The sequence below is a fragment of the Oncorhynchus mykiss genome, chromosome 21 (assembly GCF_013265735.2).
Source record: "Oncorhynchus mykiss isolate Arlee chromosome 21, USDA_OmykA_1.1, whole genome shotgun sequence".
Classification (NCBI taxonomy): Eukaryota; Metazoa; Chordata; class Actinopteri; order Salmoniformes; family Salmonidae; genus Oncorhynchus; species Oncorhynchus mykiss.
Genome location: NC_048585.1, coordinates 18,246,334 through 18,318,422, shown reverse-complemented (window position 1 = coordinate 18,318,422; position 72,089 = coordinate 18,246,334). Strand labels below are relative to the sequence as shown.

Here is a 72,089-nt window from a genome sequence, read left to right as displayed (position 1 = left end):
TAGGTGGAAGCAATATGGCTGAAAACTATCAGCCTATTTCATTTCACCTCAAAATCTTTAAGGTCAATGAAAACAACAAAAGGATGGAAAGGAAAGGGAACCACTTCACTTTAGACTACTGAGATGTACCCAGTGGGAGATACATTATAGGGAACCCCTTTAGACTACTGAGATGTACCCAGTGGGAGATGCATTATAGGGAACCCCTTTAGACTACTGAGATGTTGTAACGGCGTTCTTCGTTTGTTGAGAGAGAGGACCGAAATGCAGCGTGGTGATTACTCATGTTCTTTAATCAATAATTGACGATACATGAAATAACTAAACGAATACGAAAACAACAAACGGAACGTGAAACCTAATACAGCCTATCTGGTGAACACTACACAAAGACAGGAACAATCACCCACAAACACACAGTGAAACCCAGGCTACCTAAATATGGTTCCCAATCAGAGACAATGACGAACACCTGCCTCTGATTGAGAACCATATCAGGCCGAACATAGAACTAGACCAAAACATAGAAAAACAAACATAGACTACCCACCCAACTCACGCCCTGACCATACTAAATAAATACAAAAACAACGGAAATAGAGGTCAGAACGTGACAGTACCCCCCCCCAAAGGTGCGGACTCCGGCCGCAAAACCTTGACCTATAGGGGAGGGTCTGGGTGGGCGTCTGTCCACGGTGGCGGCTCTGGCGCGGGACGCGGACCCCACTTCGCCATTGTCCTAGTCCGCCTTATTGTCCGCCTCCGTGGCTTACTCACCCTGCCCACCCCTCTCAATGACCCCACTGGACAGAGGGGCTGCTTGGGACAGAGGGGCAGCTGCTCGGGATAGAGGGGCAGCTGCTCGGGACAGAGGGGCAGCTGCCCGGGACAGAGGGACAGCTGCTCGGGACAGAGGGGCAGCTGCTCGGGACAGAGGGGCAGCTGCTCGGGACAGAGGGGCAGCTGCTCGGGGCAGAGGGGCTCCGGCAGAGGCGCCGGACAGGCGGGAGGCTCCGGCAGCGGCGCCGGACAGGCGGGAGGCTCCGGCAGCGGCGCCGGACAGGCGGGAGGCTCCGGCAGCGGCGCCGGACAGGCGGGAGGCTCCGGCAGAGGCGCCGGACAGGCGGGAGGCTCCGGCAGAGGCGCCGGACAGGCGGGAGGCTCCGGCAGAGGCGCCGGACAGGCGGGAGGCTCCGGCAGCGGCGCCGGACAGGCGGGAGGCTCCGGCAGCGGCGCCGGACAGGCGGGAGGCTCCGGCAGCGGCGCCGGACAGGCGGGAGGCTCCGGCAGCGGCGCCGGACAGGCGGGAGGCTCCGGCAGCGGCGCCGGACAGGCGGGAGGCTCCGGCAGCGGCGCCGGACAGGCGGGAGGCTCCGGCAGAGGCGCCGGACAGGCGGGAGGCTCCGGCAGAGGCGCCGGACAGGCGGGAGGCTCCGGCAGCGGCGCCGGACAGGCGGGAGGCTCCGGCAGCGGCGCCGGACAGGCGGGAGGCTCCGGCAGCGGCGCCGGACAGGCGGGAGGCTCCGGCAGAGGCGCCGGACAGGCGGGAGGCTCCGGCAGAGGCGCCGGACAGGCGGGAGGCTCCGGCAGAGGCGCCGGACAGGCGGGAGGCTCCGGCAGAGGCGCCGGACAGGCGGGAGGCTCCGGCAGAGGCGCCGGACAAGAGGAAGGCTCTGGACGGATGGGCCGGAGAGACAGCCTGGTACGGGGAGCTGCCACCGGAGGGCTGGGGTGTGGAGGTGGTGACGGATAGACCGGGCCGTGCAGGCGCACTGGAGCTCTTGAGCACCGAGCCTGCCCAACCTTACCCGGTTGAATGGTCCCGGTCGCCCTGCCAGTGCGGCGAGGTGGAATAGCCCGCACTGGGCTATGCAGGCGAACCGGGGACACCGTGCGCAAGGCTGGTGCCATGTAAGCCGGCCCAAGGAGACGCACTGGAGACCAGATGCGTAGAGCCGGCTTCATGGCACTTGGCTCGATGCCCACTCTAGCCCGGCCGATACGCGGAGCTGGAATGTACCGCACCGGGCTGTGCACCCGCACTGGGGACACCGTGCGCTCCACAGCATAACACGGTGCCTGCCCGTTCTCTCTAGCCCCCCGGTAACCACAGGGAGTTTGCGCAGGTCTCCTACCTGGCGTAGCCATACTCCCTGTTAGCCCCCCCCCAAGAAATTTTTGGGGCTGACTCCCGGGCTTCCATCCACGACGCCGCGCTGCCTCCTCATACCAGCGCCTCTCCGCTTTCGCCGCCTCCCGTTCTTCCTTGGGGCGGCGATATTCTCCTGGCTGAGCCCAAGGTCCTTTACCGTCTAATTCGTCCTCCCAACTAGTATACTCCATGCCATTGCTGTCCATAACGTCCTCCCTTCGCTGCTGCCTGTTAACACGCTGCTCGGTCCGGGTGTGGTGGGTGATTCTGTAACGGTGTTCGTCTATAGGAGGAGAAGAAGCGGACCAAAGCGCAGCGTGGTGATTACTCATGTTCTTTAATCAATAATTGACGATACATGAAATAACTAAACGAATACGAAAACAACAAACGGAACGTGAAACCTAATACAGCCTATCTGGTGAACACTACACAAAGACAGGAACAATCACCCACAAACACACAGTGAAACCCAGGCTACCTAAATATGGTTCCCAATCAGAGACAATGACGAACACCTGCCTCTGATTGAGAACCATATCAGGCCGAACATAGAACTAGACCAAAACATAGAAAAACAAACATAGACTACCCACCCAACTCACGCCCTGACCATACTAAATAAATACAAAAACAACGGAAATAGAGGTCAGAACGTGACAGATGTATCCAGTGGGAGATGCATTATAGGGAACCACTTCACTTTAGACTACTGAGATGTACCCAGTGGGAGATGCATTATAGGGAACCCCTTTAGACTACTGAGATGTACCCAGTGGGAGATGCATTATAGGGAACCCCTTTAGACTACTGAGATGTACCCAGTGGGAGATGCATTATAGGGAACCCCTTTAGACTACTGAGATGTACCCAGTGGGAGATGCATTATAGGGAACCCCTTTAGACTACTGAGATGTACCCAGTGGGAGATGCATTATAGGGAACCCCTTTAGACTACTGAGATGTACCCAGTGGGAGATGCATTATAGGGAACCCCTTTAGACTACTGAGATGTATCCAGTGGGAGATGCATTATAGGGAACCACTTCACTTTAGACTACTGAGATGTACCCAGTGGGAGATGCATTATAGGGAACCACTTCACTTTAGACTACTGAGATGTACCCAGTGGGAGATGCATTATAGGGAACCCCTTTAGACTACTGAGATGTACCCAGTGGGAGATGCATTATAGGGAACCCCTTTAGACTACTGAGATGTACCCAGTGGGAGATGCATTATAGGGAACCCCTTTAGACTACTGAGATGTACCCAGTGGGAGATGCATTATAGGGAACCACTTCACTTTAGACTACTGAGATGTACCCAGTGGGAGATGCATTATAGGGAACCACTTCACTTTAGACTACTGAGATGTATCCAGTGGGAGATGCATTATAGGGAACCACTTCACTTTAGACTACTGAGATGTACCCAGTGGGAGATGCATTATAGGGAACCACTTCACTTTAGACTACTGAGATGTACCCAGTGGGAGATGCATTATAGGGAACCACTTCACTTTAGACTACTGAGATGTATCCAGTGGGAGATGCATTATAGGGAACCACTTCACTTTAGACTACTGAGATGTATCCAGTGGGAGATGCATTATAGGGAACCACTTCACTTTAGACTACTGAGATGTACCCAGTGGGAGATGCATTATAGGGAACCACTTCACTTTAGACTACTGAGATGTATCCAGTGGGAGATGCATTATAGGGAACCACTTCACTTTAGACTACTGAGATGTACCCAGTGGGAGATGCATTATAGGGAACCACTTCACTTTAGACTACTGAGATGTACCCAGTGGGAGATGCATTATAGGGAACCCCTTTAGACTACTGAGATGCATTATAGGGAACCCCTTTAGACTACTGAGATGTATCCAGTGGGAGATGCATTATAGGGAACCACTTCACTTTAGACTACTGAGATGTATCCAGTGGGAGATGCATTATAGGGAACCACTTCACTTTAGACTACTGAGATGTACCCAGTGGGAGATGCATTATAGGGAACCACTTCACTTTAGACTACTGAGATGTACCCAGTGGGAGATGCATTATAGGGAACCACTTCACTTTAGACTACTGAGATGTACCCAGTGGGAGATGCATTATAGGGAACCCCTTTAGACTACTGAGATGCATTATAGGGAACCCCTTTAGACTACTGAGATGTACCCAGTGGGAGATGCATTATAGGGAACCACTTCACTTTAGACTACTGAGATGTACCCAGTGGGAGATGCATTATAGGGAACCACTTCACTTTAGACTACTGAGATGTACCCAGTGGGAGATGCATTATAGGGAACCACTTCACTTTAGACTACTGAGATGTACCCAGTGGGAGATGCATTATAGGGAACCACTTCACTTTAGACTACTGAGATGTACCCAGTGGGAGATGCATTATAGGGAACCCCTTTAGACTACTGAGATGTACCCAGTGGGAGATGCATTATAGGGAACCACTTCACTTTAGACTACTGAGATGTACCCAGTGGGAGATGCATTATAGGGAACCACTTCACTTTAGACTACTGAGATGTATCCAGTGGGAGATGCATTATAGGGAACCCCTTTAGACTACTGAGATGTACCCAGTGGGAGATGCATTATAGGGAACCACTTCACTTTAGACTACTGAGATGTACCCAGTGGGAGATGCATTATAGGGAACCACTTCACTTTAGACTACTGAGATGTATCCAGTGGGAGATGCATTATAGGGAACCACTTCACTTTAGACTACTGAGATGTATCCAGTGGGAGATGCATTATAGGGAACCACTTCACTTTAGACTACTGAGATGTACCCAGTGGGAGATGCATTATAGGGAACCACTTCACTTTAGACTACTGAGATGTACCCAGTGGGAGATGCATTATAGGGAACCCCTTTAGACTACTGAGATGTACCCAGTGGGAGATGCATTATAGGGAACCCCTTTAGACTACTGAGATGTACCCAGTGGGAGATGCATTATAGGGAACCCCTTTAGACTACTGAGATGTACCCAGTGGGAGATGCATTATAGGGAACCCTTTAGACTACTGAGATGTACCCAGTGGGAGATGCATTATAGGGAACCCCTTTAGACTACTGAGATGTACCCAGTGGGAGATGCATTATAGGGAACCCCTTTAGACTACTGAGATGTATCCAGTGGGAGATGCATTATAGGGAACCCCTTTAGACTACTGAGATGTACCCAGTGGGAGATGCATTATAGGGAACCCCTTTAGACTACTGAGATGTATCCAGTGGGAGATGCATTATAGGGAACCCTTTGAGACTATTGAGATGCATTATAGGGAACCCCTTTAGACTACTGAGATGTATCCAGTGGGAGATGCATTATAGGGAACCCCTTTAGACTACTGAGATGTATCCAGTGGGAGATGCATTATAGGGAACCCCTTTAGACTACTGAGATGTACCCAGTGGGAGATGCATTATAGGGAACCCCTTTAGACTACTGAGATGTACCCAGTGGGAGATGTATTATAGGGAACCCTTTGAGACTATTGAGATGCATTATAGGGAACCCCTTTAGACTACTGAGATGTATCCAGTGGGAGATGCATTATAGGGAACCCCTTTAGACTACTGAGATGTACCCAGTGGGAGATGCATTATAGGGAACCCCTTTAGACTACTGAGATGTATCCAGTGGGAGATGCATTATAGGGAACCCCTTTAGACTACTGAGATGTACCCAGTGGGAGATGCATTATAGGGAACCCCTTTAGACTACTGAGATGTATCCAGTGGGAGATGCATTATAGGGAACCCCTTTAGACTACTGAGATGCATTATAGGGAACCCCTTTAGACTACTGAGATGTATCCAGTGGGAGATGCATTATAGGGAACCCCTTTAGACTACTGAGATGTACCCAGTGGGAGATGCATTATAGGGAACCCCTTTAGACTACTGAGATGTACCCAGTGGGAGATGCATTACAGGAAACCCTTTAGACTACTGAGATGTACCCAGTGGGAGATGCATTATAGGGAACCCTTTTAGACTACTGAGATGTACCCAGTGGGAGATGCATTATAGGGAACCCCTTTAAACTACTGAGATGCACCCAGTGGGAGATGCATTATAGGGAACCCCTTTAGACTACTGAGATGTACCCAGTGGGAGATGTATTATAGGGAACCCCTTTAGACTACTGAGATGTACCCAGTGGGAGATGTATTATAGGGAACCCCTTTAGACTACTGAGATGCATTATAGGGAACCCCTTTAGACTACTGAGATGCATTATAGGGAACCCCTTTAGACTACTGAGATGCATTATAGGGAACCCCTTTAGACTACTGAGATGTACCCAGTGGGAGATGCATTATAGGGAACCCCTTTAGACTACTGAGATGTACCCAGTGGGAGATGTATTATAGGGAACCCCTTTAGACTACTGAGATGCATTATAGGGAACCCCTTTATACTACTGAGATGCATTATAGGGAACCCCTTTAGACTACTGAGATGTATTATAGGGAACCCCTTTAGACTACTGAGATGTATTATAGGGAACCCCTTTAGACTACTGAGATGCATTATAGGGAACCCCTTTAGACTACTGAGATGCATTATAGGGAACCCCTTTAGACTACTGAGATGTATCCAGTGGGAGATGCATTATAGGGAACCCCTTTAGACTACTGAGATGTATCCAGTGGGAGATGCATTATAGGGAACCCCTTTAGACTACTGAGATGTATCCAGTGGGAGATGCATTATAGGGAACCCCTTTAGACTACTGAGATGTACCCAGTGGGAGATGCATTATAGGGAACCCCTTTAGACTACTGAGATGCATTATAGGGAACCCCTTTAGACTACTGAGATGCATTATAGGGAACCCCTTTAGACTACTGAGATGTATCCAGTGGGAGATGCATTATAGGGAACCCCTTTAGACTACTGAGATGTACCCAGTGGGAGATGCATTATAGGGAACCCCTTTAGACTACTGAGATGTATCCAGTGGGAGATGCATTATAGGGAACCCCTTTAGACTACTGAGATGTATCCAGTGGGAGATGCATTATAGGGAACCCCTTTAGACTACTGAGATGTACCCAGCGGGAGATGCATTATAGGGAACCCTTTTAGACTACTGAGATGTACCCAGTGGGAGATGCATTATAGGGAACCCCTTTAGACTACTGAGAACAATGTAATTAGTGAGGGGCTGGGAAGAGTAAGGCAGCAGTTGGTTTTCTCAAACTGATGTAGACGTTCAAGTTATGTATAACTTCACATTGTTATTATATTATTCACATAATAATACAGGCTCTTGGTATATTGCAGCTAGGACCTACAGCCTGACAGACTGTTCTCAAACCCAACTCTAACAGTGGCTACAAGCCAGTGAGAAGTGACCACCTGCTACTTTCCATGGAAAAAGCAGCTCTGTCATCAGCCATTGTATACCAGGCAAACACTGTTGGATATTTATAACCCAGAGATACTGGCTGTGGCACCCTGTTTTCCACAGATGCAGCAGTGTTACTGGGAACTGGCCCTACCTGTTATACGTGAACAGGCTAGGGTAGGAAGTCCTACTCAGGGACAACATGACAGTTGATGAGCTTGTTGTAGAGTTAAGCAAATATTCCTCATGTAAGGTAATGCCTAAAAACACAGGGCCTAATCGATGGCCTGAAAACAGATCTGGGTGAGGTTTTACCATTAGGGGGTTTAGGAATAAACTGCTTCAAGGTCATCAGCATTCTTAGTTGCATGAGGGGATGATCATAACACCCCAGTGTGTGTGGGTGTGTGTGTGTGTGTGTGTGTGCCTGGTGAGTCCAGGGAATGGAGATGAGTGTTGTTTTGGATAGGGATCTAGAGAGAGAGAGAGGCAGGGTGACAATCAGTTTGAGTGGATTAGCAGGAGGCCTGGTAGGGGTGCTGGGGCTCCTGACGTTGCCAACCAAGTCACAGATGCGATAACAGCAGGTGTGAGTGTGTGTGTGTGTGTGTGTGTGTGTGTCTGTGTGTGTGTGTGTGTGTGTGTGTGCGTGCGTGCGTGCGTGGGTGCGTGCGTGACACACACAGGGGATCGGCAGAAATAGAAGGACTCAGCCCTCTGATACACAGAGTGCCTCCTCATAGCAGGGAGCACGAAACACAGCTGGTTGGTAACAACCCTGGCCTTTTGTGGACATCTCCATCAATAGAGGTCTGAAACAACCACAGGACACGGAGCCAAAGACAAAGTATCACTGCAGAGGAGTTGCCGAGTGCTCATTGGCCATCCTCTCCGCTACGGTCGACCAGGTGATGTTCCTTGAAGAAATGAATCACTTTGTTGATCAAGAGTTTGATGATGTAATGGAAGCAGCAGGTGCCGGGCTGAAAGGTGAAACCAGACACGACACTGTTGATGCTGACAGAGAGGGCAGACGGCATTGTATCAGTCTGGAGTCCTTTCCCTTCATCTGTAACTGGTATGAAAGCACGTAAACAGGGGAAAGCAACCGCTCAGTAGATATCCATCACATACAGTCCCAGTCAGAAGTTTGGACACACCTACTCACTCAAGGGTTTTTCTTTATTTTTACTATGTTCTGCATTGTATAATAATAGCGAAGACATCAAAACTATGAAATAACCAAAAGTAACCAAAAAAGTGTTAAACAAATCAAAATATATTTTATATTTGAGATTCTTCAAAGTAGCCACCCTTTCCCTTGATGAAAGCTTTGCACACTCTTGGCACTCTCAACCAGCTTCATGAGGAATGCTTTTCCAACAGTCTTAAAGGAGTTCCAAATATCCTGAGCACTTGTTGGTTGCTTTTCCTTCACTCTGCGGTCCAACTCATCACAAACCATCTCAATTGGGTTGCGGTCGGGTGATTGTGGAGACCAGGTCATATGAATTCTAAATAAATCAAACAGTGTCACCAGCAAAGCAGCCCACACCATCACACCTCCTCCTCCATGCTTTACAGTGGGAACCACCCTTGCAGAGATCACCCGTTCACCTACTGTGTGAGTCTCACAAAGACACGGCGGTTGGAACCAAAAATCTCAAATTTGGACTCATCAGACCAAAGGATAGATTTCCACCGGTCTAATGTCCATTGCTTATGTTTATTGGGCCAAGCAAGTCTCTTATTATTATTGGTGTCCTTTAGTAGTGGTTTCTGGGCAGCAATTTGACCATGAAGGCCTGATTCATGCAGTCTCCTCTGAACAGTTTATGTTGAGATGTCTGTTAGTTAAACTCTGTGAAGCATTTATTTGGGCTGCAATCTGAGGTGCAGTTAACTCTAATGAACTTATGCTCTGCAGCAGAGGTAACTCTGGGTCTTCCTTTCCTTTGGCGGTCCTCATGAGAGCCAGTTTCATCATAGCGCTTGATGGTTTTGGCGACTGCACTTGAAGAAACTTTCAAAGTTCTTGACATTTTCCAGATTATCTGACCTTCATGTCTTAAAGTAATGATGGACTGTCATTTCTCTTTGCTTATTTGAGTTGTTCTTGCCATAATATGGACTTGGTCGTTTATGAAATAGGGCTATCTGTATGCCCACCCCTACCTTGTCACAACTCAACTGATTGGCTCAAACGCATTAAGAAGGAAAAAAAATCCACAAATGAATGTTTAACAAGGCACACCTGTTAATTGAAATGCATTCCAGGTGACTACCTCATGAAGCTGGTTGAGAGAATGCCAAGAGTGTGCAAAGCTGCTATCAAGGCAAATGGTGGCTACCTTGAAGAATCTCAAATTCAAAATATATTTACATTTTGTTTAACGCTTTAGTGGTTACTACATGATTCCATATGTGTTATTTCATAGTTTTGATGTTTTCACTATTATTCTACAGTGTAGAAAATAGCAAAAATAAATAAAAACCCTTGAATGAGTAGATGTGTCCAAACTTTTGACTGGTACTGTATGTGTTTACAGAACAGCGCTGATGAAGTAGAAGACGGAAGGAGAGGGAGCAAGAAGAGGAAGCAAAGAAAGGAAGCAAGGAGAGGAAGCCACTTTAGACCAACGAGATGTTGGCCCTACCCCCAACCTAGTCATCCGGGGCCTCTTCAGATACTACAGCAGACGACTGGACATCGAAACCACCAAGGACAGTTTGGGAAAGAGAGAATTGCACCAGTGGTGCACCACCGAAACCTCCCAAACAGTTGTCTGTTTCCCTGGCACCCAATCTAATAATGACGGAGGTGGTAATAGTGTTTATGGAGAATGAACAGAAAAGACCAGTGTTACCAGACTGGTGAGCATTTACCAAGGTAATAAAGCACAGGGCTGTTTAGCTCCCCAACTGTTGAGGTAGCAAAATAGCTTGTCTCCCATTCTGTAATTCAACAACAATTCCTGTAAAGGTGTTGTGAAGCGGTGTGGTGGGCTGGTATGAGCCTGGGTGTTGGGTAACCAGGGACAAGCGCAGCGGAGCGGTTTAGCGTCATTTACACCTGATAAAAACTGGGCCTTAACTGGAAGCCGCAGGTCTGTCTGGAATGGGGTTCTCGAGCTGATACGCACAGAGGAGACATACAGGAACATCAAGTCTAACACACACAGACCCATGGCCAAAATAGATGCACACGCAGAAACACAGTGCTGCTAGTTCATTTACTTTAATCTAAGCCAGGTCTAATTGGTAGCTTTAAGCCCGCAGTGGGCCCTTTATCCACTATAGGCCTGCGGTGAAAAGGTTTACAGCATAAACATCTGCAGAACACAGGGACATTCTCCATCACCAAGGGAGCTGCATCCTGTAGTCGAGCTCCGAGGGGGGAACGTTTCAATAACAGCTATAGGTTGAGACAGAGAATACGAAGAAAATAAAAGTATTGATTTCTAAATGGTAGGCCTACCTAAAACCTTCATCAACTCAACCAAATGATTATTTTTGCAATATATGACATGTATTTATTAGACTGTTAGAATGCATCGGCTCAGAACAGATTACTAGATGCATACTTTTTTAGTGTCAGATGTACACAATATTATATGACAAGATACAGCTAAAAAAATACCATATGCATTTCAGCTAAAATAACAAGCCAATGTTGATCTCCCAGGAAAAGTTAGCTAGCAATAGCAAGCTAGCTAAATGTTTCATGTGTTTTTGCCATACCCCAAAACTAATAAAGTTGGTTTTGATTTTTCAACCTGCGTGTCATGAACACATCTGTTGGGGATGTACATAATCAACACGCGTGTGGCCGGTGTAGTAAGCATGTCATCAATGTATGAAATGTTTCTTAATTTCAAATACAAACTCATTTTGGTCTTACTTGTGTTCAATTTGCAGTGTACAAATTATTACAATTATGCTCCAGCCCCCCCCCGTCCATCAAAACTCGTCCCCTCGTCACTTTACCTCATAGACTGCTGACTCCTCCTCCACCCACACAGTAAAGACAATACTGAAGCTGTTTACCACACAGTAAAGACAATACTGAAGCTGTTTACCACACAGTAAAGACAATACTGTAGCTGTTTATCCCACACAGTAAAGACAATACTGTAGCTGTTTATCCCACACAGTAAAGACAATACCGTAGCTGTTTATCCCACACAGTAAAGACAATACCGTAGCTGTTTACCACACAGTAAAGACAGTACTGTAGCTGTTTACCACACAGTAAAGACAGTACCGTAGCTGTTTACCACACAGTAAAGACAGTACTGTAGCTGTTTACCACACAGTAAAGACAGTACTGTAGCTGTTTACCACACAGTAAAGACAGTACTGTAGCTGTTTACTACACAGTAAAGACAATACTGTAGCTGTTTATCCCACACAGTAAAGACAGTACTGTAGCTGTTTACTACACAGTAAAGACAATATTGTAGCTGTTTATCCCACACAGTAAAGACAATACCGTAGCTGTTTACCACACAGTAAAGACAGTACTGTAGCTGTTTACCACACAGTAAAGACAGTACTGTAGCTGTTTACCACACAGTAAAGACAGTACTGTAGCTGTTTACCACACAGTAAAGACAGTACTGTAGCTGTTTACCACACAGTAAAGACAGTACTGTAGTTGTTTACTACACAGTAAAGACAATACTGTAGCTGTTTATCCCACACAGTAAAGACAGTACTGTAGCTGTTTACTACACAGTAAAGACAATATTGTAGCTGTTTATCCCACACAGTAAAGACAGTACTGTAGCTGTTTACCACACAGTAAATACAGTACTGTAGCTGTTTACCACACAGTAAAGACAGTACTGTAGCTGTTTACCACACAGTAAAGACAATACTGTAGCTGTTTACCACACAGTAAAGACAGTACTGTAGCTGTTTACCACACAGTAAAGACAGTACTGTAGCTGTTTACTACACAGTAAAGACAATACTGTAGCTGTTTATCCCACACAGTAAAGACAGTACTGTAGCTGTTTACTACACAGTAAAGACAATATTGTTGCTGTTTATCCCACAAAGTAAAGACAGTACTGTAGCTGTTTATCCCACACAGTAAAGACAGTACCGTAGCTGTTTACCACACAGTAAAGACAGTACTGTAGCTGTTTACCACACAGTAAAGACAGTACTGTAGCTGTTTATCCCACACAGTAAAGACAATACTGTAGCTGTTTACCACACAGTAAAGACAGTACTGTGGCTGTTTACCACACAGTAAAGACAATACTGTAGCTGTTTATCACACACAGTAAAGACAATACTGTAGCTGTTTACTACACAGTAAAGACAGTACTGTAGCTGTTTACTACACAGCAAAGACAGTACTGTAGCTGTTTACTACACAGTAAAGACAGTACTGTAGCTGTTTACTACACAGTAAAGACAGTATTGTTGCTGTTTACTACACAGCAAAGACAGTATTGTAGCTATTTACTACACCGTGAAGACAATACTGTAGCTGTTTACCACACAGTAAAGACAGTATTGTAGCTGTTTACCACACAGTAAAGACAGTACTGTAGCTGTTTATCCCACACAGTAAAGACAATACTGTAGCTGTTTATCCCACACAGTAAAGACAGTACTGTAGCTGTTTACCACACAGTAAAGACAGTACTGTAGCTGTTTATCCCACACAGTTAAGACAATACTGTAGCTGTTTATCCCACACAGTAAAGACAGTACTGTAGCTGTTTACCACACATAGTAAAGACAGTACTGTAGCTGTTTACCCTACACAGTAAAGGCAGTCCTGTAGCTGTTTATCTCACACAGTAAAGACAGTACTGTAGCTGTACATCATGCATTAAGTGAGAGAGGAAATTTATTTTACAGCCTGTTTTCTTCCTCAAGAGGTGTTTTTTCAAAGCATGATTTCCAGAGAGAGAGAGAGAGAGAGAGAGAGAGAGAGAGAGAGAGAGAGAGAGAGAGAGAGAGAGAGAGAGAGAGAGAGAGAGAGAGAGAGAGAGAGAGAGAGAGAGAGAGAGCTCAACCAACCACTCTCAATCAACCATGGGGGTTTTACAATGGTTGAGAAGATGACAGGCTTGATATTGGGGCAGTGTGGTGGTACTGTAAACAGAGACTCTGAATGAGCTGATTTTCTGCCATGCAGATACACACAATGTCTAACGAATGGAGACTGGATTTTCTTTTGTCTTTGAGACTATTTGGCTGTTCACATTAACAAGATGTGCCGTTGGCAATTATGTTCTCTATTCAAAACACTTGAATAGTTTCTAAAGCAGTGTGGATTCATCATCGGACTTGTGTGTTATGTTAATGAAATACTGAATATAATGGATTGAATTGACAAGTATCACAAATTGAGCTGGTGTTCCTATTGGACAGCTTTAGCCAAACAGCGTTCTATCTCCATATATGCTACTTCCTGTAGCATATGCTATTTGATACTGGGTGCAGGTCCTGGGCAATAGATGAAAACACATGAACGCACGTATGAACACACACACCACCATGTGGTACCACTTAGAGTGGTGGTTCCAATGTCACCGAAGTAACGCTAAGGCAAAACACACTGTGTTTTCATTCAGTCTATTAGCCATTTAAACTTCTGCTCCCCGCCCCTGTCAATCTCTCAACACACACACGTTTACTGATCTTGTGTTTACTGGGAGGGGGGAGACCCCGCCTCTGCTCCACTAACACCAGGTGTTTCAGTGTTCCTGTTGGAGGCCTGAGGAGCGAGCTAGATCCCAGATAAAGATGCAAAACAGCAGGCTCACAGAGTTCAGGGACCTCTGCTCTCAACACAGCCGAACGCCAATAACAACTGGGTGGGACACGGCAGAAATGGAGCAGGACGCCGTAAATACACACACACACAGTGACTTGAGATTAGTCAGATACTTTCTACATACACAGACCATAATACAAGTTGGGCTACATTCCTCTGTTCCACTGTCCTGTTTTACAAAATGGGCCTAAATTCAAAGACTGATTATTTGATACCTATCCTAGTTAATCTTGTTCAAATCTAACAAGCCTTGAAATGCTTCATTCCGTCTCAAGTCGACCTAGTTCTAATTAAAATATAATTCTCAGGATGAATATGTTTAGGCAGTATGTGTGTGCATGAGTGTACATGCATGTGAGCGCAAACACAAGCCAATGAGATTAAATCAACTCGAACTGCAAGTCGGTTGATATTTAAGGGGCCCGTGGCTGGGAAGCGCTAGGGGTTATTTTTACCGAAAGCCATAGGTAACTAATCTGGCACGACAAGGCAACAGACCCTCAGGAGGGTTGAGTGTGTGTGTCTGAGGAGGAGACATGGAGGTGGGTTACAAGAGGGTGTAGACACAGGTTAAACTCACACACCTGGCCTTTTTATGGAAACCAAAATAAGGGACATAAGGGACAGAAGACAGGGGCACTTTTGTGCTGAAGGGGGCTGTGAAAAGCCATCAACTAGTCTACACTTTAAATACCCCAAGTATAGTTGTCAGGGGTTTGCTATGGCTGGCCAGGTCTCAAGTCATATGTTATTAAGCACCTTTTTTTTCCATTTTTGCCTAAAATGACATACCCAAATCTAATTGCGTGTGTCGCTCAGGCCGTGAAGCAAGGATATGCAGATTCATGGTACCATTTGAAAGGAAACACTTTGAAGTTTGTGGAAATGTGAAAGGAATGTAGGAGAATATAACACAATATATCTGGTAAAAGATAATACAAAGAAAAAAACATGCGTTTTATAGTACCATCATCTTTGAAATGCAAGAGAAAGGCCATAATGTATTATTCCACCCATGTGCAATTAATATTTTGGCCACTAGATGGCAGCAGTGTATGCGCAATGTTTTAGATTGATCCAATGAACCATTGCATTGCAGGTAAAACATTTTACTCAAGACTGCCCAAATGTGCCTAATTTGTTTATAAATAACTTTTCATGTTCAAAATTGTGCACTCTCCTCAAACAATAGCATGGTATTATTTCACTGTAACAGCTACTGTAAATTGGACAGTGCAGTTAGATTAACAAGAATGTAAGCTTTCTGACAATATCCAACTTGTCTATGTCCTGGGAAATGTTCTTGTTACTTACAACCTCTTGATAATCGCATTAGCCTATGTTAGCTCAACCGTCCCGTGGAAGGGACACCGATCCCAAAGAAGTTGACTGGCCTCAGATTGCGCTACCTCATCATCAAATCAAATCAAATCAAATGTATGTATATAGCCCTTCGTACATCAGCTGATATCTCAAAGTGCTGTACAGAAACCCAGCCTAAAACCCCAAACAGCAAGCAATGCAGGTGTAGAAGCACGGTGGCTAGTAAAAACTACCTAGAAAGGCCAAAACCTAGGAAGAAACCAGGCTATGTGGGGTGGCCAGTCCTCTTCTGGCTGTGCCGGGTGGAGATTATAACAGAACATGGCCAAGATGTTCAAATGTTCATAAATGACCAGCATGGTCGAATAATAATAAGGCAGAACAGTTGAAACTGGAGCAGCAGCACGGTCAGGTGGACTGGGGACAGCAAGGAGTCATCATGTCAGGTAGTCCTGGGGCATGGTCCTAGGGCTCAGGTCAGTTGAAACTGGAGCAGCAGCACAGCCAGGTGGACTGGGGACAGCAAGGAGTCATCATGTCAGGTAGTCCTGGGGCATGGTCCTAGGGCTCAGGTCCTCCGAGATAGAGAAAGAAAGAGAGAAGGAGAGAATTAGAGAACGCACACTTAGATTCACACAGGACACCAAATAGGACAGGAGAAGTACTCCAGATATAACAAACTGACCCTAGCCCCCCGATACATAAACTACTGCAGCATAAATACTGGAGGCTGAGACAGGAGGGGTCAGGAGACACTGTGGCCCCATCCGAGGACACCCCCGGACAGGGCCAAACAGGAAGGATATAACCCCACCCACTTTGCCAAAGCACAGCCCCCACACCACTAGAGGGATATCTTCAACCACCAACTTACCATCCTGAGACAAGGCCGAGTATAGCCCACAAAGACCTCCGCCACGGCCAACCCAGACAGGATGACCACATCAGTGAATCAACCCACTCAGGTGACGCACCCCCTCCAGGGACGGCATGAGAGAGCCCCAGTAAGCCAGTGACTCAGCCCCTGTAATAGGGTTAGAGGCAGAGAATCCCAGTGGAAAGAAGGGAACCGGCCAGGCAGAGACAGCAAGGGCGGTTCGTTGCTCCAGAGCCTTTCCGTTCACCTTCCCACTCCTGGGCCAGACTACACTCAATCATATGACCCACTGAAGAGATGAGTCTTCAGTAAAGACTTAAAGGTTGAGACCGAGTTTGCGTCTCTGACATGGGTAGGCAGACCGTTCCATAAAAATGGAGCTCTATAGGAGAAAGCCCAGCCTCCAGCTGTTTGCTTAGAAATTCTAGGGACAATTAGGAGGCCTGCGTCTTGTGACCGTAGCGTACGTGTAGGTATGTACGGCAGGTCCAAATCAGAGAGATAGGTAGGAGCAAGCCCATGTAATGCTTTGTAGGTTAGCAGTAAAACCTTGAAATCAGCCCTTGCTTTGACAGGAAGCCAGTGTAGAAAGGCTAGCACTGGAGTAATATGATCAAATTTTTTGGTTCTAGTCAGGATTCTAGCCGCCGTATTTAGCACTAACTGAAGTTTATTTAGTGCTTTATCCGGGTAGCCGGAAAGTAGAGCATTGCAGTAGTCTAACCTAGAAGTGACAAAAGCATGGATTAATTTTTCTGTATCATTTTTGGACAGAAAGTTTCTGATTTTTGCAATGTTACGTAGATGGAAAAAAGCTGTCCTTGAAATGGTCTTGATATGTTCTTCAAAAGAGAGATCAGGGTCCAGAGTAACACCGAGGTCCTTCACAGTTTTATTTGAGACGACTGTACAACCATTAAGATTAATTGTCAGATTCAACAGAAGATCTCTTTGTTTCTTGGGACCTAGAACAAGCATCTCTGTTTTGTCCGAGTTTAAAAGTAGACAATTTGCAGCCATCCACTTCCTTATGTCTGAAACACATGCTTCTAGCAAGGGCAATTTTGGGGCCATGTCACCATGTTTCATTGAAATGTACAGCTGTGTGTCATCCGCATAGCAGTGAAAGTTAACATTATGTTTTCGAATAACATCCCCAAGAGGTAAAATATATAGTGAAAACAATAGTGGTCCTAAAACGGAACCTTGAGGAACACCGAAATGTACAGTTGATTTGTCAGAGGACAAACCATTCACAGAGACAAACTGATATCTTTCCGACAGATAAGATCTAAACCAGGCCAGAACTTGTCCGTGTAGACCAATTTGGGTTTCCAATCTCTCCAAAAGAATGTGGTGATCGATGGTATCAAAAGCAGCACTAAGGTCTAGGAGCACGAGGACAGATGCAGAGCCTCGGTCCGATGCCATTAAAATGTAATTTACCACCTTCACAAGTGCCGTCTCAGTGCTATGATGGGGTCTAAAACCAGACTGAAGCATTTCGTATACATTGTTTGTCTTCAGGAAGGCAGTGAGTTGCTGCGCAACAGCCTTTTCTAAAATGTTTGAGATGAATGGAAGATTCGATATAGGCCGATAGTTTTTTATATTTTCTGGGTCAAGGTTTGGCTTTTTCAAGAGAGGCTTTATTACTGCCACTTTTAGTGAGTTTGGTACACATCCGGTGGATAGAGATTTGTTTATAATGTTCAACATAGGAGGGCCAAGCACAGGAAGCAGCTCTTTCAGTAGTTTAGTTGGAATAGGGTCCAGTATGCAGCTTGAAGGTTTAGAGGCCATGATTATTTTCGTCATTGTGTCAAGAGATATAGTACTAAAACACTTGAGCGTCTCTCTTGACCTAGGTCCTGGCAGAGTTGTGCAGACTCAGGACAACTGAGCTTTGAAGGAATACGCAGATTTAAAGAGGAGTCCGTAATTTGCTTTCTAATAATCACAATCTTTTCCTCAAAGAAGTTCATGAATTTATCACTGCTAAAGTGAAAGTCATCCTCTCTTGGGGAATGCTGCTTTTTAGTTAGCTTTGCGACAGTATCAAAAAGGAATTTTGGATTGTTCTTATTTTCCTCAATTAAGTTAGAAAAATAGGATGATCGAGCAGCAGTAAGGGCTCTTCGGTACTGCACAGTACTGTCTTTCCAAGCTAGTCGGAAGACTTCCAGTTTGGTGTGGCGCCATTTCCGTTCCAATTTTCTGGAAGCTTGCTTCAGAGCTCGGGTATTTTCTGTGACCAGGGACCTAGTTTCTTATGAGAAATGTTTTTAGTTTTTAGGGGTGCAACTGCATCTAGGGCATTGCGCAAGGTTAAATTGAGTTCCTCAGTTAGGTGGTTAACTGATTTTTGTCCTCTGGCGTCCTTGGGTAGACAGAGGGAATCTGGAAGGACATCAAGGAATCTTTGTGTTGTCTGTGAATTTATAGCACGACTTTTGATGTTCCTTGGTTGGGGTCTGAGCAGATTATTTGTTGCAATTGCAAACGTAATAAAATGGTGGTCCGATAGTCCAGGATTATGAGGAAAAACATTAAGATCCACAACATTTATTCCATGGGACAAAACTAGGTCCAGCGTATGACTGTGACAGTGAGTGGGTCCAGAAACATGTTGGACAAAACCCACTGAGTCGATGATGGCTCCGAAAGCCTTTTGGAGTGGGTCTGTGGACTTTTCCATGTGAATATTAAAGTCACCAAAGATTAGAATATTATCTGCTATGACTACAAGGTCCGATAGGAATTCAGGGAACTCAGTGAGGAACGCTGTATATGGCCCAGGAGGCCTGTAAACAGTAGCTATAAAAAGTGATTGAGTAGGCTGCATAGATTTCATGACTAGAAGCTCAAAAGACGAAAACGTCATTTTTTGGGGGGTAAATTGAAATTTGCTATCGTGAATGTTAGCAACACCTCCGCCTTTGCGGGATGCACGGGGGATATGGTCACTAGTGTAACCAGGAGGTGAGGCCTCATTTAACACAGTAAATTCATCAGGCTTAAGCCATGTTTCAGTCAGGCCAATCACATCAAGATTATGATCAGTGATTAGTCCATTGACTATAATTGCCTTTGAAGTAAGGGATTAAGTAGCCCTATTTTGAGATGTGAGGTATCATGATCTCTTTCAATAATGACAGGAATGGAGGTGGTCTTTATCCTAGTGAGATTGCTAAGGCGAACACCGCCATGTTTAATTTTGCCCAACCTAGGTCGAGGCACAGACACGGTCTCAATGGTGATAGCTGAGCTGACTACACTGACTGTGCTAGTGGCAGACTCCACTATGCTGGCAGGCTGGCTAACAGCCTGCTGCCTGGCCTGCACCCTATTTCATTCTGGAGCTAGAGGACTTAGAGCCCTGTCTATGTTGGTAGATAAAATGAGAGCACCCCTCCAGCTAGGATGGAGTCCGTCACTCCTCAGCAGGTCAGGCTTGGTCCTGTTTGTGGGTGAGTCCCAGAAAGAGGGCCAATTATCTACACATTCTATATTTTGGGAGGGGCAGAAAACAGTTTTCAACCAGCGATTGAGTTGTGAGACTCGGCTGTAGAGCTCATCACTCCCCCTAACTGGGAGGGGGCCAGAGACAATTACTCGATGCCGACACATCTTTCTAGCTGATTTACACGCAGAAGCTATGTTGCGCTTGGTGTTCTCTGACTGTTTCATCCTAACATCGTTGGTGCCGACGTGGATAACAATATCTCTATACTCGCCAGTTTTAGCTTTAGCCAGCACCATCTTCAGATTAGCCTTAACATCGGTAGCCCTGCCCCCCGGTAAACAGTGTATGATCGCTGGAGGATTCGTTTTAAGTCTAATACTGCGGGTAATGGAGTCGCCAATGACTAGAGTTTTCAATTTGTCAGAGCTAATGGTGGGAAGCTTCGGCGTCTCAGACCCCGTAACGGGAGGAGTAGAGACCAGAGAAGACTCGGCCTCTGACTCCGACCCGCTGCTTAATGGGGAAACCGGTTGAAAGTTTCTGTCGGCTGAATGAGCGACACCAGTTGAGAAACCGTGAGAAAGTTGTCCGGCTGCGGGGACTGTGCCAGGGGATTTATACTACTATCTGTACTTACTGGTGGCACAGACACTGTTTCATCCTTTCCTACACTGAAATTACCCTTGCCTAACGATTGCGTGTGAAGCTGGGCTTTTAGCACAGTACAGCGACTGCAATTAGAAGGCATCATGTTATTGTTACTACTTAGCTTTGGCTGTTGGAGGTCCTGACGAATCGTGTCCAGATAAAGCGTCCGGAGTGAAAAAGTTGAGGAAAAAATATATATATATATATAAACGGTAATTAAAAAGTAAAAACCGTAAAGTTGTCAGGTAGCAAAACAGGTTGGCAACAAAACGCACAGCAACTCGAAAACAAGTAATCAAAATCTTTGATTAGAAGAGATCTGTTTACTGTCACAATATTAAAGCAAAGAAGGATGAGGGGCTCCAGACAATAACAACTTGGCATATATCACTCTGAATAAAGCTTGTCTAAATACCAGGGTCTTATTCACTAGGCACGAAATGGAAGCAAACAGGCCAAAACTGGGAAGCAGGCTCTCTATGTGAACTTTTTTGTTCTGGTGCATGTAAATGATTAGAACCCTGGAGTGTAGCACAGGAAAGAGTGAGCCTAGCTTCCTGATGAAGACATCATAGCAGAGACAGATGGACTCCAGGTTTCATACCACTGTGTGTTGCTACCAAGTGGAGTCCACATACTGTACTATACGCTATAGCCAGTAGTTCCAGGAAGTGAGTTCACAACTAATAATAGCCAGTCTGGAGCCCCCTCCCTGAAAATAGGCTTAAAACCTTTTGTAACTCTTGGGACCAACCAAAACATACACTGGAAAATGGAATTTAAAAGATCAGGAAAACTAATCTGATTGTTTTTAGAGCTAAGGACCCACTGAGAATATGTCAGGAAGTGACACCATTTTGTGGGGTCTGTGTTTCCATGAAATATGTTTTTGTCTGAGTTTCTGCTCCTAGAACTTAATAGAATGGGCTGAGTCCAGCAATCCAAATAAACTGATCACTGTCAATGTCTCCTCCAAGGCACGTACTTCACTCAACCTCCCCATACGGACACCAAGGCCAGACCACCCGACACATGACATGGAACAACACACTGGTAAATGTTGGCACAACGCTGAGGAAATGTTACTGGGTGTTACACTTATCGCAGGCATTTGGCTGATATCGTTCATTATGATAAGTAGCCTATACTATAGAAATGTGAAGTTTGAAATGAAATAAGTTTGCTAATATGGGTTAATGGGACAAATGATGGCTACGACCATCAAACTAGTAGTAGTACTTTAAAGGATAATACAATAAAATAAAACTGCAGTGCACATTGTTATAGATGTATAGTTGTATTTATCATTATCGCATGAATTCAGGCAATTTATCACAATGTGGATTTTTTTTACATATCGCCCTGCTCTAAATGCACACAGATGTCGTTTCCAGGAATTATTAAGTACAGGACAGTGGACACTAGCCTCTAAAACAGGGTTCACCAACTGGCAGCCTGTGAGTGTTTTTTTGGGCCCCTCAAGTTTTCTGAGCAATTTTTTAAATTATTTTTTTTATCTTCATTGTTTGACATTAAAGACTGTAAAAACCCCAAGGAAATCAGCTCCAAGTGATCTGTTCCCAATATTCCCACGCACATTATGGTATAGAAATGTAATCAAGGTCTTAATTATTATATTTTAGTCAATTATATCTGTGTGGGCTTCTTGTCAATTTGCAGTCTACAAATGATTTGTATTTATGTTCTGGCCCCCCAAACATTGGTGGTTAAATCTAATTGACGGTCCCTGTTCTAATACAAATACATGATGTACTGCTGCACTCTCTCCAGTCTAACCACTGACCATCTCCCCTTGCAGTTCCTCTTCTTGGTGAGGCAGGGGGGAGCACCGAAAGAGGAGGTGAAGCAGTTTCTACTAGTAGAAGATGCTGAGATGGGGGATGGACGGGACTATTTCAGCAGGCCCTGAGCCACTTCAACTTCCTGACCCTGTTTTTACATCTGAGGTAAAGTGACACCGTGACACAATGCACATATATGAACGTATATACACATGGTTACTCATTGATCTGGTGTGGGGCTGAGAGAGAATAAGCTGTCAGCAGAATCTCCCAGAGAAACACAGGGAGCGTAAACACAGCTGGCTGAATCAGGGGCTTTGGAGGGCGTCACGTCTGAGGGAGAGGGGGAAATGGCAGAAGGGTCACAGGGTAGATAGGGGTGGCGTAAAAGAAACATGAGTGGGATTAAGAGTTTTGGGAGAGAAGAGGCAATGGTGTTGGAAAAAACTGCCTTGTGTTGTGATCAGGAGTTACTTGTTCATTTTGCAACCTACAGCACACAATGTTTTACAAAAGTAGGTTTTAAAGGACCATAGAATTGAATTTGCTTCCTTTTTTCTTTTGTTGCCTAGGAAAATCTGGTATCGTGGTGTCCCGATACTGGGACCATGCTACATGAATCCACTGCTGTTTAAGACATGCAAATACGGTTGAAGTCAGAAGTTTACATACACCTTAGCCAAATACATTTAAACTCAGTTTTTTTACAATTCCTGACATTTAATCGTAGTAAAATTTCCCTGTCTTGGTTCAGTTAGGATTACCACTTTATTTTAAGAACATGAAATGTCCGAATAATAGTAGAGAGAATGATTTATTTCAGCTTTTATTTCATTCATCACATTCCCAGTGTGTCAGAATTGTACATACAATCAATTAGTATTTGGTAGCATTGCCTTTAAATTGTTTAACTTGGGTAAAAAGTTTTGGGTAGCCTTCCACAAGCTTCCTTTTTTTTGGCCCATTCCTCCTGACAGAGCTGATGTAACGGAGTCAGGTTTGTAGGCCTCCTTGCTCGCACATGCTTTTGCAAACCGTAGTCTGGCTTTATTATGGCGGTTTTGGAGCAGTGGCATCTTCCTCGCTGAGCGGCCTTTCAGGTTATGTCGACATAGGACTCGTTTTACTGTGGATGAAGATACTTTTGTACCCGTTTCCTCCAGCGTCTTCACAAGGTCCTTTGCTGTTGTTCTGGGATTGATTTGCACTTTTCGCACCAAAGTACATTAATCTCTAGCAGACAGAGTGCATCTCCTTCCTGAGTGGTATGATGGCTGCGTGGTCCCATGGTGTTTATACTTACGTACTATGGTTTGTACAGATGAATGTGGTACCGCATTGGGAACTTGCTCCCAAGGATGAACCAGACTTGTGGAGGTCTATAATTATTTTTCTGAAGTCTTGGCTGATTTCTTTTGATTTTCTCATGATGTCAGGCAAAGAGGCACTGAGTTTGAAAGTAGGCCTTGAAATACATCCACAGGTACACCTCCAATTGACTCAAAGTATGTCAATTAGCCTATCAGAAGCTTCTAAAGCCATGACATTCTTTTCTGGAATTTTCCAAGCTGTTTAAAGACACAGTCAACTTAGTGTATGTAAACTTCTGACCCACTGGAATTGTGATAAAGTGAATTATACGTGAAATAATCTGTCTGTAAACAATTGTTGTAAAAATTACTTGTGTCATGCACAAAGTAGATGTCCTAACCGACATGCCAAAACTATAGTTTGTTAACAAGAATTTTGTGTAGTGGTTGAAAAACGAGTTTTAATGACTCCAACCTAAGTGTGAGTGAACTTCCGACTTCAACTGTACATTTCTTACGTGTTTACAATAGGTAGTGTACAACATACTGGTGGCAAATGGCATCATACACTTAAATAGGACGCACACTCAGGGGCACTCATAGGCCTAGTCATACAGAAATAAACGTATCCCGTCACCATAAAACTAGACATGTGCCCCCTACAACAGATGATGCCTCATAGCAACCTCAACAGCAGAGCCTCAAGGAAAGTAGTATACAGGCGGACCATTAATAGGTCAATGGCGCCCCCTGTCTTACAATACTGCCTGAACGAGTTGTACGGTCTGAGCGACACGTTTTTTAAACAACTAATTAGAGACAAATCAGATCTAGTCTGAACTGTGCGATGTAGTAGGGACTTGTAGTTTCCAACAGGTCAATATTCTAAATAGTTTAGCGCATAAAACGTGGTAATTAACTACAATGACGATATTCCATTGTCTGGTCTGGGTTTCTTTTATGCCTCCTACGGAAGAAGTAGAAGAATGCGCGATTGGGGATATATAGAGCAGCTGTTGCTTCTGGTTTATAGTTGGTATTCAGCAGTCATAAAAGTCTGCCTTATTTACTTTGAATAACTACAAAATAGTGATTGTCAGACAGCGTATGCAGCAGTTCTATAGAGATGAGATGACTTGGAATGAAATAAGTCATCAAATAAAACAAATGTAATATACACAACTGAAATATATGATTAAAGTAATGTGGATAATTATGGTTAATAAGTGATAAACTGTTATGGGCAGTCAAAACTCACTACCATCATGGGACTTTTATTTTTTTTAAATGTATTCTGTGTCACAGCATTCAACCCAAATAATCGAAACCCGTGATTTCAATAATTGAACCGAAACCGAAACGACCTCAGAAAGCACTAATCGCTCAGCACTACGTGAGTCACAGGCCCCCAACATGTCAAAATGTCCAAGAGAAGCCAAGTATTTGTTCCTTGCTTTTCAAGTGGGAGCAACAAACTGGAAAAATGTCGACCTTGAACAACCATAGCTTGAACAATATCATTAGCTAAGTTTTGTTACACAGTGGTTGTGGTTTGTTACTTGTGCATGTAAAAAATAAACATGCCTATTTGCAACAACACTTTATTATGATTGACCAGTGACAAACATTGGGAGAAAAACATAATATGGAGCCAGATAGCTGCCAAAAGGTTGAACGTACGTATTGATAAAATCATAAGAAAACCCATGCGTAAATTGTTAGGATAGTAAGAAAAGCCATGCAGTAACCGTTAAATTAGATCTGTAAACATTACAACTATGAAAATCAACTCTTACTTTACATCTCCCTTTACTCGCTTACAGATCTTTTTTATATGTGCAAACTTGTCAGGGATGTGGCATCCACAAAGGACATGAACTGAACGTAGCTAGTCAATCAAGCAACAGTAGCCCAGACTTTGGAGTTGCTTTGCAATTTCATGGTTTAATTTCCTAAATAAAAGTTTAGAGCTTGTTGTAGAACGGCATTCGATAACGACGTTATACCAGTAGATGGCGTAGTATAGGCTTGGGCCTTCAGCAAATTACTTAGAATAACCACCTGAGCTGCAAAATCAAAATCAGTTAATATTATTTAGGCCCCAATCTAAATATGCCATGTGTTATTTAATGGCCATATAATCGCATCATTTATTTATAGCCGTGGTAACGCAGGAACTCCCAAACTGGAATGCCATAAATTTGATTTCTCGAATTTTTACCCCCTTTTCTCCCCTATTTCGTGGTATCCACGGTAGTTACTATCTTATCTCATCGCTACAACTCCTGTACGAAACACAACCCAACCAAGCCGCACTGCTTCTTAACACAGCGCGCATCCAACCCGGAAGCCAGCCGCACCAATGTGTCGGAGGAAACACCGTGCACCTGGCGACCTGGTTAGCGTGCATTGCGCCCGGCCCGCCACAGGAGTCGTTAGTGCGGGATGAGACAAGGATATCCCTACCGGCCAAACCCTCCCTAACCCGGACGATGCTAGGCCAATTGTGCGTCGCCCCACGGACCTCCCGGTCGCGGGCGCAAACCCTGGGCGCGAACCCAGAGTCTCTGGTGGCACAGCTAGCATCGCAGTGCTAGCCTTAGACCACTGCGCCACCATGAGGCTCTTGAGTACACTGCAGCATCCACCGAGAGGCTCTTGGGTACACTGCAGCATCCACCGAGAGGCTCTTGGGTACACTGCAGCATCCACCTAGAGGCTCTTGGGTACACTGCAGCATCCACCGAGAGGCTCTTGGGTACACTGCAGCATCCACCGAGAGGCTCTTGGGTACACTGCAGCATCCACCGAGAGGCTCTTGGGTACACTGCAGCATCCACCTAGAGGCTCTTGGGTACACTGCAGCATCCACCGAGAGGCTCTTGCTGCCAAGGGAATGCCTTAGAGGTTGAAAGACGTATTGGACACTACAGTGAAAATGGTTAACTTTGTTAAAGCAAGGCCCTTGGCTTAATTCCACCCTGTATGTAGGCTTGTTATAGCCATCTGCGTTGCATAACCCTATCACGCAGAGGCTATATCCATAACAATAAATGAGACAGAGCAAAATATTAAGTATTGACTATAACCTGTCCTGAGTGAAAGTCTTGAGCATTTGGGACCCCTAGGCTATCTATACCCTATTCTTATTGCCAGATCTGTTTCCCCTATCCGCCACTGTATGTGCTTCAACTATTTTGTTTAACATTTATTTAGAGGCTATATGCTTACAAGTTGAAGGCCTATTTTTATTTGGCTAATAGACAAATAGGCTTACATTAGGGTATAATGACTCTATAATGACTCTACGGTTCGCTTTGTACATACTTTTCACTGTCAAATTTGTTTTAATTATTTACTAGTTACAATGTTTGTGCTTGTCAACATGACACTTGAAAACACAAACTTTTTTACAGAGGTTGGGTGCAAGGTCAGTAACATCACGTGCATGACCTGCAAGTGATCTGATTAGAGCGTTGTTGGCGTGGAATCCACACAGGTGTGTAGATGTGATGTGCATTGTGTACAAGTATGCATTCAAAATACATACCAACAATAGCCACAGTCAGTCATATATTTAAGCAATAAGCCCCGAAAGCATGTGGTATATGGCCAATATCAGCTAAGGGCTGTTCTTCCACACGACACAACACGGAGTGCCTGGATACAGCCCTTAGCAGTTGTATATTGGCCATATAGCACCAACTCATGAGGTGCCTTATTGCTGTTATAAACTGGTTACCAATATAATTAGAGCAGTAAAAATAAATGTTTTGTCATACCGTGGTAGACAGTCTTGATGTCATCCAATCAGCATTCAGGGCTCAAACCACCCAGTTTATAACTCTTATTAAAACCAGGTGGTAAATTATTGCTGACCTTTTGCAAAGAGAATAGGGTATTTGGTTATTATATAATAGAATCCCAGCACAACCTTGTGGAATGTTCTTAGTATAGAAACATTAGGTTATGTAGAACAGACAGTGTCACAGTAACAAAACAAAGACCTATATATATCTATTCATGCCATTTGAGTATGATGCAACCTCTTGAAGACAAGACAAGCCAGATTGATGCAGATGACTGTACTGAACAAAAATATAAAACGCAACATGTATCAGTTTCAAAGATTTGACTGAGTTAAAGTTCATAAGGAATTCAGTCAATTTATTAAATTCATTAGGCCCTAACCTATGGGGTTCTCACATGACTGGGCAGGGGCCTTGTGGAGCCAGGCACAGCCAATCAAAATGAGTTTCTCCTCCCTAAAAGGGCTTTATTCCAGACAGAAATATGCCTCGGCACCCCCCCAGACGACCTCACACCTCCCTAAAATCAAGTCAACTTCATCTGCCAACATGATTTAAGATGTTAAAGGCATTGTGAGAGAAATACTTTCCAAATTCAGGACTTCTGTCTAAATAAATGTCACACGTACAATGAAGACAGGTTGAGCTTTATTAATCATACTCATGAATGGTAAGATGTTTGAAATGTTTCACGACACAGATGTAAGACATTGCAACAAAATGAGTCACAATTATCAGAATTGTTCCCCATTTAACTTCCTTGAAACAACATGAATGATTAACAAATCAGTAGTTTAGTAGAGATGCAGAAATAATAAATATTACATAGACTGTCTATGGATTTGTAAGTCAGACAAGGCACATTGGTGGAATGAATTCCATTAAGAGCAGGAAGGGCACACTTGTTTTTGGAATGGCATCGATGGGGTATCGATTTGGGCTTTTCACTTCACTCAAGGTCTTCAAATGAAACCAAAAAACAGAACACAGATCTTTTTTTAAAAGGCAATGTGGAGGATGTCATTCATTGTGCTAAAATATCTTGCCAATGTCAAGACAAAAGGAGAAATCCTTCATTACAATGACTCCATAGACAAGTGGATGGGGGAACAGGTTTCAGAATAGCCTCCACAATCACATTGTGTTAGGTTACACGTACTGCCCTAAAAGCAAACAGAAACAGGATTGTATTCCTGCCATTTGACCAAAAACAGACAGATATCCTTTGAACCAACTAGGGGACTGAGCTGAGATGTTTTAGGCAACAAGAGTTTTACATTACACTCTGAAACGTGTGCTACTTTCAGCACCAGGTGTTACCGTAGTTAAAGCACATGACATAACTGCATATGCAATAATCTCCCACTGGATTCAACTTCACACACAGAACAGGAATTCATCCACTGAATCAATACATGGGTCCCAGAGTGGTGCAGCGGTCTAAGGCACTGAATCTCAGCGCTTGAGGAGTCACTAGACACCCTGGTTCCATTCCAGACGGTATCACAACGGGTCCTGATTGGGAGTCCCATAGGGCGGCACACGATTGGCCCAGCGTCGTCCGGGTTTGGCCGGTGTAGGCTGTCATTGTAAATAAGAATTTGTTCTTAACTGACTTGCCTAGTTAAATAAAACGTCAAATGTATTATTTGTTATATATGTAGCTTACTCCATTCCAAGTGTGACAACATGACAGCTGGGTTGAATTGTAGCTAATATGACCACAGCTAATGAACAGTGGTAGTGGTACTGAGACCGCTCACTGAAGAAGATCCAGGGGGGACATGATGCAATGTTGCAAAAGCCAGCAGTAACTCAGCTAAAAGCTGTGAGCTTCAGCCAAGGCAGTTCTTGCATTATATGATAAGAACCAAAATGTCAGTCGCAATGAGGTAATCAAAGCTTTAGTGGAAGAGATGTGATGCAGAGTTAGTCTTTAAAGTAAACCAGAGATACTGGGGAAAGTAAGATCTAGCCACGAAATCAAAACCTAGTCATCTTTGTACTGTATCAATCTATTTCTTGAATGGTTTTTCCAAGGCTGTCAAGATGCCAATAAAATCCCAAGTGATTTATCAAATCAGCTAAATATTTCCCTAAAATATCGATAAGATTGTTACTGAAACACTTACATACATGTCCCCCATCCAAAGCCAACGATCCTCATTCTATCCAAGGAAGATGCACACAAGACAAAATCCCCACTAACGTGATTTAGCCACACGCTTCCTCATTCATTCCACTCCCAACCCACACAAAAACTAACATTAAAAAAAAGACCAATCACTAAAGATAAAAAGCTATAATATAAATTCACTCTTAAGTAACAAGGATCTTAAGCCATATAGCTTTCCAAGATGTTATATTACAATATGGATGTTCAAAAGTTTGATACTTTTTTTGTAGTTCTATTTACAAATTTCACAGTGATCTTGGTACATTCTGCAGAATAACCAGTAACAGGAATTTCTGCCATACCATTCCTCTTTCTATAAATAGACAATACCTTGACACAAACAAACAAGGATGCTCCCTGACGTCAAACACCGATTGCTGCAAACATTGACAGCTGCAACGCAGAGGGACAGTCTCTAAAATACAAAGGCTGCGTTGGTGTTAGCATTGGGTGGAGGGAGGTTCAATTGCTAGAGCCATCATAGGAAAGTGTGCAAGTACACTATTTTAAGAGAAGAATGGGAGACGCAACCAAAGGCGTGAAGGGGTCGGCTATGAAGGGAACCGGAGATGGCCGATCGAGGGTTGAAGTGAAAAGATCACTCCTGTCTTTGGGGTATGCAGCCTTCCATCTCCAGCACCTCGGGCCAGCCCTCGTACTTGTTGGTGTCGGCGTTGTTCTTTATGTGCTGTAGAGACAGAGACAGAGGTTTTGGATTAGACCCAATGTCAGCATCCCAAATGGCAGCCTATTCCCTATATAGTGCAAGTGTTTTGTGCACTACAAAGGGAATAGGGCACCATTTGGGAAGCACATTGCATGGCCCCTCTTGTCTGATAAGGCTGTGTGTGTACCGGCACAGCGATCACAAACAATGTCCCAAGAACACATAAGGGAGGATGGAAAGTCAATATTGAAGGAGTGCCTGTTCACTCTAGGACATGTTCAAGGGTCAGATGGAAATGTAAAAAGACAGTATTCTCAAAATGGTCTTGTCTGGTGAAACTCAGATAATGAAATCAATAGTTCAGAACTGTAAAGGACAAAAACTAAATCATGGAGCGGCTATCTTTTACATGTCTTATAAAGCAATTTTTAGTTTACAAACAAATGTCACGTTCGAGTGCATTCTCGCGTCAAAGTGCCCTGCTGCAAGAGAGTTATACGCTGATGTTGGGACCTTGACAAACTGAACAGCGAGTGATGACCATGAACACCAGACTGAAGGCTATAGCTATGCTCAACAAGTAGATTATTGTTCTGGCTTCATCTAGCTCCATTTGGGATATTTCACCTTGCCTCTAGGTAATCAAGCAACTCTTACCTACAAGGTCCTGAGTTGGTTCTGTTCTACCTGATAATTAATTGCACACACACACACACACTGTGTCCCGAGTCTAAATCAGTCCCTGATTAGAGGGGAACAATGAACAAAATGCAGTGGGACTGGCTTGGAGGTCCAAAGTTCAGTCTGAGGGTTGTTGATGAGTTCATCCAGGTGCAGTTTTACAAGTTATTGTATCGACTCCAATATAAAACATGCCCATTTCTGAAGCAGAACAGCGCACACAAGTCTTTATGACAGGGCTGGGAAATGAATCTGTATCATGATAAATGGTGTGTTCTAGGTACTATATTTCTATAGACAAAGTTCTCTCAGTTGTGCTTCACTGAAGCCATGATATTTCAACGGGGAGAGGTGAAAAAGTCCCGTTGTGAACAGACCAAAAATAAAAAATGTGAACAAACCAGGTTAAGGAGGATAAAGATTTTTTTTTTAAAGGGGGGGGTTAAAGTTACCTGCTCAAAGGGACTCTTGGTCTTGATCCCTTTGCCTCCCACAAAGATCCAGTTGTCCCTGAAACCTAATGTGCTGATGCTGGAACTTCCAAGTTCACCAATCATCGTCTTGGACTCGTCGTTCAGCCTGTGGACCACAAAGCAGGGTCGTATTCATTTGTGCACACCGTAGCAAAATGTTTCAACACAAAAATAAAACGTTTCTTATTGGACAAGTTCAGGTAGTTCCTCCCCGTTTCTGTCCGTTTGCTAGTGAATACACAGCTAGAATGTCATTGAGAGTCTGTAGACTTAAAATATCTCTACCTACCACTCTTTCCTTTCCTTGAACCTTTGCTCTTAGTCACCATTGTTATACATCAGTAATTGGTGACTCCTTTAATATCAGCAGTTAGGGCGAAATTCATTTACATTTCCCCGCAGTCAGTTAACGGATTTATTTAAGTGATAGTCATTTGTTAATTCTACAAGGGTTCAATTCAGCCCCTGGAGGAACGAAACAGATTGATCAAGACATTTAACTGAACTATTTGCCTAAGCTTAAAATTATAATCTAAGAGTTCACGGAGAAGTTAAATGCTGAATGTGCATCTTTTTTTCAGTTCGGAACACCTACTTGGAGGCCGAATCGTCAAACGTGGCCATCATCACTACTGTTCCTTCTTCAATAGTCTTCAGGAATGTGATGAGCGTGTTGACATCTGCACACACAACAAATACACAGGTACAAGACTGGTTTGCCTGGTCCGCCTGCCTAGTCAAGAGGCACTCCATGACACGGAAACACGGGAAATCTAACTGAAACTAAGGCCTCACCTCCCGCCCACATGTCAAAGTAGTCTGTCTTGATGAGGTCCCCTGTCTTTCCTGTGGAGAACAAACAACTTGTTTACGACAAGCTAATGTACGCTCACAGGCCAACTCCTGTGAAGGCCAACTCCTGTACGCTCACAGGCCAACTCCTATCATGAATAGTAAATTATAGTACATTCAATGACAATGGAAAGTACTGTTTACACTGAGTGTACAAAACATTAAGAACACCTCTTTCCGTGACAGACTGACCAGGTGAATCCAGGTGAAAGCTATGATCCCTTATTCATGTCACCTGTTAAATCAAATTCAATCAGTGTAGACAGGTCAAATAAGGATTTTTAAGCTTTGAGACATGGATTGTGTATGTTTGCCATTTAGAAGGTGAATTGGCAGGATCATTTTTTTTTAAATACCTTTGAACAGGGTATGGTAGTAGGTGCCTTTGAACGGGGTATGGTAGTAGGTGCCTTTGAACGGGGTATGATAGTAGGTGCCTTTGAACGGGGTATGGTAGTAGGTGCCTTTGAACGGGGTATGGTAGTAGGTGCCTTTGAACGGGGTATGGTAGGAGGTGCCTTTGAACGGGGTATGGTAGTAGGTGCCTTTGAACGGGGTATGATAGTAGGTGCCTTTGAACGGGGTATGGTAGTAGGTGCCTTTGAACGGGGTATGATAGTAGGTGCCTTTGAACGGGGTATGGTAGTAGGTGCCTTTGAACGGGGTATGGTAGTAGGTGCCTTTGAACGGGGTATGGTAGTAGGTGCCTTTGAACGGGGTATGGTAGTAGGTGTCTTTGAACGGGGTATGATAGTAGGTGCCTTTGAACGGGGTATGATAGTAGGTGCCTTTGAACGGGGTATGGTAGTAGGTGCCTTTGAACGGGGTATGATAGTAGGTGCCTTTGAACGGGGTATGATAGTAGGTGCCTTTGAACGGGGTATGGTAGTAGGTGCCTTTGAACGGGGTATGATAGTAAGTGCCAGGCGCAGCGATTTCTGTCAAGAACTGCAACCCTGCTGGGTTTGTCACACCAAGTTTACGGTGTGTATCAAGAATGGTCCACTACCCAAATGACATCAAGCCAACTTGACAACTGTGGGACACATTGGAGTGAACATCCCTGTGGAACGCTTTTGACACATTGTAGAGTCCATGCCCCGTCAAATTGAGGCTGTTCTGAGGGCAAAAGGGGTGCAACTCAATATTAGGAAGGTGTTCTTAATGTTTTGTACACTCAGTGTATATGAACAGCGGTATGGACGAGTTAGTATTGAAGTAGTTAACCAAGGCAGGGATGGGCAACTACAGTCCAGGGCCATGTTGTATGCAGGCTTTTGTTCCAGCCCAGCACTAACAGCCATCTAGGCACTCTACACATCCTCGAAGGACTCGAGCTGCCAATCCCTGAACAAAGTAAATGTTTCACACACCAGATGTCATTTTCAATTGTCATATTACTCACAGATGTAGTCATGTAAAACATCTGATTTGACTACAAGGAGAAGTACTGTTTGTCTATGGCATGTAGCAGTGACAAGGCTAGTTTACCGTTAACCAGGGCGATGTTAATTCCTCTGCCCACGTTGTTCTTGACTCCACTCATCAATCTGAAAGGACAAATGAAGCATTATGTGACAGTGAGACTGCATGTATTTTATTGGGTACTTTGTGGTTAGGTTTGTCCCATCCTTGTCTTTGTTCCCGGTCGTGTACCACTGCACTGAGACTTGTCACACCCTGGTCGTATAGCGTCGATACAAAAATAAAATACTTATTCTGAACCAGACTTAATTCCCTTGAAGCAATGCCTGAGGAATTGAATTTCAATAGCACGGATGCAGAATGCCACAAGAGTCAGTCAACAGTTAATTAAATAGAGGGTTAACAGTCAACAGGTTGCTTCAGGCATGTTTAAATTGAATCCCCATCTCAGTTATGATCTAGTTCATACCGGTCTACGCTAGTCTGTCTAGGAATCTATAAAATAAGAACAGAAATGCATCCTGTAGAACAGACATGGATAATTGTGTTGTAGAATATCCTATTGTGTCAGCCTTGCACTCTAGATTTCTACCTGGCAATAGATGTTTACCTTTTAGTCATTCAGCAGATGCTCTTATCCACAGCTACTTACAGTTGCACATTCATCTTAAGATAGCTAGGTGAGACACCACATAACAGTCATAGTAAGTGCTGTAGATTCTTTCAAAATAAAAAGTAGTATTCAGTAAAGTCAGTGCTAGAAGGAAAAGTCAAGTGCAAGGTTCTTTTTTTGCGCGGGGGGGGGGGGGGGATAAAACATGTCTTATTTAAAATGCTTGTTTCTAATTAGGCCCCTGTGTATCGGTTAAGAGGGGGTGGGTTGTTGGTTGTACTGTTAATATAGGTTAAGAGGGGTGTGGGTCTTTGGTTGTACTGTTAATATAGGTTAAGAGGGGGTGGGTTGTTGGTTGTACTGTTAATATAGGTTAAGAGGGGTGTGGGTCTTTGGTTGTACTGTTAATATAGGTTAAGAGGGGGTGGGTTGTTGGTTGTACTGTTATTATGGGTTGAGAGGGGGTGGGTCGTTGGTTGTACTGTTAATATAGGTTGAGAGGGATGTGGGTCTTTGGTTGTACTGTTATTATGGGTTGAGAGGGATGTGGGTCTTTGGTTGTACTGTTATTATAGGTTGAGAGGGGGTGGGTCGTTGGTTGTACTGTTATTATAGGTTGAGAGGGGGTGGGTCGTTGGTTGTACTGTTAATATAGGTTGAGAGGGGGTGGGTCGTTGGTTGTACTGTTAATATAGGTTGAGAGGGGGTGGGTCGTTGGTTGTACTGTTATTATAGGTTGAGAGGGGGTGGGTCGTTGGTTGTACTGTTATTATAGGGGATGAGAGGGGGTGGGTCGTTGGTTGTACTGTTAATATAGGTTGAGAGGGGGTGGGTCTTTGGTTGTACTGTTAATATAGGTTGAGAGGGGGTGGGTCGTTGGTTGTACTGTTAATATAGGTTGAGAGTGGGTGGGTTGTTGGTTGTACTGTTAATATAAGTTGAGGGATGTGGGTCTTTGGTTGTACTGTTATTATAGGTTGAGGAGGATGTGGGTCTTTGGTTGTACTGTTATTATGGGTTGAGAGGGATGTGGGTCTTTGGTTGTACTGTTATTATGGGTTGAGAGGGATGTGGGTCTTTGGTTGTACTGTTATTATAGGTCTATCCTGTCTCTTACATGTTGTCCTCCAGGCAGATTTTGGGACCGACAACACTGGCTGCTCCGCTGGCCATCTTAAAGGAGAAGTGTCCCTCGGGACATGGCTTGGAGAGGCCACACTTGTAGCGTTCCTGTCTGGTAGCTGTGAATGGAATTCCAAACAGAGTATACAATACCAACACACTTTAGCATCCCCCCCCCCATCAAACACACACAATATCAGCGAACACGTACATATCTAGGCCCTGCAAACACACACCTACAGAACAAACCAGACTATTTACATAGAACTCAACAGCTAAAGAACCAAAACATTCACAATGAAGGCCAGGTGGTAAGTACACAATACACACAGATTAACTACTTAGCTAACGCTTAAGCATACATGGTAAGGTGTTTCCATGGATTGTTAAGAGAAGATCAGTTCTGATTTTCATATACCACGGGAGGGAAAGAAAAGAAGAAATGTAACTTGATTGATTGCGGGAATCAGGTTAAAGTGATGTAACAGGAGAAGTTATTGAAGTATACTTACAGCCTTCCTCTACAGGCATAGACCCTGTTGTGGAGGGACAGAAACAGACAAGTTAGACTCAAGTTCCAGATGTCTTTATGACATTAGCTCATGAGTTCCTTATTTAAGAAAGTTAACATTGAGCTTTGACCTAAATCTGGCTGTAGCCTGGCTAAAAACATAGTAAGCTGGCCAGGCCTTTTAGCATCACACATCTCCATGTGAAATCAGATGTATCTTTTTTTAAAACATGCCCTAGCAATTACTCTTCTACTTGCCGGTGCAACCTAAAACATTATCCCAGTTTGATATCCTGCTTGTGTACTCATTCAGATATCAGATAAAAGCACATGGCTAGCTAGTTGGCTAAAGCAGGTTCTACCACTTCACAATAGCCTGGAATCACTGGTTATTACTAATAAACTCAATATTTTCAGGGGGTGGATTCTTGTCGTTTGGTTTAGCGTTTGAACAGTCACAGAGATTATATTTGGTTACAAATACAAATTAGGCTACTTTGATGAATACCCTGTAGATCAGAACAAGGAACCGAGCGACAACACTGCCCCCACGGCTACGGAAGGGAATGATACAGAGCGACAACACTGCCCCCACGGCTGCGGAAGGGAATGATACCGAGCGACAACACTGGCCCCACGGCTGAGGAAGGGAATGATACAGAGCGACAACACTACCCCCACGGACATGGAAGGGAATGATACCGAGCGACAACACTGCCCCCACGGCTGCAGAAGGGATGATACCGAGTGTCTCAATTTCCAGGTAGCACAAAAGTACGGCCGAATGCCAGAAAATATCACAAGGAGCCACCCCTTTTGTGACGAAAAACAACATTGCGCTACGCACCTTCCGTCTCCGTAGTGTGTGAATTTAGCTTCAGCCAGAGACTAAGGGGTATCGCATGCAGACACGACAAAGGTTTTTCTGAAGGCCTAAATGTAGAATCCCTGGTGAAGATTATTAATACCATCTATTGAGAGATGTATTCAAAACAATAGCCTTTGAAACTAAGTGATTACTCTTTGGAATTCCATGCAAGCTCAGGCAATAGATTGATATGCACAGTTACAACACTGGAAAACACCTGTAACCAAACTCACCAAACACATTCCCCAGATTGAAGTCCATGTTAATCTCCAGCAGCTGGAAGGCAAGGAAAACTGCCAGGAAAAAGACCGAAATCAATGCAGCCAACTTCAAGATGCCTGAAGGAAATAAGATACATAGACCAAAGAAAGAGAATGAAGAGATCAATAGACAGCAGGAGAGAGGAGAGAGAGGAAATGGAACACTATTTCAACACCATGTCTAATGTGTGTGTGTCAGATAAGGTATCTGATGCTAACAGAGAAATTAATTTGCTTGGTGACCTGAACATTGACTGGTTATCTAGTTGTCCTCTCGAGAGGAAGCTTCTTACTGTGACTAAAGCCTGTAACATGACCCAGGTTATCACTCAACCAACTAGAGTGTAAACCAATAGTGTTGGATCTGTGACATCCACTAGTATTGATCAGATCTTCACCACTGCTGCAGAGCTTGGCTCCAAAGCAATATCAGTTCCCATTGGCTGTAGTGACCATAACATTATGGCAATAACAAGAAAAGCCAGAAGTACCAAAGGCAGGGTCTAAAGTTATTCATAACAGATCTTACAGAATGTTCTCAGGACTCTTGTTTAAGATGACATTTGTTGGCCTGATGTGTATGAGGAGAAACCTGATGCAGCACTTGGAGTATTTGTAAAATGATTCTTGCAAATTGTTGACAAGCATGTACCTGTTAAGAAACTGAGAACTGTTAGAGCCCCCTGGGTCGATGAACTGAAAAATGGTATGGTCCAAAGAAATGAAAAAAAAAAAGACAAAAAAAGACAAACAATTCAGGCTGCTCAGCTGATTGGTTGACATAATGTCAATTGAGACATTTTTTAAAATGTTTTATAATAATAAGAATATTACTAACAAGATAATTTACATTAAAAAAAACAATGGGAAAATACTTTGGACCACCTTAAGTTATATTATGGACAGAAAACCCAATTAAATCTACATCGTTCATTGATGTTGATGGGCCATTTTAGCAAAACCTTTTGATACAGAAATCATTTCAATGACAATTTCACCAGTAAAGAGGACAAACATTAGTTAGTTAAAACATCAAACCAACATATGTGCATTGAAGATCTAACAATGAAAGAGCAGGAATGCCGTTTTGAATTTGGTCAAGTTAGTGTGGAATAGGTGGAAAAACAGTTACCATCCATCAATGATAAGCCACCAAGTATAGACAACCTAGATGGGAAACTACTGAGAATGATAAGACTGTATTGCCACCCCAAGTTACCATGTCTTTAACCAGGATTGTGTCCACAGGTGTGGAAGAAAGCTAAAGTCATTCCACTACCTACAAATAGTAAAGCACCCTTTGCTGCCTCTAACATCCACCCAGTCAGTGTGCTGCCTGTTTTCAGTAAACTGATGGAGAACTGCGTTTGAACAAATGCAATGCTATTTTATAAAGAACACGTTAACTAATGACTTTCAGCATGCATATAGGGAAAGGCACTCAACTTGTACTGCACTGACTCATGACTGGCTAAAATAAATTGATTAGATGATAGTTGGAGCTGTATTGTTAGGTTTCAGTGAAGCCTTGCGTTATTGATCATCATTTCTTATTGAAAAAAAAAACTCACTTGGAATGGCTTTACGTCCCCTGCCATCACACGGTTAAAGAGTTAATTACCCAACAGAACCCAGAGTGTTCTTCAATGGAAGCTTCTCTAACATCAGATACGTACAGTAGTTCCCCTCAGGACAGTTTCCTTGGGCCGTTACTCTTCTCTATTTTTACAAATGATTTGCCACTTGTCTTACAAGAAGTTAGAATTACTACGTATGCTGATTGCACACATCACCATCTACAGCCAATGAGCTCACAGAGTCTCTTAGCAAGGACTTTCAGTCAGTGTCAGAATGGGAAATTACAATAATCTGGTGTTAAATTCATCTGAAACCAAAAAGCATTAGATTTGGTTCAAAGCATTCTCTTAGACCTAAACTGGAGATGGTTGTGAACATTTGTAGAGAAATCCTGCACGGAGCCTTCACCATGGGCTGCCCCTTTAAGAGCACAGCAGCAGTCAGGAGGGAGATAATAAAGATGGCTCTTCCGGCTCTGTATGGAGGTTCTCGGTCGGCGTGGCAGTTTTGACAGTGTGTTTAACTCTTCGCAGAAGTTCTGTTTATTTTCAGCGTGATTAGTTTGTAAAGTGTTGAAGTTGATCGCCGGTGTTAACGCTCTAGGTCGTGTTTGGAATCTTTGGGGCCCGCTCCTGTCATTGATCGAATGGATTAGTAGCAACAGTGTTGCGAAGCTTTGACAAACAAACCATCAGGTGTATCAGACTGACAGACAGTGCAACTGCAAGCCTGAAGTCAACAGCTAAACCACCACCCCCTCTCTCACTAATTTTCCCTCTATCGCTCTAGCAAACCTATTGTTTCCCACTGCGCTCCCTTTGATGTTCAGTGTCGCTGGACTATTATTGCCCTGCCGGATGTATTTGGGTTGGCATTTTAGTTTATTTATTATTTCACCTTTATTTAACCAGGTAAGCTAGTTGAGAACAAGTTCTCTGTGACCTGGCGAAGATAAAGCAAAGCAGTGCAACAAACAACAGTTACACATGGAATAAACAAGCGTACAGTCAATAACACAATAGAAAAAAAAGAAAGTCTATATACAGTGTGTGCAAATGGCGAGAGGAGGTAGGCAATAAATAGGCTATAGTAGCGAAGTAATTACAATTTAGCAGATTAACACTGGAGTGACAAATGAGCAGATGATATGCAAGTAGAGGTACTGGTGTGCAAAAGAGCAGAAAAGTAAATAAAAACAATATGGGGATGAGGTAGGTAGATTGGGTGGGCTATTTACAGATGGACTATGTTTCAGCGATTGGTTAGCTGATGTATAAAGTTAGTGAGGGAAATAAGTCTTCAGCTTCAGCGATTTTTGCAATTCGTTCCAGTCATAGGCAGCAGAGAACTGGAAGGAAAGGCGGCCAAAGGAGGTGTTGGCTTTGGGGATGACCAGTGAGATATACCTGCTGGAGCACGTGCTACGGGTGGGTGTTGTTATCGTGACCAGTGAGCTGAGATAAGGCGGAGCTTTACCTAGCATAGATTAATAGATGACCTGGAGTCAGTGGATCTGGCGACGAATACGTAGCGAGGGCCAGCCGACTAGAGCATACAGGTCATAGTGGTGGGTGGTATAAGGTGATTTGGTAACAAAACGGATGGCACTGTGATAGACTGCATCCGGTTTGCTGAGTAGAGTATTGGAAGCTATTTTGTAGATGACATCACCGAAGTCAAGGATCGGTAGGATAGTCAGTTTTACTAGGGTAAGTTTGGCGGCGTGAGTGAAGGAGGCTTTGTTGCGAAATAGAAAGCCGATTCTAGATTTGATTTTGGATTGGAGATGTTTAATATGAGTCTGGAAGGAGAGTTTACAGTCTAGCCAGACACCTAGGTATTTGTAGTTGTCCACATATTCTAGGTCAGAACCGTCCAGGGTAGTGATGCTAGTCGGGCGGGTGCGGACAGCAAACGGTTGAAACGCATGCATTTGGTTTTACTTTTGTTTAAGATTAGTTGGAGGCCACGGAAAGAGTGTTGTATGGCATTGAAGCTCATTTGGAGGTTAGTTAACACAGTGTCCAAAGAAGGGCCAGATGTATACAGAATGGTGAGGTTAAAGTGAGGTTGTGTGCTTGAACTATTGATTTTGTGGGGGGACTATTGACATTTAGCAGAGAATATTTTTGGACATTTCAAAGCCTTTGTCTATGAACACACCCCACAAACCCATTTATACCCCCCCCCCCCCTCACTCCTCCACTGGGACGTAATACAGAACATTGCAAGTTAAGGTTTTTGGCTGGGTTCTTTGTCATCAATTGTTTGTATGAAGTGGCCTTTGAATTGCTCTGCCATTATTCTAGTATGAGGTATTATTGGTGGGGTTACTAGTGCTACTCTCCCCTATTCTTCTTTTCAGAAGGGTTAATACCTGCCTGGCGCCAGAACAAAATCTTTATCCCTCTCTAACAATACCGCTACACATTGAAGAAGCTCAACTCCTAGGAGTAACATTGGATGGTCAGTTGTCATTGTCAAGTCACATACAAAGTTTTTGTGAAGATGGTGAGCGGTACAGTATGTATGTTGTGGTGTGTTCTGCGTTTTTGACACAAAGCTCAACTGTACCAGGCTTTGATCTTGTCCCATAATATGGTCAGGTGCAGCAAAGAAAGACCTAGCAAAGCTGCAGCTGGCTGAAAACAAGCGCCTTGCCTTTAACTGCACACACACAACATGATAGTCTTTCATGGTTGAGGAGAAACGGACTACTTCTAGTCTAAGAAAAGTGTTTTTTTTGAAAATGCCTAACCATTTGCATACACTACATACCCCAGACACACCACTATGGGTTTCTCCACGGTACCCAAACCAAAAACACATTTAGTGTGTCGCTCAGTTATGTATAGAAACATGAAATCGTGGAATGCTCTGCAACCAGAGGTTACTTAAGTTCACATTTAGAAATATATTGTATCACAGCACCTCTCCTCTTTCTGAAGGTCTCATTTAACTGTATTGTACATAAGAATGTATATATGAAGTGTGTAAATAGTATTTGCTGTCTATTGGAGTCTTTCTCCACACACACCTCTTATTTCTATATTAAAGTAATATCTTATGTTGTTCTTGTCTATTACCATTCTGTATTTTGTAATGTATGTTGTGTGGACCCCAGGAAGAGTAGCAGCTACACGAGCAGTAGCTAATGGGGTCCCTAATAAACTAAACAAGTAGGCTATAGGCATAGCTATGTTGTCCAGTGATTAAGAATATGATTTGTAGACAGAATAGCCAAGATAAACAATTGTCACACACTGACCCAAGTAAATGTGATAAAAGTTATGCTGTCAGAAATACAGGTACCTATTATAGCAAAACCTACCTCCAGCTCTCATGTTGGTCCCAAGAATCTGCAGTGAGTACAACACAATGTATGCCCCTGTTGAAAGACAAAGCAACATGTCAATATTCTCCAGTGTGGAGAGACATACAGAGGGAGAGACAGTGGTTCGACAGTAAGGTTGACTAGCTAGTTAACTTTGGCTGGTTGGGTATGATCATGTCACACTACTACTTGGACATTAGCCTTTCCTCCTGGGTTTAAAACATGACTCACTTTGACATCTAACTGAGAACAAGGAAGAGCGGTAGTTCATAATGGGATGGCTAAATAAATATTGACAGAAATACATACAAAGCTAGAGGGGTATCCTACGAAGAGGCAAATTTGGTCAACCAGTCATACGAATGTGTCTCACCTTTCAGCCAGGTAAAAGTCTTCAGAACGAAACATGCTCCAGGGAAGGCTAAACTCCCTGCTAACTCCACTTACCCCGAATTAAATGATTGAGCCACGGGTTGAGGACCAATGAAATGAGATTTACTTCCTCTTGGAAAGATTGTATCATCTTCCCGTTCATTTGAGGAAGACGACTGAAAATATTCGATTAAATGACTTAATCAAAATAAATATTGATAGGAGTGGGGGAAAAAGGCGTGCTTGTGCATTAATCAGCACACCAAAGACGGCATTAACGATAAGTAACAAAATAAAGACAACAATTCTAAAAGCCTATTTAACACCACAGCCTGCTGAATGTGCAAGATAACTTTTCTTTCATTTTGATGTAAAATGTTACACTGTGAAGCTAACTGAAACTAAAGGATCCTGGAACTGAACACCTCCTTCTGCAACTGGATCCTGGACTTCCTGACAGGCTGCTCCTCAAGTGGTGAGGGTAGGCAACAACACATCCGCCATGCTGACCGTCAATACTGGGGCCCATTAGGGGTGAGTGCTTAGTGCCCTCCTGTTACTCCCTGTTCAACCACGACTCCAACACAGTCATTAAGTTTGCTGATGACACGATGGTGTTATGCCTGATCACCCACGACGATGAGAAAGCATTTCGGGAGGTCAGAGACCAGTTGAGAGAAAAGTAGGAAACTGTAGTGTTTAATATACAGCGTGATTCATTTATATCCGTGCCTGTGAAATATATAGCTGGGCTTTCAAGAAAGAGCTAATTGTAAGAGTTTGTTTTTGAGCAATTTTAAGAGGCTTGTTCTGACAATGTCAATGGGTAGAGCATTAGGACATTCATTAGCATCTTTGAGAGGACTTGATACCTGGCATTGGTGAAAATATGTAACCATTGTCTAAAGTGTCATAATGTTGGGTCCAACACAGCAAAATTAATAAACAATAAGCAATGTTGAGGGGCTGATGGAAGCTGATTAACACTATGCAGGCCTGTTTAAGGTCAGGAGAGCAGACAGTTTTTTTTTTTTTTTATTCTTTATTTTACCAGGTAAGTTGACTGAGAACACATTCTCATTTACAGCAACGACCTGGGGAATAGTTACAGGGGAGATGAGCCAATTGTAAACTGGGGATTATTAGGTGACCGTGATGGTTTGAGGGCCAGATTGGGAAATTAGCCAAGACACCAGGGTCAACACCCCTACTCTTACAATAATTGCCATGAGATCTTTAATGACTTCAAAGTCAGGACACCCGTTTAACATCCCATCCGAAAGACGGCACCCTACACAGGGTAGTGTCCCCAATCACTGCCCTGGGGCATTGGGATCTTTTTTTAGACCAGAGGAAATAGTGTCTCCTACAGGCCCTCCAACACCACTTCCAGCAGCATCTGGTCTCTGACCAACCCTGCTTAGCTTCAGAAGCAAGCCAACAGTGGTATGCAGGGTGGTATGCTGCTGGCTTAAATGCGAGAAATCCCATTAACGGGCTCTGAGGTACCGTGTGAATTCCATCTTATTTTTGACTCTGTGCTAATAGCAGCATGCGTGGTCGGTCGGGTTATATACAACCTGTCATGTATTCATCTATAGTGAGGCTTTTGCATTGGGAGGGGAATGAGAGGTAATGACAGTAAGATGAAGCAGAGATAAGACCTACCTAAGTGATTTCTGTCAAGATCACCCTCTCTGCTCCCACCTGTCCTGACATCGCCTCTCAAAGCCTTAGTGTCTGTGATTGCTGTGCATTGAGAATCTGATGCTTGGATCAAGGTTGTATTCCGTGGAATAGCATCCTTCAGCCTGTTTCATTTCCAGTCACACATCACAGGGCTTTGGGCTGGAGATTACTGCAAGGGAATGTTGTCGCCCACTTGTCTGGCATGTGGCACATTTTGTTCCTCCCTTATCTGACACAGTTGAAGTTGTCTCTCTACAAGTGTTAGACAGATTCTACTGCAGGTCAATGACCACAGAGAACCTTCATGCATTAATGATTCTTGAACCGCAATTCCCACAACCCACTGTGAGGAAGCTACACAGGTTGCAAGTGTGTCCTGGATTGTACCTGGCGGTAAGAAAATGAGTCAAGCTACAGAACAAAAGGTGCGGTTCAGAGACAACTTGAACCTGTTGGAAAAACTGCCAAGTAATGTGAACAGGGTAGTATGGTTATATGTATTCCCTTTAACTATAGCACATTTTCCCTAGACCTATTCCTATGTGTTATACATCTATTCTATCTGACCTGTGGAGAACTTCTCAATCAAATGTCAGCAAGAGAAAGAAGCTGATCATGGATTACAGGAAACGGAGGGCCGAGCACATCACCATTCACATCGACAGGGCTGTAGTGGAGCAGGTTGAGAGCTTCAAGCTCCTCTGTGTCCACTCCACTAAGGATCTATCATGGTCCACACACCAACACAGTGGTGAAGAGGGGACCCTTCAGGAGGCTGAAAAGATTTGGCATGGGTCCTCAGATCCTCAAAAAGTCATACAGCTGCACCGTTGAGAGCATCTTGACTGGTTGCATCACCGCCTGGTATGGCAACTGCTTGGCATCCGACCGCAAGGCCCTACAGAGGGTAGTGTGGACGGCCCAGTACTCCACTGGGGCAGAGCTCCCTGCCATCCAGGACCTCTATACCAGGCGGTGTCAGAGGAAGGCCCTAAACAACTCACTCAGAGCCCCCACCTATCCACTTACGCAATGTGGTCGTTCACTCTCATTCTTCAAAATAAAAGCCTGAAACTATGTCTAAAGGCTGTTGACACCTTAGGGAAGCCATAGAAAAAGGAATCTGGTTGATATCCCTTTAAATGGGCAATAGGGATACATAACAGAGGTTTCAAAAACAGGGGCACTTCCTGATTGGATTTTCCTCAGGTTTTAGCCTGCAATATCAGTTCTGTTTAACTCACAGACAAAATCTTGACAGTTTTGGAAACTTTAGAGTGTTTTCTATCCTAATCTGTCAATTATATGCATATTCTAGCATCTGGTCCTGAGAAATAGGCCGTTTACTTTGGGAACGTCATTTTTCCAAACATAAAAATAGTGCCCCCTAGCTTCAAGAGGTTAACAACCCTCCAGACAAGCTTCAATGCCATACAACTCTCCTTCCGTGGCCTCCAACTGCTCTTAAATACAAGTAAAACTAAATGCATGCTTTTCAACCGATCGCTACCTGCCCGCCCGTCCAGCATCACTACTCTGGACGGCTCTGACTTAGAATATGTGGACAACTACAAATACCTAGGTGTCTGGTTAGACTGTAAACTCTCCTTCCAGACTCACATCAAACATCTCCAATCCAAAATAATATCTAGAATTGGCTTCCTATTTCGCAACAAAGCATCCTTCACTCATGCTGCCAAACATACCCTCGTAAAACTGACCATCCTACCGACTTCAGCGATGTCATTTACAAAATAGCCTCCAATACCCTACTCAATAAATTGGATGTAGTCTACAACAGTGCCATCCGTTTTGTCACCAAAGCCCCATATACTACCCACCACTGCGACCTGTACGCTCTTGTTGGCTGGCCCTCGCTTCATACTCGTCGCCAAACCCACTGGCTCCATGTCATCTACAAGACCCTGCTAGGTAAAGTCCCCCCTTATCTCAGCTCGCTGGTCACCATAGCAGCACGCGCTCCAGCAGGTATTTCTCTCTGGTCACCCCCAAAACCAATTCCTCCTTTGGGCGCCTCTCTTTCCAGTTCTCTGATGCCAATGACTGGAACAAACTACAAAAATATCTGAAACTGGAAACACTTATCTCCCTCACTAGCTTTAAGCACCAGCTGTCAGAGCAGCTCACAGATTACTGCACATGTACATAGCCCACCTATAATTTAGCCCAAACAACTACCTCTTCCCCTACTGTATTTATTTTGCTCCTTTGCACCCCATTATTTCTATTTCTACTTTGCACATTCTTCCACTGCATATCTACCACTCCAGTGTTTTACTTGCTATATTGTATTTACTTCGCCACCATGGCCTTTTGCCTTTACCTCCCTTATCTCACCTCATTTGCTCACATTGTATATAGACTTATTTTTCTATTGTATTATTGACTGTATGTTTGTTTTACTCCACGTGTAACTCTGTTGTTGTGTGTCGAACTGCTTTGCTTTATCTTGGCCAGGTCGCAATTGTAAATGAGAACTTGTTCTCAATTTGCCTACCTGGTTAAATAAAGGTTAAATAAAAAAAATAAAAATAAAAAGATTGCTCAGCTGCACTAGGGTTGGAGCCGGCGCGAGATATGGTTCAGAAAACATAGCTCAAAACAGGGATGGGAAATGCCTTGTAGTCCAAATTGTCATACCAAGAAGATTGAATGACTGCTATGTTGTTCTCATGCGAGTTAGCAGGACAGCAGCCATTTTGGAACAATTCGGATTGAGGGTGCTAGCTACGTTTTCTAAACCTTCTCACACTGGCTCCAGTCTTAATCTACACCGGAAGTTATACATTCCAGTTTTAATCTACATAGGAAGCCTGTCCGACCCTGGTACAGCTTAAACAATCGGGTCAGATCTGCTGGCTACGCAATTAGTTATGTGTTAATAGTGTTTGGCTAACAGTAGTCAGCTAACTGTGAAAACTAGACATCAATTTTTCCGAATAAATTATCGTCCCCAAATAAGTAACGTTAAAGTATGGTTAGATTTAGCCATAACTAGTTACAGCGATTCACAAATTAGTTCGATTCCGTTAACAGTAGCTAGCTAGCCAACCCTGGTCAAAATAGTTAGATAAACCTGATTGCCCCAACAGCAAATCGATTTAATTGGCAAGAGCTAAAAAATAAACAGCGAACGTTAGCAAGATAGCTGGCAACTTTACCTGAGAAACGCCACGGTTACAAGCCTTGGCTATACGATGACAGACTCTTCTTCCCTGTTTCAGAAAATCGCTATTTACTCTTGTGGTACTTCAATAATCTCCTAAACATAAAGGACGACCATACATTATTCTTCACCGCCACCTACTGTACTGGAGTGTGAGGCCATTCTATTCATCTTTAAATCATAGCGGTCAAACAAACGTTTACGGTGCATACTGCTACGTACTGTCCTGAAGTTTGCGGTGAATCACGGTCTACCTAGAAAATAAAAAATAAAAAACAAATCAATACCTGCTAAAAACCCATCCCAAGCCCCCGAATCCATTCAACGATATCTATAACCTGCTGAAACAATCCACCATTTGAATGATTCAGCATGTCAACAACATTGAAATAAGAGAATGCTATCTATACTGTTCCAGGCAAAACCTTCTCAAACCCCAGCAGCACTGATAAACTTTCACTTCTTTGACCCTCTTTCCTACTGAGCAAACTTTTGGCCTCAATCACTCTGCCTCCCTTCACATTTTCTTTAATATCAACTATGGACGTAGATATTGGGGCCCCAGTGATGACTCCCCTTAACCTAGTATAAGCCTCAGGGATATGGCTTTTAAGCTTCATCCCATTAAGCTTTTCCATTTGCAGAATCTTGCCTTTCAGAGCCTGGCTACCACAAAATATTAGCAATTTACCTTTCCAATGAACCAGGAGAGTTTGACTTCCCCTATCTCTTTCTCCAATGCATTGGTTAGTCAGATAGGGTGTAAATGAGGCCCTGTGGTCTCATCAAACACCATCACCACTTTCCACTCTGACACATTATGACTCTTGCTTCCAACATTGGCCATCTTTATGCTTTCTTTCGTAGACGCTCCACTGCTTTCTGTATCATGATCTCATTCTCCCGCTCTAAATAAACTGACACCCATATTGTTCTCATTCCAGCACAGCTGTTGCCATTCCAACCTTTTCTCAATTTCCTCCTTTTCATCCACGCTACTCGCTGCCATTTACAACCTGAACACGGCCACCTGTTCCTCTTATCTAGCTCTGTGTTTCCACATACTGTTCTACAGTGTGAGTTCTATATTTACGGGAAGCCCCTGATAAATCGAAATAAAAAGTAATAGTATATTTGTATTTTACAAAATTTGTGAACTAGGCCTTTGTTACTTCTGCATTAGCAGAGAAAAATACTCCTCAGTTAAAGTCCTGCAAATAGAGCAACAAAGCTCATATTTGTGTAAATTGTAATCTGTTGGTGTCACCGAATAGGCTGATACCCAATTTCATGGACCCAAGATCCATAGGTAAGGTTGTACATTGCAATATGAATGCCCAATACATACAATAGGCTGAATAGTGAGGGGATTTCCGACGTTTACAGTTCTGTAATAAAAGCTAAGATGCTAGTATTTGTGTAAACTCTTTAAGCAATGTAATCTGTAGGTGTCACTCAGTAGGCTGATACCCCATTTCATGGACCCAAGATCCATAGGTAAGGCTGTACATTGCAATTTAAGTATGCCTCCAATGCAATTCTGAAGTCTATATACATCCACAGTGCGATTTCAACTGAATTGTATGTTTTGTGTTAAATTGTCTTTTGTTAAATGTATATACCAACATTATAAAACATCCTTGTTTACCATTATCTAGTCCAATTGTGGCATAATTCCACTATTTTCATAGTGGAATCAGTTTCAATGGGGGACTTTTATTTTGAAGGCAAACAGCCAATTTCACTTTTGTTGCTAGTGCTGTTGTTCATGACACACACACTCGAAGTCACAACAGCTCTAAAGGAGGGGCAAAGCATAGACACAAGACTGTGGCAAAGACCCTTCGGGAGAGGATATGCTGCACAGCGCCCTCTTGTGTGGGGAGAGTAGTTGAATGAAAAGTGTATCCTTCCTCCTGCACCCGGCAATCATTGATTATTATTACAAGATTGGACAAGTAAATGCAAGGGCACCATCACATGGCTTTTACCTTTCCGATGATTTCTAATCAACGAGTAAGGAATGATGCACTTTTAAAGAATTCAAACAGGGATTTCATTTGTGGGTGGTCCTGTCCAGAAAGAACAAGTAGAACCCATCGGGTGGAGCCCTAACCCATATGGCACATTGTACAGGTAGGCAATGCAAAAAAAAATCCACCTAGGAAGTAAAACAATTAAAGAACATAGACACTTTAGGTGAGGTGCTGACTAACAGAAGATAATCTATTCAAATACAAAACAAGTTGATAGTAATCTCTACTTGCTGTGGGATCCACTCTACAAGTCAAATCAATCCTATGTTATTTGTCACATGCTTCATAAACAACGGGTGTAGACTAACAGTGAAATGCTTACTCACGGGGCCTTTTCCAACAATGCAGAGTTAAAGATAAAGAAATAGAGACATGAGGAATAAATGCATAGTGAATAACAGATAACAGTTGATTGTTCCTGCAGAGTAAATACAGAATAATTGAGGTAATCAGGCACTTTATTTCCATTACATACATTCTAACATTACTGTATTGATTTATTAGGAATGCACATTATTCAGGGCCTCATCAAAATACAGACTAGTGAACAGTGGTAATAACAATAATAATAATTATAATAATAAATATATGCCATTTAGCAGACGCTTTTATCCAAATCGATTTACAGTCATGCGTGCATACATTTTACACAAGGGTGGTCCCGGGAATCGAACCCACTATCAATTGCGTTGCAAGCGCCATACAAAATTGTGCAAGTTGAAGAAAGTGTTCCACGCATTAATAATATCATCAGACAGAGACAAACTGTTAATTCATCAAATACTTAAAAACAGAGCAGTGAAACTTGAAATAAACTTCTATTCTACGTTGGTTCAACCAGTGTCCAGTGGGAAGTGTTCTTCGCTCAATAAATAGCTTGGGACATCTGCATACCATCTACATGACATCTGCAATTTGTTCCTTACAAACCCTAGACATCTTTCCATTGAGATGCAACAGGTACGTAATACAACAAGTGGAATGCCATACATCCAAATGGCCAAGCTCTGGAGATCATCGTCAAGATATTTAATCTCATGTTGTTCATTCAATAAGATCCTACAAAACGGGGGGACAACAGAGGGAAGGTATCAATATTTTCCACATTACGTCTTGTAAATGGATCATCGTTCATTTAAAACAATTGACGGGCCAACATGACCATAATGCTGCCCTTAAATGCACAAGCTATGCACACAAAATGTCCTAAAAATCCTAAGTGCCTTTAGCCACCATGTTAAAGCTAATAACACTCACATCATCTGAATCCACTGGGAAGACTGATGTTCCGTTGCTACTGGCGACACTCTCTGGGTCGGCGGCAATGGAGCAGTCGTCGTCCCGAAGCTGCAGGACAGAGAAGCGATATGTTGGCGCCCTGTAGGGGGCGGAGCCACAAGGCATATCAATATTTAAGACCAGAACGGAAGCAATGTGCACTTGTACCTGAGCAGTGTGTCTGTGTTTGTGTGTGTGTGTGTGTGTGTTTGTATGCGTGTGTACTTGCATGCTCGTGCGCATAAGTGTGTATGTGGCTCACCTATTTCCATAGCCCATTCTCCTTACAGTATAGACAGCAGCGGCAACAGCCACCAGAATGACAATCCCTGATCCAACACAAACTACGATCAACAGCATCTTCTCTCTCTGAAATACAGGCATAGCATTATAATATTTCTGGTCATAATATTCTAAACGCTATAAACCTTTATCATGTGACGCAATGAATCATCTAATATGTGGGGCTGTATTTTCTCATGCGGAAGTACCCAGAGGGTGTGTAGGCTTTTGTTCCAGCACACCGCTGACACAACTGATTCAACTCATCAACCAGTTATCAAGCCAATTGATTGATTGAATCAGGTGTGTTCGTACTGGGCTGGAACAAAACCCAGCTCACAATGTGTGTCTCCCGAGAATGAAGAACACTGTTACATTATGCCCAGATAAGTCACACCTTTCACACTGTGAGCAATAAACCAAGCACACACACACTCAAAGGAGACCCACACAAGAACTCGCAGATGCACACGCACAGGTCACACTCACCGGGGTTTCAGAATATGGGCTGGCAGTGGGGGGCTGACTAGAGTTCCCACAATGCCTGTTGACTGTCTCCTTTATGCGCAGGGGAGTGAAACCTCCCTCACACTTATCACTGGGAACCTTACGGTACCTACACATGGAGACCACATGGTGAACTGTGTGTGTGTGTGTTTGGTTTGACTATCTTTGTGGGGACCACATTTCGCCGGTCCCAACAAGGAAAAGGTTATTTTAGGCTTAGGGGTTAAGTTTAGGGTTAGGGATACAGTTAGGGTTAGGAGTTATGGTTAGGGGTTAAGGTTAGGTTTAGGGATACAGTTAGGGTTAGGAGTTATGGTTAGGGTTAAGGTTAGGGTTAGGGATACAGTTAGGGTTAGGAGTTATGGTTAGGGGTTAAGTTTAGGGTTAGGGATACTATTAGGGTTAGGAGTTATGGTTAGGTGTTAAGTTTAGGGTTAGGGATACTATTAGGGTTAGGAGTTATGGTTAGGGATTAAGGTTAGGGTTAGGGATACAGTTAGGGTTAGGAGTTATGGTTAGGGGTTAAGGTTAGGGTTAGGGTTACAGTTAGGGTTAGGAGTTATGGTTAGGGGTTAAGGTTAGGGTTAGGGATACAGTTAGGGTTAGGAGTTATGGTTAGGTGTTAGGGTTAGGGATACAGTTAGTGTTAGGAGTTATGGTTAGGGGTTAAGATTAGGGTTAGATTATGGATTAGTGTCAGGAAAAATAGGATTTTCAATGGGAATCAATTCTTTGGTCCCCACAAGGATAATAAAACACATGTGTGTGTGTCATAATTACCCCGAAGTCCTAAGCTCCTCCTCCTCTCCATTTAGACACACCTCCAGGGCGTGGTCTGCAGTGTCCAGTTGTCTCATACACTCTGAGCTGTTCTCATGACGATAGTAACCATAGTCACTGTTGGAAAGGAGAGACACATTAGGCCATTTGCCTCAAAGGCACAATTAGAGAAAAAATAAGTTTTTTTGACTAGAAATGAAGTAACAGATTGTGCCTTTAAATGGACAACTCTCAACTTCTGGTTTCCTGTATCTGAATTTATCCCTGACTAGAGGGAGAGAATGAAAACCAGGGTTGAATTTATTAGGGCACAACAAAGCATTTTTTTTTTCAACAGACAATAAAAACGAGTGTTTCCTAAGTTCAGGTAGTTCCTTTCTGTTTCAGTTTGTTTTCTTCTGGTTACTACTGAATACGACCCAGTAGTGTTACGGTCCTCCAGGATCATAACTGAATAGCCTTGTCAGTTTAGACTGGACCCCTGACAGTGTTTCTTACCATAGGTAGTCCTCTCTGGTGCAGGGGCAGGGGCTTTTCTGCCTGCTCACCACGTAGTCCCGTCCATTCCTGCAGACGGACAGCTTCCTCAGCCTCCTGAAGGTCTCCTTGTAGCCCAAGACACACCCCTCTGTGGCCAAGTCCCCGCCCCCTGTGGCATGGGCCAACCACTGAACATAGTCCTGGTTACCACCTATGGGAAACCAACGTTAACCAATAGAGAGAGACTATTGAGACATGCCAATTTTAGTATATATTTATCGATATCAGTACGTTCAATTCCTTTCCTAGTGACCCACAGGGGTGCACACCAAAGGTGGCTTGTGGAAGGATCTATAGGAGGGCAAACTCATTGTAATAGCTGGAATGGAATCAATGGAATGGTATCAAACACATCCAACATATGTAAACCACATATTTGACGACGCTCTTTGGGTATTCTCACAATAGAAAGCTAGCTACTGTTTCATTCCTTGTGAAATGTCTGTTGTTGCTTAATTGATTATGATCCTTGGGGATATTACATTTGACAACAAACAAATGACTCACAGGGGGAATCTCAATCATCTTTCCTTGATTCCTCGTGACCACTCTCCTCACCTCCTTCTCAAAAAGCATTGGAGGAGAAGATCCAAGGTTCCTCCCCTCAGACATTCTCCTCCACTGAGTTTTGACAAGGAGACGAGTAGACACATGACACAAACAATCAAGAAAATGCAATTGAGATTCACCCACACTCTCTGGTGAGGAGACTCTGGAAGTCAATGGTGACCACCACCCACATGGGCTGGTGGTCATCCTCGGGCCGGTAACCCCACACGCTGATGTTCATGGTCTTGGTGCCCGGCTCAGATGTCAGGCCAGCGAAGAAGATGGGCTGCTCTGTAAAGTTGTACACCTTCCAACACTGGCCCTCATCTGTGGAGAACCTGGGGTGATGCACAATGACATACAGGGTCGTTTTCAGTAGTGCACAGAGTCACAAAACGCTTTGCAACGGAAAACTAAAACAAGCCTTTCTTATTGGATAAAGTTAAGGTTGTTTTCTTTCGTTGGTGCCTAATGAATACGGCCCTGTATAAACATCTGAATGTGAAGGTGCAAGCACACACACACACGCATGAAGTACACAGGATTAAAACACACACATACAGAGTTACCGGATAGTGGACTGCTTAGACACATTCACAACTTCATAGGGAGAGAAGAGCGGATAGACACACAAACACTCCATAGTCAAACACACACACACACACACAGACACACACACACACATACAGAGTTACCAGATAGTGGACTGCTTAGACACATTCACAACTTCATAGGGAGAGAAGAGCGGATAGACACACACACACTCCATAGTCAAACACAGACACAGACACACACACACACACACCCACACACAGAGGATGTCACTTGCATGCCATGGGTGGGGGTGCGAATAAAAAGCATCTTTCTTACACCCAATCTTTCTACATGGCACCGAATGTGTGTGTGCGTGCGTGTGGTGTTCAGTACTTGATGGTGTTGATTTGGCCGTCCATGGGGTGGGCCTCCACAGCCACGACGAGCCCCCCAGCGTCCAGGATGCTGTAGTGATGGGGCCCCCTCAGGGAACCCCTCCACTTGTACCCCCCGTCCTCTGACACGTACACGTCAGGCCGTGTTGACGAGATGGAGTCCCCCACACTGCCTGACCGGTCAAAGGGCAGAGGTCATAGAAAGGTCACACACATTCTGGGACAGCTAGAGGGTGGGGGATGTGTCCGAAAACATGTTTCTCCCTACCCCTCCGTTTAGCCCTAACCCTCCAATGTTTTCTGACTTGAAGGGCCTGGATAGAGATAACCAGTGTAGTGGAGAAGCTTTCACCATACTGATCCCACATTACTGATCTGCAAACATTAAATGGTAAGGGAACGAATGGGGACCGGGCATATAAAGGGCACTATATATGGGATCAGCTATTTGTAGTGATGACCGAATTATTAGGGGCGGAAGAATTTCCTGTGTAGTCCATTCAAGATTCCCTACAGTGCTAAATGTAGTGCACAACATCATGTACACTACGGTAAAACAGAAGTATCACAATGCAACATGTAGTGCACAACATCCTGTACACTACGGTAATACAGAAGTATCACAATGCAACATGTCTTTGATATGTATGATTGACAGTTTGGTTACCGTGGGCGATGACAAGGCCAACGGCAGTGGGGTCAGAGAGAGGCAGCATGGGAGTGATGCCGTTGTAGCGACTGTGCTCACCGTGGATGTGCAAGTTACACTGTCACACACACACACACACAAGAATCAGTGTTCACAATCATATAATAAGCATCAACATACTCTACTCAACACACTTAATTGTCAGAGGAGGGAATTAAGTTAGTTCTCACATCATTTCTTGAATCCTCACCACACTCAACATTCTGGGGCTTGTTGAGGAGTGTCCACTCTCCCCCTCGGTTAAATGAAATGACTGTCCGAATGCGGCCGTCTGCCAAAAACAATACCCAGGAAAAAACGTTTTAGCTTGGATTAGTAATTGTCATATTTTTGCCACTAAAAAATACATGCATTCACACTTCAATGAGCCAGTTGAACCCCCCCCCCCCTCCCCCCTACAAAATACATGCATTTTATATTGGACAAGTTCAGGTATCAATCAAATGTATTTATAAAGCCCTTTTTACATCGGCAGTTGTCACTAAGTGCTTAAACAGAAACCAGGCCTAAAACCCCAAAGAGCAAACAATGCAGATGTAGAAGCACGGTGGCTAGGAAAAACTCCCTAGAAATGCAGGAACCTAGGAAGAAACCTAGAGATAAACCAGGCTCTGAGGGGTGGCCAGTCCTGTTCTGGCTGTGACGGGTGTAGATTATAAGAGTCCCTCCCCGTTTCGGACTGTTAATGTTCCTAAAGAATACGACCCAGATTGTGTTGATGCGTAGTTGCGTACCCTCCTCCAGTATGTTGGTGAGGTACACTCCTCTCATGGAGGTGACGTTGGTGAAGTCGCTCTTCCCTTCCCCACCAAACAGGTGGCGCTCTAGAGACTTAGAGTACAGGATGCCCCGGTCATCTGATGTGTACACCGTCCCAAAGTAGCTTTCCTCTGGAGAATAGAAGACAGTAGAGTATGGTACAATAGAATAGAAAGTCAATAGAATCAGTAGTATAACAGTATGATATAGAAGGAATAGTCATTTATCATCTACTCTATCCCGACCCCATGAGACAACACACACACTGATGGAAGAAATACAGTGTCTTCTGTAGGCTTGGGAACAAACCCAACTGTGCTGACACAGCCCTCTATGAGTCGGCGTGGCAATAAGGGGCCGTAAACATCAATAAATGGTGTCAAGAACCCTCCTGACATCAAAGATGTAGAAACAACTTACGTCAGCACTTAGTGGTAAATAGTTTGCATAAAATCCCTTTGTACCATGTGTTGCTGTGTGTGTGTGTGTGTGTGTCTGTGTGTCTGTGTGTGTTTGTGTCTGTGTGTGTGTGTGTCTGTGTGTGTGTGTGTGTACCCTGATGCCCAGATCTGTGTCAGCTGTTATTCTAGTCTATTAATGTGTCTGTCTACCTCTAACCTTCCCCCACTCAGATAAAACCCCTCCTTCTTATCTTCTCCATTCAGCTGAATGGTACAAACGCCTCGGCCCTCCACCCATAGACACCAACTGTATGTACTGACACAGAAGACACACATACACAGCCTGTATGATAGGATTATTTGTCAGCAATACTGAGAACTTGTGTAACCAGTCGTTCCTCTTTCTCTCTAACAAACTCAAGCTTTTCCATTGCAGCAAGCAGGGTAGTAGGACTGAGACAGGCATATCAGGGTTAGTAGGACTGAGACAGACATATCAGGGTTATTAGGACAGAGACAGACATATCAGAGTTAATAGGACTGAGACAGACATATCAGGGTTAGAGTTAGTAGGACTGAGACAGACATATCAGGGTTAGTAGGACAGAGACAGACATATCAGAGTTAGTAGGACTGAGACAGACATATCAGGGTTTGAGTTATTAGGACAGAGACAGACATATCAGAGTTAGTAGGACTGAGACAGACATATCAGGGTTTGAGTTAGTAGAACTGAGACAGACATATCAGGGTTAGTAGGACTGAGACAGACATATCAGGGTTAGTAGGACTGAGACAGACATACAGTGCCTTGCGAAAGTATTCGGCCCCTTGAACTTTGCGACCTTTTGCCACATTTCAGGCTTCAAACATGAAGATATAAAACTGTCTTTTTTTGTGAAGAATCAACAACAAGTGGGACACAATCATGAAGTGGAACGACATTTATTGGATATTTCAAACTTTTTTAACAAATCAAAAACTGAAAAATTGGGCGTGCAAAATTATTCAGCCCCCTTAAGTTAATACTTTGTAGCGCCACCTTTTGCTGCGATTACAGCTGTAAGTCGCTTGGGGTATGTCTCTATCAGTTTTGCACATCGAGAGACTGACATTTTTTCCCATTCCTCCTTGCAAAACAGCTCGAGCTCAGTGAGGTTGGATGGAGAGCATTTGTGAACAGCAGTTTTCAGTTCTTTCCACAGATTCTCGATTGGATTCAGGTCTGGACTTTGACTTGGCCATTCTAACACCTGGATATGTTTATTTTTGAACCATTCCATTGTAGATTTTGCTTTATGTTTTGGATCATTGTCTTGTTGGAAGACAAATCTCCGTCCCAGTCTCAGGTCTTTTGCAGACTCCATCAGGTTCTCTTCCAGAATGGTCCTGTTTTTGGCTCCATCCATCTTCCCATCAATTTTAACCATCTTCCCTGTCCCTGCTGAAGAAAAGCAGGCCCAAACCATGATGCTGCCACCACCATGTTTGACAGTGGGGATGGTGTGTTCAGGGTGATGAGCTGTGTTGCTTTTACGCCAAACATAACGTTTTGCATTGTTGCCAAAAAGTTAAATTTTGGTTTCATCTGACCAGAGCACCTTCTTCTACATGTTTGGTGTGTCTCCCAGGTGGCTTGTGGCAAACTTTAAACAACACTTTTTATGGATATGGCTTTCTTCTTGCCACTCTTCCATAAAGGCCAGATTTGTGCAATATACGACTGATTGTTGTCCTATGGACAGAGTCTCCCACCTCAGCTGTAGATCTCTGCAGTTCATCCAGAGTGATCATGGGCCTCTTGGCTGCATCTCTGATCAGTCTTCTCCTTGTATGAGCTGAAAGTTTAGAGGGACGGCCAGGTCTTGGTAGATTTGCAGTGGTCTGATACTCCTTCCATTTCAATATTATCGCTTGCACAGTGCTCCTTGGGATGTTTAAAGCTTGGGAAATATTTTTGTATCCAAATCCGGCTTTAAACTTCTTCACAACAGTATCTCGGACCTGCCTGGTGTGTTCCTTGTTCTTCATGTGCATTTATACGGAGACTTGATTACACACAGGTGGATTGTATTTATCATCATTAGTCATTTAGGTCAACATTGGATCATTCAGAGATCCTCACTGAACTTCTGGAGAGAGTTTGCTGCACTGAAAGTAAAGGGGCTGAATAATTTTGCACGCCCAATTTTTCAGTTTTTGATTTGTTAAAAAAGTTTGAAATATCCAATAAATGTCGTTCCACTTCATGATTGTGTCCCACTTGTTGTTGATTCTTCACAAAAAAATACAGTTTTATATCTTTATGTTTGAAGCCTGAAATGTGGCAAAAGGTCGCACAGTTCAAGGGGGCAGAATACTTTCGCAAGGCACTGTATATGGGTTAGTAGGACTGATACAGACATATCAGGGTTAGTAGGACTGAGACAGACATATCAGGGTTAGTAGGCCTGAGACAGACATATCAGGGTTAGTAGGACTGATACAGACATATCAGGGTTAGTAGGACTGAGACAGACATATCAGGGTTAGTAGGCCTGAGACAGACATATATGGGTTAGTAGGACTGATACAGACATATCAGGGTTAGAGTTAGTAGAACTGAGACAGACATATCAGGGTTAGAGTTAGTAGGACTGAGACAGACATATCAGGGTTAGAGTTAGTAGGACTGAGACAGACATATCCGGGTTAGAGTTAGTAGGACTGAGACAGACATATCAGGGTTAGAGTTAGTAGGACTGAGACAGACATATCAGGGTTAGAGTTAGTAGGACTGAGACAGACATATTAGGGTTAGAGTTAGTAGAACTGAGACAGACATATCAGGGTTAGAGTTAGTAGGACTGAGACAGACATTTCAGGGTTAGTAGAACTGAGACAGACATACTGTGTCAGGGTTAGTAGAACTGAGACAGACATATCAGGGTTAGAGTTAGTAGGACTGAGACAGACATATCAGGGTTAGTAGGACAGAGTCAGACATATCAGGGTTAGTAGAACTGAGACAGACATATCAGGGTTAGTAGAACTGAGACAGACATATCAGGGTTAGGAGGACAGAGACAGACATATCAGGGTTAGAGTTAGTAGAACTGAGACAGACATATCAGGGTTAGAGTTAGTAGAACTGAGACAAACATATCAGGGTTAGAGTTAGTAGGCCTGAGACAGACATATCAGGGTTAGAGTTAGTAGAACTGAGACAGACATATCAGGGTTAGAGTTAGTAGAACTGAGACAGACATATCAGGGTTAGAGTTAGTAGAACTGAGACAGACATATCAGGGTTAGTAGAACTGAGACAAACATATCAGGGTTAGAGTTAGTAGGACTGAGACAGACATATCAGGGTTAGAGATAGTAGAACTGAGACAGACATATCAGGGTTAGAGTTAGTAGGACTGAGACAGACATATCAGGGTTAGAGTTAGTAGGACTGAGACAGACATATCAGAGTTAGTAGGACTGAGACAGACATATCAGGGTTAGAGTTAGTAGGACTGAGACAGACATATCAGGGTTAGAGTTAGTAGGACTGAGACAGACATATCAGGGTTAGAATTAGTAGGCCTGAGACAGACATATCAGGGTTAGAGTTAGTAGAACTGAGACAGACATATCAGGGTTAGAGTTAGTAGAACTGAGACAGAGATATCAGGGTTAGAGTTAGTAGGACTAAGACAGACATATCAGGGTTAGAGTTAGTAGGACTGAGACAGACATATCAGGGTTAGAGTTAGTAGAACTGAGACAGACATATCAGGGTTATAGTTAGTAGAACTGAGACAGACATATCAGGGTTAGAGTTAGTAGAACTGAGACAGACATATCAGAGTTAGTAGGACTGAGACAGACATATCAGGGTTAGATTTAGTAGAACTGAGACAGACATATCAGGGTTAGAGTTAGTAGGACTGAGACAGACATATCAGGGTTAGTAGGACTGAGACAGACATATCAGAGTTAGTAGGACTGAGACAGACATATCAGAGTTAGAGTTAGTAGAACTGAGACAGACATCAGGGTTAGAGTTAGTAGAACTGAGACAGACATATCAGGGTTAGAGTTAGTAGAACTGAGACAGACATATCAGGGTTAGAGTTAGTAGAACTGAGACAGACATATCAGGGTTAGAGTTAGTAGAACTGAGACAGACATATCAGGGTTAGAGTTAGTAGAACTGAGACAGACATATCAGGGTTAGAGTTAGTAGAACTGAGACAGACATATCAGGGTTAGAGTTAGTAGGACTGAGACAAACATATCAGGGTTAGAGTTAGTAGGACTGAGACAGACATATCAGGGTTATAGTTAGTAGGACTGAGACAGACATATCAGGGTTAGAGTTAGTAGGACTGAGACAGACATATCAGGGTTATAGTTAGTAGGACTGAGACAGACATATAAGGGTTAGCAGGCTTAGACAGCCATAGATCTAGATTAGATAGATGTACAATTTCAGACACGATCGGTGCTGAGCAAAATACATGAGTAAAATGTCTAATCTAAAGACGAATCATGTGGCTCATATGTCCTTTGTCTGTACTTGACAAGCATGTGTGAGTGTGTGAGTTAGAATGTGTGAAAGAGAGAGAGGGAGAGAATGTGAGATAGAAACAGAGACTATAGTGTGTGCGTGTGACAGAGTGTGTGTAAGATGTGTGTGTTTGAGTGAGTTGGGATGAAATTCACTCCTTTCCCCTACAGTACCTCCTGGATTGTCCACATGCATGAAAATCATGTCCTCATCCCCATCCAGAACCGAGTAGAACTGGAAACACACACACACATGTATACAGGTGAGAAAATTAATCATTAAGACATGTGTGGAACCGTTTGCGTTATTGTAATGCCTCCCCCAATTAGCTGTGTGTGTGTGTGTGTGTGTGTGTGTGTGTGTGTGTGTGTGTGTGTGTGTGTGTGTGTGTGTGTGTTTAATCATCGTGAGAGAAAATCTTTGTTTCTGTCTCGTCAGCAAGATACAGTTTGGGAGGGAGTTGAGGGAGAGAGAGGAGAGCAGGGGATGGTATGTGTGTGTGTCTTTGTCTGTGGCAAGACCAGGTGTGTGCATCTGTCGTTACGTTATGTGTTGTAATGGAAAGTTGCCAAACGGTCGCCTCCTGATATGAGCAAAAGTCTTTCAAACCCCTACTTCCTCTTTCAAGAGCTTCTTAGACCAGACCCTTGGTGACAGTTACGATGTCTTGTAGTTACTTTGTCACAATGTGGTTTTTAATCTGTACTATGTCTTGTCAATTGTTGTGACATATTCTTTACTGTGTACTTGTCGAAATGCTGTCACTCTGATCTGGAATTTTGAGATATTTTAAAATGAATTTATAACAAAGGGACAGATAGAGGGACAGGGGGAACAGAGAGACAGGAGAAGACAGGGACAGGAAGACAACAGTACAGAGGAACAGGAGAGATGGACAAGGGTAGGATTGTGGCAGTCATGACATTTTGTCAGCCGGAGATTGTCAAGCAAATAACTGCCAGTCTCACGGTTAATGAACATTATTAATTGTATTATTTTAAAGTATGAAGAATACAATTGAACATAGATTCATAAAATAGAAAGGATCTTTTCTCCAAACGATTTCAAAGGAAGCGGGCACATGCGGGTATTCTGTGTTGAGAGGTTAACAAAGAAACTGGTCCTCCTATATGCTTCATTTAGAGTTATTTATTTAACTTTAGTTGTGACACAAACGTTGTGCTATATGTTTAGATTTTTATACATTCTAAGGCTGTATGATGCGACTCTAATATTGATTTGAAAAATAGTTGCATGAAAGGCAAGAGCTCTTATTTGTTTCTTGTTCAAGCTACACACACTTCATCAGTCTCTCATTCACAATTTGGCAATCACTTGATAGTTTTCTCACCAGGCCTCAAATTTCCCTGCGGCATCCCCCTTGTGTGGCCATAATGCCCCCTAAAAAATCAATTGTGTGCTGTGCCCTTTGGCTGAATATAATAATTATAATTCCCTTCTCCCAGCTGCTGTGCTCCGAAGCACCTCTCACTCACATGGCTCTCTCAGATATCTACATTTTTAATATCCAATGCCCGTCATGATCGAGTGCTTCTCACAGGCATTTCAGCTAAGAAGTAGGACACAAGTGAATGAAGGCAGACACATCGGGGGACGCAACTCCGGATTCCCAGGCCCATATTGAAGATGTTAGAACTGTCCACTACTTTTCATCAGCCAATAAGGTGAGTGGGCCTAACAAAGAGCAGAACACTAGCCTATGTCATTCTACTATTCCCCATATGTCACGAATTCCCCCCGGAAGTTAAAGCTTGGTCGCAAATGGGTCTTCCAAATGAACAATGACCCTAAGCATACTTCTAAAGTTGTGTCAAAATGGCTTAAGGACAACAAAGCCAAGGTAGTGGAGTGGCCAGCACAAAGCCCTGACCTCAACCCTATAGAACATTTGTGGGCAGAACTGAAAAAGCATGTGTGAGCAAGGAGGCCTACAAATCTGACTCAGTTAGACCAGCTCTGTCAGGAGGAATGGGTCAAAATTCACCCAACTTATTGTGGGAAGCTTGTGGAAGGCTACCCAAAACATTTGACCCAAGTTAAACGGTTTAAAGGCAATGCTACCAAATACTAATTGAGTGAATGTAAACTTCTGACCCACTGAGAATGTGATGAAAGAAATTGAATCTGAAATAAATAATTCTCTCTACTATTATTCTGACATTTCACATTCTTAAAATAAAGTGGTGATCCTAACTGACCTAAGACAGTGAATTTTTACTCTGATTAAATGTCAGGAATTGTGAAAAACTGAATTTAAATGTATTTGGCTAAGGTGTATGTAAACTTCCGACTTCAACTGTATATGTGTCCTCTGTTCAATATTGTCTTGTGGATTATTGTTCCCATGTCCGTTGGTCTGTGAGTACCTGTTCTTTGTTATTTCGGCTTTCGTGCTGCGTGTATTGTGCACTTGTTACTACGGGTCGCGTCCCGTGTATTGTTGTGCATTTGTTATTATGGGTCTCGCCCTGTGTCGTGTATTGCGGGTCTCGTCCTGTGCATTTATTAGAGGTTTGACCTCGCTCTTTTGTTTGGGTTACATTCGTGTTTGTTTTGGGCTTGGTCCCCGTGCCACTCGCATCAAAAAAACGTTTAAAAGCAATGGAGGCAACAGATCAGAACGTTTAGCTTAAAATGTTGATAACCTATTTGGCTATTTCTTCACATTATAAGCTCAGGAATTCGCACACGGCAGTACGCTATAAGTACAAACGTTCCAAAATGCAATCAATTAGCGGGAAAACTGTCCTTGAAAGTGACGGCAAATGTGATTATGCATACAATGCTGTATTATAAAGGTGCATTTTTATGGTGAAAATGATCTTCCCCAAACTTGAAACTCACGTGCAGCGTATATATGCCAGTTTGGCTCTATACCGGTTATAGAGCGGATTAATATGCCTAATTTTAGGAAGTTATTTGGCTACTTTAGTTGTGATACAAACATTATCAAATTATATAGGCCTATGGGCTAGGCTACATGAGGTGTGTGACTATGATTTGAAGAAGTCGCAAAAAAAAGGCATGCACTTGTCATGCCCTGACCGTAGAGACCCTTTTATTCTCTATGTTTGTTTGGTCAGGGTGTGACTCGGGTGGGAAACTCTATGTTCTTTGTTTCTATGTTTTGGCCGGGTATGGTTCTCAATCAGGGACAGCTGTCTATCGTTGTCTCTGATTGGGAATTATACTTAGGCAGCCTTTTTTCCTTTTGTTTTTGTGGGTAGTTGTCTTTGTTAGTGGCCTGTATAGCCCTAGTAAGCTTCACGTTCGTTTTTGTTGTTTCTTGTTTTGTTGGCAACATTTATAATAAAGAAAAATGTACGCTCACCACGCTGCACCTTGGTCCGGTCATTTCTGTGACGACGATCTTGCCTTACTTACTACACAAGCTGGGCATAATTCACAACTGATAATATATAATTCACAAGTGATAGGCTTATATTGTCACCCATCAGACTATTCTTAATTTAATGTTGTCTTTACATACTAAATAATATATGTCTGATATTAGGTTTGATTTAGAATGGGCCATTATCATGCACCTCTCTCAGAACAGAGGCATGGGGAAATACTTAAATAGAAGAGGCTTTTCCCATGGTTCATTTTCATGCCAGCCAGGTAGGCTATACTCCTGCTGTAAAGCAAAGCAATGTGTTTAATATTAGGAAAGTTAATAAATATAGTAGGTCTAGCCTATAGAAAGCTGATGGGATCCTCCTCTTTTTAATAGAGGCCATCAAAACTGTTTTCTCACACAATTGCATAGCCTATAGAAATGTTGCGCAACATGAACACATGGGCCCTCGTGAAGTGTTTGATCCGATTTTCGATTACATTTGCATTTGATGTCAGAGTGATTAGATGGACAATAGAATTCTGAGTACCAGGTAGGTAGTAATTCTTGTAGGCTACTAATGACCATCAGCAGCATCAGAGCTTGGAGAAGCCTAATTACCGTGACTAAACGGTCACGTGGAATTTGACTGCCGTCATTACTCATTACCAGTGTGGCGGTAATAAGGTTACCATAACAGCCATAGACAGGGGACAATATAATGAAGTGAGGGCTGAGGGGACGTAGTGGGGTACAGAGGGACATAATGGACAGACAGACAGACAGACAAGAGCCTGTCCTACCTGCTCAGTGGAGGCGGAGGGGAGCTGGGCTTTGTTGAAGTGGTCCCCTTGGTCTGAGGACACATAGATGACACGTGGGGCTCCCTAGGAGAGAATCAATTAGTCACAACACAGATCTAACCAAGGCTCCCTGGGAGAGAATCACTTAGTCACAATACAGATCTAACCAAGCAAGAACCACAATGTGGTTTAGGACTGTTGACTGACTGGACCAATGAAAGGCAGAGTGAGTGTAAATAACACAGAGTGTAAATGATTGTATATGTCAGCTGATATGTTGATACCCGTGTGTGTTTGTGTGTGTGTGCATGTATGTGTACGCTTGCTTGCATAAGTATGCACGCTTGTGTGTGTGTGTGTGTGTGTGTGTGTGTGTACCCTGATGCCCAGATCTGTGTCAGCTGTTATTCTAGTCTATCAATGTGTCTGTCTACCTCAAACCTTCCCCCACTCAGATAAAACCCCTGTGTGTGGTTGCATCAGTGTGTGTGTCTCACCAGTGTCTCTATGACGGAGGTGAAGAGGAAGCCTCCTACATAGCCGAAGGAGAAGATGCTGTGTGCCACGGTGGTGAATGTCTTCCCCAGGTCTTCTGTCCTCTTTAGGAAGAGCTCTCCTCTTCTGTCTGCCTCCACTAATGACACAACACATTACTAGACCAGCGCCCAAACAGAAGAAAATGAACTTGTCGCTCATTTTTTGGTTTCAAAATATTTTGCTAAGGTGTGTACTAATGAATACGACCCTGCTCTCACCTGTTCCTTTGGGACTGAAGCTGAAGAAGAGAGTGATGCCGGAGCCCCTGGCAAAATAAGGAGAGAGAGAGAGAGAGAGAGAGAGAGAGAGAGAGAGGGAGAGAGAGAGAGAGAGAGAGATAGAGAGATAGAGAGATAGAGATATAGAGAGAGATAGAGAGAGATATAGATAGAGAGAGAGAGAGAGAGAGAGAGAGAGTGAGACCCAGTTAATAATCAGATTAATTACATGTTGTTACTTTTTATTACATAGGGGCAAATCCTATAACTTACACTCAAGTCATTTTCACTTAGTCTCCCATTGACTGATATCAATGCATGACTAAGTGAAAATTGGCCTTTAGTGACTTAACAAATAGGAGCTTCTCACTCCTACCAGACACACTATAGTTGCCACCAGACCTGGGCTAAATATTCCAATTCAGTCAAACAACAGACAACAGACTGTAGACATGTGTGCTTTATGAGCTCTGTGTGTTTACTACATTGATGTATTGAAGTCAGTATTTAGATTGAACACGACACACCTCCTCTCTTTGTCTGGGCACGGCTGATCAAACTGAGCTTTGTGGTGTGTGTGTGTATGTGTGTGTGTGTGTGTGTGTGTGTGTGTGTGTGTGTGTGTGTGTGTGTGTGTGTGTGTGTGTGTGTGTGCCCCGTTTGTTCTCACCACGTGAAAGATTGTGTTCCTTCGTGAACCTTTTTCCACACAGCCCCAAAGTCCAGAGAAAGCCACAGGCCGCCCTGCAAGGGAGAAAAGCATAGGAGAATGTGTATTTAATGCTGAAATATGTCATTTTTTGGGCGACCCGACCAAATTTCCATAGAAATGTGAATTATAGATCTGTAATTCTCATTGAAAGCACGTCTAAGAAGCGGTAGATCTGTTTTATCTGTGCTATTTCTATGCTTCCTGTTATTAAGTTCCGTTTTTGCGTCTTTTACTTTTGGTTTTGTACACCAGCTTCAAACAGCTGAAAATACTATATTTTTGGTTATGGAAAATATACACTGCTCAAAAAATAAAGGGAACACTAAAATAACACATCCTAGATCAGAATGAATTAAATATTCTTATTAAATACCTTTTTCTTTACATAGTTGAATGTGCTGACAACAAAAGCACACAAAAATTATCAATGGAAATCACATTTATCAACCCATGGAGGTCTGGATTTGGAGTCACACTCAAAATTAAAGTGGAAAACCACACTACAGGCTAATCCAACTTTGATGGAATGTCCTTAAAACAAGTCAAAATGAGGCTCAGTAGTGTGTGTGGCCTTCACGTGCCTGTATGACCTCCCTACAACGCCTGGGCATGCTCCTGATGAGGTGGAGGATGGTCTCCTGAGGGATCTCCTCCCAGACCTGAACTAAAGCATCTGCCAACTCCTGGACAGTCTGTGGTGAAAACGTGGCGTTGGTGGATGGATCGAGACATGATGTCCCAGATGTGCTCAATTGGATTCAGGTCTGGGGTACGGCCGGGCCAGTCCATAGCATCAATGCCTTCCTCTTGCAGGAACTGCTGACACACTCCAGCCACATGAGGTCTAGCATTGTCTTGCATTAGGAGGAACCCAGGGCCAACCGCACAAGCATATGGTCTCACAAGGGGTCTGAGGATCTCATCACGGTACCTAATGGCAGTCAGGCTACCTCTGGCGAGCACATGGAGGGCTGTGCGGCCCCCCAAAGAAATGCCACCCCACACCATGACTGACCCACCGCCAAACCGGTCATGCTGGAGGATGTTGCAGGCAGCAGAACGTTCTCCACGGCGTCTCCAGACTGTCACGTCTGTCACATGTGCTCAGTGTGAACCTGCTTTCATCTGTGAAGAGCACAGGGCGCCAGTGGCGAATTTGCCAATCTTGGTGTTCTCTGGCAAATGCCAAACGTCCTGCACGGTGTTGGGCTGTAAGCACAACCCCCACCTGTGGACGTCGGGCCCTCATACCACCCTCATGGAGTCTGTTTCTGACCGTTTGAGCAGACACATGCACATTTGTGGCCTGCTGGAGGTAATTTTGCAGGGCTCTGGCAGTGCTCCTCCTGCTCCTCCTTGCACAAAGGCGGAGGTAGCGGTCCTGCTGCTGGGTTGTTGCCCTTCTACGGCCTCCTCCAAGTCTCCTGATGTACTGGCCTGTCTCCTGGTAGCGCCTCCATGCTCTGGACACTACGCTGACAGACACAGCAAACCTTCTTGCCACATCTCGCATTGATGTGTCATCCTGGATGAGCTGCACTACCTGAGCCACTTGTGTGGGTTGTAGTCTCCGTCTCATGCTACCACTAGAGTGAAAGCACCGGCAGCATTCAAAAGTGACCAAAACATCAGCCAGGAAGCATAGGAACTGAGAAGTGGTCTGTGGTCCCCACCTGCAGAATCACTCCTTTATTGGGGGTGTCTTGCTAAATGCCTATAATTTCCACCTGTTGTCTATTCCATTTGCACAATAGCATGTGAAATTTATTGTCAATCAGTGTTGCTTCCTAAGTGGACAGTTTGATTTCACAGAAGTGTGATTGACTTGGAGTTACATTGTGTTTTTTAAGTGTTCCCTTTATTTTTTTGAGCAGTGTATTTCACAGCGGTTTAGATGGTGCAATGATTATCTACACTATACTTGCTTGTTTTGTCACATAAACTGAAATTAGGTTAACTATTTGAATTTTTTCTACCAGGAAATGGTAGTGATTTTTACATATGGCATCTTTATGTATGTATGTATGTATGTATGTATGTATGTATGTGTGTATGTGTGTTTGTGTGTGTATGTGCCCGTGTGTGCCCATGTGTGCGTATGTTTGAGGTGAGTGTGATCACAAAGAGATAAAGAGCATGTTTGTTTATTTACTCACATCTATGCTGATGACTACTAAGTACTCGGGATTCAAGAAGTGGAAGGTGATTGGCTGGGCCGGGTGAAAAGGCAGCTGGACAGACATAAACGACACTCCGGCGTCAGTTGAGGTAAAGATGACGCCACCGGTGTTGTCCAAAACCGGGGTGTCTGCAGTCAGAATCACCTGTCAATCAGAACAAGCAGAACAAGCACCATACATGATGGAAGGTTGCCTTAACGTGCATCTCAATAGTCTAAACTGGCTTCCTCCCCTTGTCCTCTCTATTGTCTTCATGTAAATCACCTCCCCCAACATATAACTATGAGGCCTCATCTTGGGGTGCATTCATTAGACGGCAAAAAGACAAAAACAAACTGCAACAGACCTGAATTTGTCCAATAAGAAACGCTTGCTTTTGTAGCTGAACATTTTCCATTGCAAATTGTTTTGCTACGTTGTGCCCTGATGTGGTTATTTAGGTGCAATGGGTTTGGTGGTTTTGTTGTTCTCACTGTCTAGTCTTCACACCAGTGTTCTGAGCAGCGTGACCACAGTGGCATGTGGAGGAGAGTGTTGAAACTGAGCTGTGGTGGCTCAAGCTGATTGGACAGCAAGAACCAAGACGGCTGACGTGTCTGCACATGCACGCCAGACAGTCACAAACACACAAACATACACACAGACACACACACACAGACTGTCATCAGCCAGAATGCTTTCCTGCATGTACACTTGTGATCAGGCAGCTTACCTGTTGAGAGTTCCCTGGTCCAGCCAGAAGTCCAAATTCCTTCCTTATGAAGGTGTTGTTGATGAGATGAGAAATATCATGGAAAGACTTGCCATAGTCTGCACTGAGAGGGGAGTATAACGCGCCAAAATGTCAGAACACTGGCTCAGTTCATCTAGAGACACAAACAGACCGACAGACATACTGCCACCATCCACTAACCTGCGGTACAATCGTGAAGAACCGCCCTCGAAGAAGGAATCTAGAGGAGCACTGATTGTAGACAACACCAAGATTACCTGGTGGGACACAAATGAACACTTGGCTAAACTTCACAATGACTGTACTATTACCAGTTTATGCAGTTAGCAATTCCCATGTATCCACCCGTCACTACAAGCAACCACTCAAACACTCACTCAGTCACTCACTCAATCAATCACTCAATCAACAAATCAATAAATGAACCAATCACTCAATCACTCAATCAACCAAATAAAAAAACTGTTGTCAAAGGTTTAAAAGGTTTCCTCTCTCCTCGTCCCCTTTCCTTTCCTTCATCTGCATCGATGAGAGAGAACTGGACTGGTGAAGGCAAATTCCCTGTTGGCATCTATCACGTTGCCTCACTGTCTGGTTACCGCAGGTGAAAGAGAGGTAACGAGGGGAGGAAGCTACTCCAGCGTACTGAACTGCACCCCTTTCAGATGCACCCAATGAGTGATGATGACAATGATGCTACATCCATCATCCATTAAGTGACGACCATACGTACTCCTGTCCCGTCTCCAACCCATGTGACAGTAAAACTGGAGCCATCGTCACCATGAAACCCTGTCTGAATGGAGAGAGAGAAAGAGAAAGAAAGAGAGAGAAAGAGTGAAAGATAAAGAGAGAGAGAGAGAGAGATAGAGAGGGAGAGTGATAGATAGATAGATAGATAGATAGATAGATAGATAGATAGATAGATAGATAGATAGATAGATAGATAGATAGATAGATAGATAGATAGATAGATAGATAGATAGATAGATAGATAGATAGATAGATAGATAGATGAGGGACAGTGTCTGACAGACCAACCAACCTGCACATGTCCTCTATGCTTATTGTTATTATTCAATGCATGGTTATTTTTACACTTGGTTATTTTTGTTACTGTTGTCCAGTTGACAATAATGATTAGTATTAATTATGTAAATATTGTAAATCTCCAAAGAAAGCTTTGGCACAAAGCAAATTGAATTGAGAAAGAGAGCGAGCGAGCGAGACTCAACTGAATTTTTTTCCTCACATACACCCATAACATCACACCTTCAGAGATGATGAACCTTATGACACCCAAGTAGCCCTACCCTCAAAACTATCACACACAAAATCATTAATAAAGCAAGCATTAATCATCGTGATGATATATTATGATACATTTGCATTAATTTATGCAATTGCAAAAGTAAAACTGCGGTGTTGATGCTATAGTAATTGATAAAGTACACCAAAAACAGCACTGATATATGCTCTCACCTCGTGTGTATTTTCATCCAACACCCGGTGTTCTAATGGTGTGAGAGGGAGTTTACAAGCGGTGAAAGTGGGTCTTGGAGAAGCTGTGGTATCCCTTTCTGGCCGTGAGAGGACTTGGCGTTGGTCCCCATCTTGCTGAGTCTGATGGAAAGACACCGTTCTCCGGTTTCGTTGCTCTTTGCACTGACCCGTCACACCCATAAGAAGCAAGCATGCCCCCCCGAGGACCAACAGTCTCCAAGTCATTTTGATGTGGTGGGCTAAATAATGGTAAAATCCTAAATCCCACAGTTCGGGTCACGTATGACAGACTAGCACTGCCTATCGCTTCAGGCGACAAATGACAAGTGTCGCACTTGAATGGATGGGGGCGGAGAGACACATGTTTGACGAGTCATTTAGCTAAATTCTGTTGCCGGTTGTTCGCCCCCATGCCGCATCCAAGTGATGTCCATACATATGTAACAGTATAACTTTAGACCGTCCCTCGCCCATACCCGGGCGCGAACCAGGGACCCTCTGCACACATCAACAACAGTCACCCACGAAGCATCGTTACCCATCGCGCCACAAAAGCAGCGGCTCTTGCAGAGCAAGGGGAACTACTACTTCAAGGTCTCAGAGCAAGTGACGTCACTGATTGAAACGCTATTTAGTGCGCACCGCTAACTAAGCTAGCCGTTTCACAGCCGTTTCACATCCGTTACACATGTATAGGCAACAAAACCTCCTTCACATCAGCCACTGTAACGCCTTTGCAAATACTAATAGTAAGCTACGCCTATATCAGCCTATGACTCAATGTTAATGCTATAGTAGCTATAGGCTAAATTCCCTGTAGCATAACAAGTCATTTATGTATTACAAGTGTGAGAAAAGTATCTCCCACCATAGCAACATATCTACAGTAGTCTGCAAAGTATTACTACATAGAACTAAGCAACATACCTAATAGATGTAATGTCATCAGCAATCAAAACAAGGACATTTCTAAATGACCCCAAACCTTTGAACGGTAATGTATATATATATATATTTACATGTAATTATTTTAAGAATGTTACTAATAACAACATATTTTTTTCAAGGGATCTGTGGATTAAGTTCAGAGGGTACAAAACATGTAGCCCTGTCCTGCAGTCAAATGACTACTGGCCTCATGGGTGCAATGATATTAATATTTTTCATAAATAAACCTCATTTTTTTTAAACAACTGGTTTTGTTATATTTCAGTCTTCTGTGATGTATATAAAGTGTAATATTGGGTTGCAAACTCAAAATGCAATAGATTTCAACTCTATATCTGACATGGTACAGGTGTCTTCTTTTTTAAAGCCCATAACCATGTGTGTGA

The 72,089-nt window shown here is 43.5% G+C and overlaps 2 protein-coding genes across 5 annotated transcripts; both read right to left on the bottom strand.

The window, feature by feature from the left end:
• Positions 1-28,223: 28,223 nt before the first annotated feature.
• On the bottom strand, positions 28,224-47,636 carry LOC110499882 (protein FAM3C). Of its 2 annotated transcripts, XM_036957149.1 has the most exons (11): positions 47,397-47,436; positions 42,151-42,207; positions 37,894-37,937; positions 37,215-37,319; positions 36,115-36,138; positions 35,598-35,721; positions 33,934-33,992; positions 32,386-32,436; positions 32,186-32,270; positions 31,570-31,696; positions 28,224-30,457 (listed from the first exon to the last, which is right to left on the bottom strand). In XM_036957149.1, exons 4-11 carry the CDS (start codon positions 37,240-37,242, stop codon positions 30,368-30,370), a joined length of 588 nt encoding a protein of 195 aa, XP_036813044.1. In that variant the 5' UTR covers positions 37,243-37,319; positions 37,894-37,937; positions 42,151-42,207; positions 47,397-47,436; the 3' UTR covers positions 28,224-30,367. The 2 variants fall into 2 exon arrangements, with proteins under 2 accessions (XP_036813044.1, XP_036813043.1); XM_036957148.1 differs by lacking the exon at positions 37,894-37,937 and having other exon boundaries at positions 47,397-47,636.
• Positions 47,637-49,731: 2,095 nt separating this feature from the next.
• Positions 49,732-71,295, bottom strand: si:dkey-159a18.1 (sortilin). Of its 3 annotated transcripts, none has more exons than XM_021576934.2 (21): positions 70,735-71,295; positions 69,986-70,048; positions 69,433-69,509; positions 69,232-69,334; positions 68,496-68,663; positions 66,298-66,371; positions 65,628-65,674; positions 65,370-65,506; positions 64,873-64,956; positions 60,885-60,945; positions 55,746-55,901; positions 55,182-55,282; positions 54,970-55,069; positions 54,301-54,475; positions 53,518-53,711; positions 52,783-52,975; positions 52,285-52,401; positions 51,487-51,613; positions 50,978-51,084; positions 50,695-50,784; positions 49,732-50,496 (listed from the first exon to the last, which is right to left on the bottom strand). In XM_021576934.2, the coding sequence occupies exons 1-21, from the start codon at positions 70,978-70,980 to the stop codon at positions 50,271-50,273; spliced, it is 2,646 nt and encodes an 881-aa protein (XP_021432609.2). In that variant the 5' UTR covers positions 70,981-71,295; the 3' UTR covers positions 49,732-50,270. The 3 variants fall into 3 exon arrangements, with proteins under 3 accessions (XP_021432609.2, XP_036813042.1, XP_021432610.2); XM_021576935.2 differs by having other exon boundaries at positions 50,364-50,496; positions 50,695-50,815; XM_036957147.1 differs by having other exon boundaries at positions 49,737-50,496; positions 69,433-70,044.
• Positions 71,296-72,089: the final 794 nt, after the last annotated feature.

What these genes read in the sequence shown, in the direction of transcription:
- si:dkey-159a18.1 (XM_021576934.2), bottom strand. Translation starts at nt 70,980, where the DNA reads ATGACTTGGAGACTGTTGGTCCTCGGGGGGGCATGCTTGCTTCTTATG. An exon ending in ACCAGAGAGGACTACCTATG is followed by an intron (nt 52,402 to 52,782) that starts GTAAGAAACACT and finishes CCTTTCCAACAG; the next exon opens with TGACTATGGTTACTATCGTC. An exon ending in GCCCATATTCTGAAACCCCG is followed by an intron (nt 51,085 to 51,486) that starts GTGAGTGTGACC and finishes CCTGTATTTCAG; the next exon opens with AGAGAGAAGATGCTGTTGAT.
- LOC110499882 (XM_036957148.1), bottom strand. An exon ending in TATGCCTGTAGAGGAAGGCT is followed by an intron (nt 35,722 to 36,114) that starts GTAAGTATACTT and finishes TTCCATTCACAG; the next exon opens with CTACCAGACAGGAACGCTAC. An exon ending in TTTGACGATTCGGCCTCCAA is followed by an intron (nt 31,697 to 32,185) that starts GTAGGTGTTCCG and finishes TGTGGTCCACAG; the next exon opens with GCTGAACGACGAGTCCAAGA.